This window comes from Dipodomys ordii, unplaced genomic scaffold, assembly GCF_000151885.1.
Source record: "Dipodomys ordii isolate 6190 unplaced genomic scaffold, Dord_2.0 Scaffold12, whole genome shotgun sequence".
NCBI lineage: Eukaryota > Metazoa > Chordata > Mammalia > Rodentia > Heteromyidae > Dipodomys > Dipodomys ordii.
In genome coordinates this window covers 20,202,098-20,274,186 of record NW_012267228.1, presented here as the reverse complement: position 1 = coordinate 20,274,186, position 72,089 = coordinate 20,202,098, and the positions used below count along the sequence as shown (strand labels likewise).

Below are 72,089 nucleotides of genomic sequence, written 5' to 3'. Positions count from 1 at the left end.
ATCTTTGTATTTTTCTTGTCAACACCTGCACTTGTGTTAACCTGACGTTATTCAGAATTCTGCAATATATGCTATCTGAGGAACACTTTGTAGTCCTTTGATTAGACCTATGAAATAGAGGACAGATAATCAATGTGACTCCTGTTATGTTACTTACAGGATGACTATGTCCTAGAAGTTCGACACTTTCAGTGCCCCAAATGGCCTAACCCAGATGCTCCCATAAGCAGTACCTTTGAACTGATCAATGTCATCAAGGAAGAGGCCTTAACACGGGATGGCCCCACTATTGTTCATGATGAGTATGTATTTACTTCTTCATTATAAAATTTAAACACTGTTCTTACTGAATAGCTATGGAAGACAAAATGGAAAACGTCCTCTCTTTCAGCTTATGACAACTCCATGTTATTTCTAATGTGTACATATGCCAAGTTTTGTGCTTCCATTTACATTTTAATAGGGTCAAACTATGCCAAAGTTCCAGGTTTTCCTACAGTTTGTATTCTAGGAAAAAAAGAACGAACTATGTCTTAGCTTACAAAATAGCTATGCATGTGTTTAACTTATAATGTAATAATTTGGTTAACTCTTTACATTAGGTACTGTGGAGTTCTTCTGTGCTAGTACTAACAGTTAACACTTAGGGAGGGCCTCGCATTCTTCCTCCCTCCCACCCCCCACTCACGTCCTGAGGCACTGTCCCTGAACTTCTTTTGCTCAAGGCTAGCACTCTACCACTTGAGCCACAGCACCACTTCTGGCCTTTTCTGTTTATGTGGTGCTGAGGGATGGAACCCAGGGCTTCATGCATGCTAGGCAAGCACTCTACTGCTAAGCCACATTCCCAGACCCAGGCCTCGTACTCTTGCTTAGCTTTTTCACTCACAACTCACTTTAACATTTGAGTTAATTTTGCTGGTAAATTGAAGATGGAGCCTCATTAATTTTTCTGCCCAGGTTGGCTTGGATCTCAAGCCATCACCGTTTCTGTTTTTGGTCTAAAGTAGCCTCTTGGGTCAGTGACTCCTTTATAGTTAATCAAATTACCAATTCTTTTACTAGCATAAGATACTGATAAAATAGAAAGGAAAGCTTAAGACTTTGAGGTAGTGCTGTATCATGAAGTGCAGAAAGACTTTGCCCTAGGTCAGAACCTTTATCTCAGTGCATAGTATCCTTCTGCTTGAATTTTCATTTACTCAACCATATTGCTGGCGGCTTCCAAAGACTTTGTGGTCTATCCTAAGAAATAGTAAATATTTCAAAATGTTGGCCTAATAGTAAAATGGATAATTAGGAAAGCATTGTGGTTGAAGCTTTGATTAGATAATACACTAAGAACAATCCTTAGAAATGTAACAACAATGTTTACATTAGGCAGTTGCTATCAGTCTGAAATTTTCTAGCACATTGGCATAAGTATCAGGATGTTTCTTGGTTATTCCTGGCTAATCTGGATTAGCCTTTCAAATTCCTCCAGGGTTTACTAGTTCCTACCAATTCAGATACATTCTAGTGTTGCTGTCTCATCTTTGACTAGTTTCTGTTAAGATGGAACTTTGTCCTGAAATTAGAATTTGTACCTCATCTTAAGTTTTTGTTAGTGAAAGATGGAGAGAACTAACCGTAGTTAAGACATGGATGTTACTATTTGGTTCACAAGATTAATCAAACATAAATGCTAAACCTGTCAGTATGCTAATGTCATATAAATGGGCTGATAAAAGCCATGATTGAAATTATTTTTCTGTGGGGGAGACATCGATTCCATATTTACATTATTCAAGAGCAAATGTAAATGTGTTAAAACAGACCAGTTACCTTTCCAGCTTGATCTGTTTTTGGTACTACTACATATCCCTTCTTAGGGTCTATAGAGGTCTCCAATTCCACCGCCTACCACCACACTCCTCATCTCCTCTGTCAGTCCATCCACTTAGCAGCTCAAACAGAAACACAGCAGCTTTTTCCAGTTTCCCTTACCTTCACATCTGACTGGCCATCAAACCTTGTGGCTAGTATCCATTCTCTAAATTTTCTTTACCAAATCTTTGACAGTCTGCTTTCTTTTTCCAGCTACTAACCCAATCCTCCACTAAAACACTACCTGCAGACCATCTTGCCCGGAAAATTCTATTCCCTCTGAATAGCCTTTCATTTGCCACAGTGCAAAAATCACCTTTTTGCGACTCTTCCCACATATGCTAATTAAAATCATTAGCAAATACATCCTTAGCAGCACATTAACAGACACATCAGATGAATGTCCTTCCTGCTTATCATTGTCCCACACTGGGAAGGCTAGAAAAGGTCACATTCTTCTCAGTCTCCATAGGGTAAAGGTCCAGTACCTAGGCCAGAGAGGATGCAGGATACGTGCTTGCGTGAATGGATAGCATGCTTTAAAGTATGTTTTACACATTAGAATATACACCCTATAGGAACTGTTCCCAGAAAGCATGGCTTTCTGTCAGTTATTTTTCCTGTATAATTTAGATTATTTGCAGCTATAAAGATGGAACAGGGAAACCTGTTGGAGGCACTATTTCTTAGAAGAGTGCAGACAATGTGATAGAGAGGGTGAACCTGATTAGAATACATCTTTAACAAGTGTGGAGATGCATAAACATAAAACCAACAAGAATACCTTTTGTGTTTGCCATCCTGGGGCTTGAACTCAGGGCCTATGCTCTGTCCCTGAGGGTTTTTTGTTGTTGTTGTTTTGTTTTTGTTTTGCTAAAGGCTAGTGCACTTTCATACAAATCATCTCCTTTGCTCAAAGAATGAATAAGTTTCCTGTCTAACTAGGCTAGTTTCAGTGAAAATCAAAGTGCAATCTGAGGCCCCCAAAGGGAAAAGGTAGCATCTCCCAAGCTTTTTCAGAGATCCAGAAAGTCAGACTGTTTACATAATAAGATGTCTACTCTCAGGAGTGTAGAGTTTTCCAGAGTTATTTGGCATGTGATGAAATCATTATACACAGGACCGGCAGAATGTATGCGTACATGTTCTTTTGTTTTGTGAGCCACTGGCACCCAGCTGCTTATGTGTTCTTGTAATGCTATCTCATTTTTAATTTCTAATAGAGTATTGATTTACATAGCCCAAAAGGAAAAAGTCAATAATTATATTGTTTGGTCTGGAGATAAAAGAGCATAGAGACTACTAAGATATTCTATAAGAAATATAGAAATACCAGGCACCGGTGGCTCACGCCTGTAATCCTAGCTACTCTGGAGGCTGAGATCTGAGGATCGTGGTTCAAAGCCAGCTCAGGCAGGAAACTCTGTGAGACTTAACTCCACTAAACCACTAGAGAAAAAAACCCGGAAGTGGTGCTGTGGCTCAAGTGGTAGAGCGCTCGCCTTGAGCTAACGAGCGCAGGGAAAGCGCCCAGACCCAGAGTTCAAGCCCCATGACCGACAGAAAAAAGTAGAAATATGTAGACTGTAAAATACAGCTAATTCAGTTTTTTCCTTGGTATTCGGAATGGAAGATTCACTTATGATTAACTTGGAAGATGAACTTCACATTTGAGAAAACAGCTACAATGATGGAACCTGCCTAGGACCTAGGTAGACTTACAGTTAATTAATGGTATCTGATGCGAAAAGACAGGGGTCCCTTGCTAAAAAAATTAGGACATTTCCAGGTGGTAACTACACGCCATTAAAGAATCCAGAGGAGCCTTCTGAGCAAGCCCAGAAGCTCACAGCCAAAGGCACATCTGGCTAATCCCACTGTTAAACACTGCCTCCCACTGGTTTTCGCAGTCATCATTCTGTACTTGTCTCCCAGACCTGTTCGAATTGTTAAAGTCCTCTGGAAGGCTTTTGTGCCACTACTTTCCTCCAGGAATGAAACAGATTCAAGCATGAATGCTTTCACTTCCTGCTTTACTGATTTCTGAAGGAAGCATCATTTTCATCATACTGAATGGGGTTCTGACTCTGGACTGCTTTCTGAGTTATGAATTTTAGAAATAGTCTCAAAAGTAAAGCTGCAATAATTGTTAGGAATTGATTACATGAAATAGTAGAACTTGATTAAATGCCGTAGACCTGATGCAAACTAGACATAAAACTTTAGTGTATTTTCAAATCAATATAGCTGGTACTTTTAAAAAATAAGTATATAAGGAATACTGTATATGAGGAATTCTAAGTAATTTCTCTTATAGTTTCTCTGAGGGAGAGGGGTGGAATACTTTGGGCTTTTTTCTTTTTTTCTTTTTTTAATTGTGAAAATACTGTACAGAGGGGTTACAATTACATGGGCAAGATAATGAGTACACTTCTTATCAAGCATTGTGGGCTTTTTTCTTAACATCATTAAGCCAGTACTTTTTAACAGGGCCAAACCCTGTGGACTTACGTACTACTCTTGTTTTAGCTAACTTATAACTTACCGGTATCACTTTTGCTCCAAATTCCGTAGTTCTAAGAACAAACCCCTGAAACTCAGCAAACATCCTTTAATCCTACTTAATTCCTAAACTTCTGAGAGTGGCCTTTATTTTTTTCAGTCTTTCTTCTTTGATTTTAATGTTAGATACATAGAAAGCTTTAAAACTGTCTGTGCATTTAACTGATTTTTGTTCCTAGTCATCTTCGATAGCTTGTTTTATAGGTGCTTCCTCTTAGGCATAATCATGATCGCTTACCAAGGGGTATACATTCTGAGAGGTGTGTGATTAGGTGAATTCCTCGTTGTGGGAACATCACAGAATACTTACACACACCTAGATAATACAGCCACTATGATATTTCTCTTCTCTGTCTGACAGCATTTAATGGCTAAATATAAGAAAACCCATTAAAAATGCCAAAGTAATCCCATGTGAAAAGCACGTTCTGTAAGGCAGATCAAGTTACTGGGCTTTTCTATTTGACTGGCCATAAATACCTTTAAGAAAGAATTTTAAAATAAAAAGGTAGGGGCAATCCTGAGTTCAGCGATATCCTTAGGACTGATTAAAGTTAAATTCTTCCTCTCATGAACCAAATCAGTACAAATGATTTTTTAATGCCATGCTAAAATAGGTCAACTCAGTACAATCTAGAATCTGAGGAAAGACAATATGATGAACAAGAACCAAAATGCACAATAAATCAGAGTTAATAGAACAGTCAAAACAAGATATTAAAATAACATGCTCAGAAATCTAATTAAGAATATCTATTATGAAGAAGAAATTTAGCACCCAAAAACAGTAAAATATGTAATTCATGAAATTTAAAATGCAAGAGATAGATTGGCTACTACTGAAATAAAACTAGCATGTAGAAGCTGCATACCGAAGTTCTATATGTCTAAGAAATTATCCAGGGGGATAAAAGACAGACTTAAAAGGATAGAATAATAGCTGAGGTTTTATAAGAATTAAAGTGCTTTAGGGAAGTAACATTCAGAGAGAAGATCTGAATTTAACAAACATGGTCTAATAGTGATACAGAGAAGTATACACCCAAGAGAAACTGTGGAGGGCTGGAAGGCGGGAGGTCACATGGTACAGAGCACCAGTTTAGCAAGTACAAGGCTCTCAGTTCCAACTCCAGGAGAGACAAACCAAAAGAAACTATGGAAAGACATAATAACCCCTTTAAATACATTTTTTTCAACTTGAAGTAGCTGCAAAGGGGAGGTTACAATCTTATATCCATTTAAGGGTCCAATGTTTATTGATCAGTCACCTATTCCATCATTCTTCCTGCCCTCAGATTAATTTCACATTTCCTACTTCCTTTGTAATATGTACATTTAGTTTTGGGTTTTTTGTCTTTTTTTGCTGGTCCTGGGGCTTGAATTCAGGGCCTAGGCACTGTCCAGAGCCTCTTTGTGCTCAAGGCTAGCACTCTTATCACTTGACCCATACTGACACTTCCAGCTTTTTCTGAGTAGTTTGTTGGAGATAAGAATCTCATGGACTTTTCTACCCAGGTTGGCTTTCAATTGCAGTCCTCAGATCTCAGCCTCCTGATTAGGTTGGATTAGGCATGAGCCATCAGCATCCAGCTACATTTAATATTTTGATTGTATATGTCCCCTGTTCCTTTTTCTATTCACCAGCCCCTCTCCACTAGTACCCTACCCTTTAAACTTTGTTTCAGCTTTCTGACACATACTTATTAAACTTAATTGTTCAATGGGTTTACTCCATGGAGTTTTCACACACAGTATATCTGACTCAACTTGATGGTATATGTAAGCATATATCATACTAAGCAAAGTAAGCCTGGTTCAGAAAGAGAACAGGCACATGTTTTCTCTCATATGTGGATCATAGACCCAAAAGTACCACCTATCATGTAAATACACACAGGGGCATTATATACATGATGTGCATATATATATATATATATATATATATATATACATACATATATATATATATATATGCTTTATATTCAGTAGCCAGAAATGGAATTTCAATACATTCCTCTAAAATGGATACTATATAGTGCTTGACTAGTCCACATATGAGGCCATGAGTTCAAAGTCAAGCACCACTGAGGGAAAAAAATTGGTTATTGTTCACAACCACACCCATTGACCACAACACATTGATATGAGAATGTCATGAAATAAGTTCACAAGTCCTTATGCCTGGAAACTGAAATCCAAACATCCAGAATTACTAATAAGCAACTCATAGGTTAAAGAGGTAACCAAATAGAAATTGTACAATACTGAAGACGAAATGATGACTGAAGTGCTGCACTTCAAACCTTGGTGGGCTGGAACCAAACTATGTCCAGACTATGTCCAGGGCCAGACTACATCAGTTTTAAGGTAATCAAGCTCAAGATGCCAGAGAAATAATTATGAAATGGGACTAAGGAAATAGCAACATTAATAAAAGATACACTTTTGGAAAATATGATGAAGAAGGGGCTGGGAAGGTGGCTCAGTGGTAGAGCGCTTGCCTTGCATGCCTGAGGCCCTGGGTTCGATTCCTCAGCAACACATAAGCAAAAAGAAAAAAGCCGGAAGTGGCACTGTGGTTCAAGTGGTAGAGCACTAGCCTTGAGCTAAAGAGCTGAGGGACAGCACCCAGGCCCAGAGTTCAGGCCCCATGACCGGACCCAAAAAAAAAAAAAAAAAGAAAATATGATGAAGAAAACAATAAAAGAAGGCACAAATAAAGAAAGAAAAATAACCTAGGAAGTAGAGCTGTGGCTCAAAATGGTAGAGTGCTACCCTTAAGCAAAAAGAGCCCAGGGCCCAGCACCAGTGGCTCACACCTGTAATCCTAGCTACTCAGGAGGCTGAGATCTGAGGATCACAGTTCAAAGCCAGCCAGGGCAAGAAAGTCCATGACTCCAATAAACCACTCAGAAAACCAGAAGTGGCACTGTGGCTCAAATGGCAGAGCACTAGCCTTAAGCTGAAGAGCTGAGGGACAGTGTCCAGCCCCAGAGTTCAAGCCCCACAACCAACAACAACAACAGAAAAAAGTATCTGAGAATTGTTTGTTTGTTCTGGTGTTTATTCTTTTAAGTCCTTATCTTGTAGTTCTAAAATAATTATGCGTAAAATACCTGGTTTTCTTCTAGGCATCTAAATGATGGTGGCTACATAAAGGTTACTATATAAAGGTTACTAGACTTGTGTGTGTTTAACATTTTCTGTAATGAAAAGCTAAGTAGTATTCAACTTTTACAGGAAACAAAACAAGCATTTGAGACTGTTCATTAGTAGCTCTACAGGAAAACTTTGAGCATAAAGAGCATAATAGAATGTTGAACACAGGCTGTGTAGAAGTCTCTGTTCTGAGCTGTCTTTATATGTCAGCTAAATTTTATGCTATAGTCCATGAGAAGCTGACCAGTTCATCTCGAATGTGCCTTGTTCTTCAGCCTCAGGTGGATATACGTCTGTGTATGTTAAGTACATGGAACATAGCATGAAGAGCACATGCACATTAGAGATTATTTAAACACTGACTAAAATAATAATTCTTCACTATTAGGGGCCACCAAGCCCTCATGGAGGGACATTCAGGTGGTAATATACAGAAGGAAGACTTGGTGCAAACCTGATTTAAACAGACAAGGCTAGCAGCATAATGAGAAACTACAGTCCAGTAATACATGGTTGGATATAGATGCAAAAACGTAAATAAAATTCTAATAAATCACAGTACATTAGAAAAATTTATCTTGGCAATATACAGCTGGTTGAATGCTGCCAAAAATGTATTAAGATTTTAAAGGGATTTCAAAAGATAAATCAATAGACATAAGCTGGTACATAAGCCAATTAGGGTATGATCAAGGCAGCCAATACAGTTGTGATGGGTACCAGTGGCTCAGGCCTATAATTCTAGTTACTCAGGAGACTGAAACTGACAGGATCACAGTTTGAGACATGCCAGGAAACAAAGACCAAAAGACCTCTTCTCTATTTAATCAGCAAAAACTCAAGCTAGAGATGTGACTCAGTGATACTGCAACAGCTGAGCAAGTGAGAGGCCCTGAGTTCAAACCCAAGTACCAGAAGAAAAAAAAAGAAAACCAAAAATGTAGGAAGAAAAGGTAAATGGGGAAAGGAACACTGGCAGATAAAGATTTGGCCAACCACCCAAAACAATCCACATATTATTACAACTGAAGAGTTTTTCTGTATAACATGTATACACATTCACCCTGTCAAGTAATTTTCCTTTGCATCAACTAAGACCACAGATAGGTCTTTCTAGAGCACCTAGAAATTAATCTCAAGTATGATTGGCAAAGACTATGGAAGCCAGGCACCAGTGGCTCACTCCTGAATCCTAGCTACTCAAGGGCCGAGATCCTCAGATTGCAGTTCAAAGCCAGCCCAGGCAGGAAAGTCCCTGATACTCTTATCTCCAATAAACCACCAGAAAACCAGAAGTGGCACTGTGGCTGAAGTGGTAGGACGCTAGCCTTGAGCTGAAGAGCTGAGGAACAGCGTTTAGGCCCAGAGTTCAAGCCCCATGACTGCCAAAAAAAAAAAAAGACTATGGAGAAAAGTACAAAGACATCATGCTTGTGAACAGAAAAATTCATGTACATATTAATGTGACCTAATAAAATCCTGACAAGTTTGGCGTGTTTTGTTGTTTTTTGTTTCAGCCCCTGACAATTCTGTTTTAAAATCATCATATAACACATGCAATTTGGGTATAGCTCAGTGGTAGAACACATGCTTAGCATGCATGAGGGTTAAAGATTTATATTCTGAAGATGAATATTCGGGAGACATGGAACACCCTCTCCTAGTTCCTTCTTTCTCTGCTGTGATGTCCTCACTAATTCAGCTAAGCCTGTTTTCTTGTCTTCAAACTTGCCTGTCAATTGGGACAACAGTCCACAGTCAGCTTACCTCCTCCAGGAAGCCCACCTGTGTGGAACACTCATTTAGGGTTCCATTTGCATCATAAAACTAGAGCAAATTCATAATATGTTTGAAAGCAAAAATTATATGAAATACATATAGAAACCAAGACTATAACAGAAAATTGACTTTATAAGATATCAAGATTATAAATCCTGAGATATTCAACTATCTGCTAGAAGAGAATATCTTTAAAATACTAAGCTATGGTCAGGCACCAGTGGCTCATGCCTGTAATCCTAGCTACTGAGGAGGCTGAGATCTGAGGATCACGGTTCAGAACCAGCCTGGGCAGGAAAGTCTGCTAGACTCTTATCTCCAATTAACCACCAGAAAACCAGAAGTGGAGCACTCGCAGGCAGTAGAGCACTCGCCTTGAGCTGAAGAGCACAGGGATAGTGCCCAGGCCCAGAGTTCAAGCCCCGCAACCAACAACAACAAAAAAAAAAAAACAGAAAACTAAGCTCTGAAAAGCATTCTCAGGCTGGGAATATGGTTTAGTGGTAGAGTGCTTGCCTAGCATTCATGAAGGCCCTGGGTTAGATTCCTTAGGACCACATAAACAGAAAGGGCTGGAAGTGGCACTGTGGCTCAAGTGGTAGAACACTAGCCTTGAGCACAGAGAGGCTCAGGGACAGAGCCCAGGCCTGGCAAAGAAAAGAAACAAGATCCTCCTTCCCCTAAAAAAAAAAGCTAAAAATAAAAAGATTTAGGTTTATCGGTATATTTCAACACAGTTCATCCCTTCATTTGTGGGCTAATAAATTTGATTACATGTAAACACTATATTCCATTAAAATGGCCCAAAAACTGATTCCTAGAAAACTAAGTTGAAAGAAATAAACCTGATAGCTAGGTATACTATCTATAATTAATTATGCATTTTTGGAAGATGAGATACAGAGGTCAAATAAATGTTCTTCCTTCTTGGTAATCAAGGAAATAATTAACAGTAAAATACAGGTTTTTTTTAACCCATCAAATTGACAAAACTTAAAATTTTAATGATGAGGAGAAACAAGCACTTTTATCCTGGGAGTAATATGAATTGTAACCACCACAAGAGTGAGAAATGTGGCAGTCTCTTTAAAACAGAAAACGTATATAACCTGTGACTAGATAGATCTCCTCTTGACATACAATTAAAAGATATGTTCTTCTAAAGCAAATCTGATACATGTGCCACAAGTTGAAGGGATTAATGTGTTGAAATACACTGATAAACCTAAATCTTGAAATGTGTATCTAATTGCATAATAATTTTTGCATCTGAAGAGGTTACCTCTAAAGTGGGTACTGAGTTAAAGGGGTCATTGGTCTCATTCAACTCAGATTGAATTGAAAAGCTCCATCATCAGAACTTTCTAAGGGAATGTAGCACTAGTCTTACTTCCAAACAGCAGCATCACCTTCAACAACTCATTTCATCCATTGTTTCTGTCATTCTATGGAAACTATGTCCTGGCACAGGTTCCTGTGGAACTGGAGTTGCCAACCTGTCTACTTTTCTAATCTGTGTGTGTGTGAAACAAAGAGAAATGCTCTTTTCTGAGAATCTTATAGATTACACTCACAGATTGCACTCACAAGATGAGACTTACTCTACTTCATAGCCAAAAATATGAAACTGCCTTTGAAACTTCTCTGACTTAATTTTGATCCACATACTGTCATATGACATTTAATGGAAGGATGAGCTCTTAGAAATTAGGGTATTTGTACAATTAGGGTATGATAATTTTAACATTAAAAATAAAAGCATTGTACCGTTAGATGATTTCATTATTGTGCAAACAGCATACTGCAGTTACACAAACTTACATGATGCAGATCATAAATCCAAAATCTATGTATATAAATGTATATGTTGTAGTTGTGTATGACTGGAAGCACAGTAGATCTGATTACACCAAGATCATCATAAATACATGTGTTATGCTAAGCACATCTTATGATGATTATGACATCACTATCCAATCTTAACTTCATAAGCACCACTTTAATCCTATGCATCTCAGAAAGGCAGTTAGTAGTTGTAATTCCATTGTTTATTCTTTACACAAGTAAATTCTTGGCGGTTTGAGGTGAAAATATTTCAGAGCCCTTTACCAGCTGCTACTTAATCAAAAGACTATATAGTTAAGGTTCTCCTATTGCTTTTTCTTAACTCTTCTCCCAGTAGCACATCCCAAGTCTACCTTGATCCTTTCCTTTCAGGCTAAACTTCTAATGAAGTAGATAAACCAATGTTACCCTTATGTACCACCCCTCTCTCCGTCCAATATTTAGTTTTTTCAATGCATACAAATGTCAATATGTATTTTACTAGCAAAGAAAACATGATATGGTAATTTCATCCAGTACACTCGTTCCCTGAGAGATTCTGACATGGTGTCTTTCTCCCTCCTCAGGTATGGAGCAGTTTCAGCAGGAATGTTGTGTGCCCTTACCACCCTGTCCCAGCAGCTGGAGAATGAAAATGCTGTGGATGTTTTCCAGGTGGCAAAAATGATCAATCTTATGAGACCTGGAGTATTCACAGACATTGTAAGTAGTCTGATGAGATTATACATCAGCTGATGCTTTGTTGTCAAAACTGCATATGAAGAGAGATGCTCTGGCATTTAGGGCATAGAGGCCAGGAATGGTAAACATCCTAACATGTACAAAACAACTTTGACCACACAGAATTATCTAGTCTGAAAGGTCAGTAGTACCTCAGTGGAGAAACCCTGCTTTGGAGAATTCTCTAGTTATAAGGTATGAATGCTCCATTACTTAGTGAACTATCAATATTGAGAACTGGCTGCATACTAACAGACGTAAGAAGGATAGGAAGGTGTACACCTTACTGTGAACAAATTCAAGTGATCACATTAATTAGATAACATTTTTGCTATTCCTGTTTCTCTACAACGTTAATTCAAAATTACATTTTTAGTTGGTAATTCCATCTGAGATGGAATGACTAAGTTGTTCCTTGGCTCACTCAGTTTTCCTCTTGCTTTTTTTCAGGAACAATACCAGTTTGTCTATAAAGCAATGCTCAGCTTGGTCAGCACTAAAGAAAATGGAAATGGTCCCATGACAGCAGACAAAAATGGTGCTGTGCTCATTGCAGATGAATCAGACCCTGCCGAGAGCATGGAGTCTCTAGTGTGACTGGATTCCGGAAAGGGCACTTAATTTGTAAACTTCTGAAGACTGAGAACTTTTTTGAGGCCTTTTTTGCCAGACTCTAGGTTATACAATAACCCAGTTACTTTTTTACACTGATAAAAGTTTTGATATTTATTTTTTGCCATTTTATGTCTTAATGGTATCCTACTGAGCATTTGCACCTCTGTTCATTTCACACAGTGAAACGCAATTTTACCTAGTTTGCACTATATGATCAGTGTTACTGCCTATAATCTAATACTAAAGCAAACCCTGATGTGACATTCCATGACAGCGTATGTGCTACTTTTTAGTTCAGTACAGTGAAGGTCTTTGTAATGACAGTGAATCTTGGTTTTCATTATTATTGCTAAAGCAGTTGCATTCTACTAGCAGGCAATGCTGTACTTTTCTTCAGTCCTCCCCTCCTATTTTTTAGGCACTGTTCAATACTGTATGCCTTCTGTATTTTAATGGAGTGGATGGATCATGTTTTCTTTTACAAAATAGCTGGCTATCAGGAGCTACTAAGGTCTATTAACATTGTAGCCTTGAAACAGTTCCGTTTATGATGGCTAAGAAATCCAGTAAGAAATTAGGAGGTTTAAGAGTTGCTTCATGTGAACATCTCTGATTAGTTATGAAGTTATATTCACAGCTTAAAAAATGTGTCAAAATAAAGGATAACTGTATTACAGCTTTCACAGTAGCTATGTGGACAGTGTGTGTTATTTCCACTTGACTCTCTGAAACAGCTAGCCCCTAAAATCAGGGCTATCATTTACAGTAGAAAGGTGGCAATCTTTTACACAACTATAGATCCTCTAAATAATCCTCACTAATGCATTTTTGTTGATAATACCTTCCCTTATGATAGGTAGAATAAAAATTTTTGCAAATGTACAATTCTGAAACTAGTACTCTAAAAATGTTCCACTACATATAGCCATCTAATAAAAACTACCTGTAGAATTAACATTCTTTTCTTTCGGCCAAATGTTTCATAAATCTCTCGCATTCTTCCACTTAAGATTAAATTGAAAATACTGTATTAGCAAAAGTTTGGGGACTGTCTAAACTCTCACACATGATTAACTCTTATTGGAAAAAAAGATAAATGGAATCTTAAATAAAAGGTGATGTCTACATTTCCAAGTGGATTTTTAAGAGAAGGAGGTGGCTTTGAATGCTTTTGTGTAGTTTAGCCTCAAGGAAACAGATAATCATTAGCATCAAAGAAACTGATAAACTATAATCAGTAGAGCCTCTAAAGTTATATTCACAATACTATTGGAAAAATTGGGAGACTTTTTTTTAAAGAAATATCAGTAGAGTTAGAAAAATAAGCACTTACTGAGATCTCTTCCTTCAGTTTCATGTGTCCTTTTCAGAGTCAATTTCTGTCAGACTTGAAATCATAACCAGAATTGGGCCTATGAAAAGCAGGCTTTCGTGTTATTTTATGCCAATAAAACTTGAACCAAAAGGCCACCATGACTACTCTATTTTCTGGGTAGGCATGACAGCATGAATGACAAAATTATGATGAGCACTGAGGTTCTGTTATCTTGAGTTGCTTGAGTCGTGCTAGAAGACCAGTTTCTATGGAGAGAGGGTCTACAGGCCAAGTTCAAACATTCCAATGCAGGGGTCAGATCAATAGAGTTCTCATGAGCTATGTAATTTTATCAAGGTTAATCTCAGCTTTTCATCACACAATATTCAATAGCACAGACTATTTGCTTCTACAAAACTGTATACTAGTCTTTGGAAAAAGTGTTCAAGTGAACAAAATGGGCTAAATGTATGTTGATAGATGGCACAGACACCTTTACCACTTCTCAGCTCCCACCAGACATGATGGCTTGCCGTTGGAACATTTACAACTGCTGGAAGGCTGAGGGGAATCAGGAAGAGAAAAGTTTCAGGTTTGGTAGAAAGCTGAAAGTTTCTCAGCCGTTTAAGTGAGTCACTTTAGTTGTGCAGACTATTGATATGAACTAATGCTTGTTAGTAGATGGCACAGTGGCTTTATCATTCAAATGTAACATTTGAGTGCATGGTTTTTTCTGAATCAAAGGACATTGCTTAGAAAACAACAAGTATTCCCTTCTGCGCTATTTACAGAAGGTTCAATCTGTGGAAATGAATACCCTCATTCTGTGACTGTCTTGCTGTTACACGAGTAACAGAATGCTGATGAAAGGGAAAAAGAAAGAGCAAGTCAATCGGATAGAAACTTTATAAAGATGGTTTCAAAGTTCTATGTAAGCAGTCTGTTTATCTACAGCAGGCTTGAACCAAACTGTACAGATCCTGACCCACTGAACTGTGAACAACGGCTATTTGCCCATCTTACCAAAGTGGTCCAAACCCCTCACTGAGCATACTTCCAACTTTCACCACAATGTGCATCATTACTATTACTATCCATCATTAGCAAAAGTACGCTTGCATCTCTCCAGAGGCAGAGACTTCCAAAAATGGCATTTTGAGACATAGCACATTGCTTCCGTAGTTAACAATGTTATTACTACTTGCACTCAAGGGGAAAGTAAATAGCTATTCCAAGTTAATGTGTACTACTTTATAAAAATAAAGCTGTTTGGGGGTTTAGCTCTAAGGAATGAGAATGTGCAGATCATATAAAACCAAACTGCTCTAAGGAATGAGAATGTGCAGATCATATAAAACCAAACTGCTCTGATCAGACCAACTAGTGCTGGACATCAAAGACATCTTATGCAATCAGAACTTTCTCACACCTGATAGCTGTACTACCATCTTCCTCATTTAAAAGAAGTTATGGCTTTAAATAATAGAATTAGTTAATTTTCCTAATTTTATGCCTTGCCGTTTTAAGACTCCCATTTGGAATAGAAGAGTCCAGCAAGGTCAGAGAAGAGTTTGGGTATTCAAGTTCTAGCTGTTGGAATTTGTAGTCCAGAGTGATACTGAAGTCAATAAATAACCTAATTATTTTGTAATGACACAGCACAACTGCCTTGTTATGACTTTTTCTTAAATGCATATATATTTAAAATTAAAATATAGATACCAATTTACCAAAGACACATATTACTAATTCTAAGCAAAAAGTAAACCCAAATTAATCGTAATTTAAGAGAAAACAAAGCATAGTGGTCTTAAGAAGTTAGCAGTTATACTGGAAAATGCATTTTTAATTTCTATGTTCTAAAATTTCTGTTCAAATGGTGCCAGTGAATTTTTATATGAAGGGAAAAAAAATGCCTGCTTTTTTCTGTTGTTAGCAGCTGTAATTTCACTTAGTTCCATCTAACATACAATATTGGCTTTACTTATCTCTAGAAAGAAGGCATGCTAAAAATAGGAAAGAATTGTAATAATGATATTTGGCCTCTACTTTGTCTTAGCTGATAAAACTGTTTTTAGTATTTTTGTTAACTATTTGCAAGGGGAAGCATTTTCTACAGAAGATAATTTCAAGAAAAAAATATCTTGAGTTTTAAGAAAAACATCTCCAGAAAAGGAGAAAAGTCAATTTTGTAAAACGTCGCAACTCTCCAACATTTGGGGTAATGACTCCTTTTTTGTTAAGACATTTGAAACTTGCAAGCAGCCATTATTTCTAAAGAATTCAGCCTTCATGTTGACTCCTGTTTCTTTCACTTCATTTTGAAATAGCTGAAATCATTAAAACTGTAAATATTTTGTTGCTTGGGTAAACATCTTCTGGGAACTTTGTATCTATGGTATATAATCATAGAATTTTATATTTTCATATAAAGCTAATTTTTTTCTAGTTTCAATTCCGTCATAGTTTTTCTTTTCTTTTCTTTTCTTTTCGTGGTGGATATGTGAATTCAACGTTCTGTGTATTGAAGTAGCAAGAACCATCTTTGCATTCCAAAAGAATCCAACATGTTCTTTCTTTGAGGCAGTGATTGTGAAAGTTGGACTTTCTTTAAATCACATTGACCATTTGTGCAATAGGAACTAGACATGATTAGTCACTGAATTCATTTGTTGCATTGATCCATTTGGAAGAAGTGATTTTTTTTTTAATTTGTTCTGGGGGAGGGGTTTTGTAACCTGAAATTTTTTCCTTTTTTCTTTGTTTAAAACTATATCAAATCATTCTATTATAGTGTTATTTAATATGTAAATTGTATTGCTATACATAAATAAAGTATGGTTTTTGATGTACTCATTGTTGAGCATTTCAGTGAAAATGTCTATATCCATTAAAATGAGATTACTAGCTTCCTTTAACATTAATACCCACCAAGATTCCATCTTAGTTTTCACAGTAGAAAAATTAATTCTAGTAGTCACTTTTACACAGGCAGTAAACCAAAAAAGTGTCTTTAGTAGGTTAACTTATTAATATTCTCAATCCTTTAAAAAGTCAACAATGACAAAGCTTTACGTATATATTGAATCAGACTCTTGACTCTCAAACTTCTTGACTCTCCTGCTACATTGTAAACAAAATTACTACTTTCTCAAGCAGATCAACCACATGTGTAGCAACTTTTCCTTAATTTATTGACTGATGAAAGATACTACCCTGCAAGACTTTTGGAGAACCCATGGAATATATGTAGGATCAATACAAGTGCTTCAACTTTCTTAGAATAAACAAATTTGTAAGCAAGTATATAAATAGGAATCTGGTTAAATTCTTTGTCTCTAGGCAGTTTCTCATGTAATTATATATACTCTTATGTACTAGTAAGTCATAAAGTATATGCCTAATCATAACCTAACTCCTGAGCTCTAGATTCATATTCAGTATTTATTTGTATTTATAAGTCTTAATAAGCCTCCCAAACTTAAGGTAACAATAAGTATAATTCAGATTTTTTTGGCCTAACATGGTCATCCACTACTCTTCTACCACCTACAGTAACAATAACATTTGCAGAGGTCAAACTAAAAACCCAGTAGTAATATTTGATTTATCTTCATCTCTTATTTTTATTTTGCCAGTCTGGGACTTGAAATCAAGGCCTGAGCACATCTCTGAGCTTCTTTTGCTCAAGGTTAGCATTCTACCATTTGAGCCATGTATCACATCCAGCCTTTTCTGTTTATGTGGTACAGAGGAATCAAACCCAGGGCTTCATGCATGCTAGGAAAGCACTCTACCACTAAGCCACGTTCCCAGCCCTCCTATAACTTTTAAAGAGGTAGTATCTATGTTGCCTAGACTGGTCCTACACAAGTAGTCTTAAACTATTTTTCTGCCTCATCCTCCAGAGGAGCAAGAGTCATAGGTACATGAAGCCATAATAGAATCCTGCCATTTAATCAAATAAATAATTTTTAATATATGCAAAATGGTTGAACAGATTCCTCAGTGTATACAGATGGCAAATAATTGAGAGGCTCGATAGTTTTAGTCATTGAATAAATGCAAAATAAAATCACAAAATAAATACAAAACAATAGCATCAGGGAACTGGAACATAGGTTAATATGTATGACCTAAGAAGAAATGTAGCTTGGCTGGGCACCGGTGGCTCACACCTGTAATCCCAGCTACTCAGGAGGCTGAGGTCTGAGGATCACAGTTCAAAGGCAGCCTGGGGAGGAAAGTCTGTGAGACTCTTATCTCCAATTAACCACCAGAAAATCAGAAGTGGCACTGAAGTGGTAGAATGCTCACCTTGAGCTGAAGAGCTGAGGGACAGCTCTCAGACTCAGAGTTCAAGCCCCACAACTGACCAAAAAAAAAAGACGACGATGATGACGATGAAGAAAAGATGATGGCAACAACAAAGAAAAAGAAATGTAGCTGGTGCTGGGGGCTCACACCTATAATCCTAACTACTCAGGAGACTAAGATCTAAGGATTGCGGTTCAAAATCAGCCCCGGCAGGAAGGTCTGTGAGACTCTCATCTCCAATTAACCACCAGAAAACCAAAGTGGCGCTGTGGCTCAAGTGGTAGAGCACTTGCCTTGAGCTGAAGAGCTCAGGGACAGTGTCCAGGTCCAGAGTTCAAGCCCTACAACTGACCCCCCCCAAAAAAAGATGTAAATAGAAGACTGAACAAAAACAACAAACTCTAAGCTGGCTGAGAGTGTGCTTCAAGCAGGAGAGCTCCAACTTTGCAAGCATGAGGCACTGAGTTGAATTCCCAGTACAAAAAAAAAAAAGTAAAAGAGAATGATGTTATATACACAAAATAGGAATCCCAGAAGGATAAAAAAAAAAAAGGCAGAAGAAAGAGCTGAGGAAACAAATGTCATATGTTTTCCAATATTGATGAAGCCAAGTGACAGTAAACAATGAGCAAGATGAACACACAGAGATATACATGCACTAAATGATCATACCTAGTCATATCAAATCAAATTGCTGGAAATCAGACATGAAGTCTTGACTAGGTGCAGGCTGCTCAAGTCTAATCTGTGAGATTAGTCTGTGAGATTCCATCTCTAGTTAAAAAGCAAAAAGCTACACTAGAGGTACGGCTCAGCTGGTAGAGAACGCGTGAGGCCTAAATTCAAATCCCAGTATTGGAGGAAGAGAAGGGGGATGAAGGCAAGGGACGAAGGTGGTGATCTTGAAGGCAACTACAGAAATTCGTAAGCATGCATTATCTAAAACAGTACAGAAACTTAATGTCATAAACCACACAATGCAAAAGTGACTTAAAGTGTTGAAGAGGAAACAGTCAACCTAGAATTCTCTACTCAAGAAAGACAAGGTTCCTCTTGTAGAGTGATTTATAGATTAAGCAAAAAGTATTTCTCATTTATATCTATAGTTATAAACTTTTCAAATGAAAGTTAACATTTAGGCCAGGCGCCAGTGGCTCACGCCTGTAATCCTAGCTACTCAGGAGGCTGAGCTATGAGGATTGAGGTTCAAAGCCAGTGGGGGCAGGAAAGTCCATGAGACTTTTATCTCCAATAAACCACCAGAAAGCCAGAAGTGGCACTGTGGCTCAAGTGGTAGTTTGCCTTCAGCTGAAGAGCTGAGGGACAATGTCCAGGCCCAGAGTTTAAGCCCCACAACCAACAAAAAACAGTCAACACTTGGAATGGTATGTTTGCCCACGTGATGTTTCATAAATATGATTTAGAAGTCATCATTGTATTGGTTCATGGAAAAATCTTAGGTAGTCAGTAAAGCCTTATGTAAAATTATCAATTAAAAACTGAGTTAAAAAATTAACAGAAAGAAGCTATTCTATTATCATATTGGTGTCACTAAATATAAATAAATGAATGTCTTGTTAACAAAATCTTCATTTATGCTGTTTTGTTAACAAAATGCAACAGAATATGGGCAAGCACACTAAGATTCTCACCTGCATTATGCAGATTAAACCCAGACTGTCTTTAAGAAAATGCTGGCAGAATATGAAGAAATCAAAGCACATTGCTGAATTCCCATCACTCAGGTTATGTGGATAAGCATGTAAGACATTAAGCCTATCTTAATTGCATATTCAAAGAACACTTGGAGAATGAACAAAATTCTCTTAATTTCCCTTATATAAGTGGCCAATGCCTCATGTCTATCCGAGCTACTAAGGAGTGTGAGATCTGAGGACCAAGGCATTCAAAGCAAGCAGTCAGAGAGAGACTCTAGTATCCAATTAACCAGTAAAAAGCCAGAAATAGACACATGGCTCAAGCAATAGAGTGCCACCAGTGAATGTCAAGTGAGAACATGAGACCCTAGTAGCCCCAGTAGCAGCACAAATAAATAGCTTAAAACATGCTAATCTCGGGGCTGGGAAGGTGGCTTAGTGGTAGAGTGCTTGCCTTGCATGCCTGAGGCCCTGGGTTCGATTCCTCAGCACCACATAAGAAAAAAGAAAAAAGCCAGAAGTGGCGCTGTGGCTCAAGTGGTAGAGCGCTAGCCTTGAGCTGAATTGCTGAGGGACAGAGCCCAGGCCCAGAGTTCAAGCCCCTGACCGGACCCCCCCCCAAAAAAACATGCTAATTTAGCCAGGCATCAGTGGCTCATGGTAGCTAGGATTGGATTGCAATCCTAGCTACTCAGAAGGCTGAGATCTGAAGATCACAATTTGAAGCTGGCCCAGGTAGGAATGTCTGTGAGAGTCCTATCTCCAATTAAGTACCACAGAAGCCTTGGAGCAGTAGCCTTAGCCTTGAGCAAAAAAACGTCAAGAACAGCACCCAGGCCCAGTGTTTAAGCCCCAGGACTAGGGATGGATGGATAGATAGATAGATAGAGATCACTTGACTGATAATGGGATCATTCTAATCTTGTCAGTCCTCCTTACAGTATATTGAATAGTTCTTTCTTCAAATGTTATTTTAAAAATATAACTCCTCCCTTTACCTCACATACCTATGCCACTTTGTATTTCTTCAACTTGCACATCAGTTCCAGCCACTTTCAATCCCCCCACACTCACTGCTACATGCCTGCACTTAAGATATTCACTCTCATCTCTCCTCTTCCTTAGAACCCTCCATGAGACTCCAATTCAACCACCAGGCCACAACTCTCTCTTTAAAACTATTTCTGACTAGTTAATCCATCATTTTACCAGCAAAAATGAACTACTTGTGTCTTATACCCACGCTGCTACGATCGCATGTTCCAGGTCTGATTTCATCTAATTAAGCACTGTCTGCCTCCAAGAAGCTGAAAACAATGGGTGAGGAACAAAGACCTGAACGATGTATTACTATGAAAAAGAAATTAACACTAAGAGATCCAGGGCCAGTACCATTAAAATGAAGTCAGGATACCATGGGTTTCCCTTCAGCTTGGTATGTTGACAGATATGAGCTCACATAAGTGAAAACTTTCAATAACCGAAAACTCTATAATGTATAATGACTAAACGTAGTTCATGTTCCTAAATGCTCTTGAGCACTTTTGTCAAAAGTTTTTCTCACATGAGAATATTGTTCTAAAGAGAGAATATTCTTAGGCTACAAGACTATGTTGAAATGAACTTTACAATTTTGGGGGAGTAGCGGGGAAAAAGTGGGAGAAAATAATGGAGGAAGTTACACTGTTCAAAAAGAAATGTACTCATTACCTTAGTTATGTAACTGTAACCCTCTGTACATCACCTGTACAATAAAATTTAAATTTAAAAAAGATTTCAATCAGCCTTCCCACTAAGAACTAAAATACTAGAGTAGGTAACTATCAGAAGGTACTAACACATGTATACATAAAAAATATATATGGACCTGAAAACTCAATGACAGTACAGGGTACTTTATCACTAGATCTCAAATAGATTTAGTTTTTGTGTTTTGTTGTTAGTACTGGGGATTCGTGCTTGCTAAGATGGTGCTCTACCAATAGGATCATACCTCCAGCCCTAATTTTGTAAGATAGATTCTCCAGAACTTTTCTTCCCATCCTCCTGATTTCAGCTTCCTGAGTAGCTAGGATAACAAATGTGAGCCTCTGATGATCAGATTAATATTAATTAAAATTAATAGATCAGTGGATTAGTATTAACTAAAATAACTAGATAAATAAAATAGATTAGTATTAACTAAAATAACTGCCACAAGAGGACAGAGGGAAAGTTTCAAGAACATCATGACACTTCATGTAGGCCTTAAAAGATGGATAAATCTTAAATAACAAAATGGGTAACAAAGGACATTCTGTCTATGTAAATGTTGGAGGCAGCCTAGCAAAAGCAACATATTTAATCTAAAAAAAATGAGATGTATTCTGTGCAGTGGGAGACCCTTACTCTCAAATAGAAGGGCTTTTGATTTCACTGAGTCTGAGGATAAGAGCCAAAGATTTAAGTGTACCAATGGTGTTTCTGTCAAAGACTGTACCACATTCTATTTGTCTGAGTCAGTACTGTTTTCTTGACATTTTTCCTTGAAAAACATCTCTCTTCTGTTTTTCAAAGACAGATTGGAATTTCCTTGTGCAACTTTTGGTAAATTTCTCTATTTAAAAGTATACCTATGGATGGTGGTGAAATTTAAGTACAAATAGTAAGGTTCTCTTTTTAAAAGTCAAAAATTATGGAATCTGTTTCATATACATCGGGGATTAAATAGTATTATAATTTTGTGCTTTCAAAAAAATCCCTCAAATCCCATAGATTTGTTCTACTCTCTGGGAAAATGGTGGTCTGAAAATTAAAACATTTTAAAGTTGAGATTTACTTATCAGTAGATTTTAAGAATTCATTCTTAAGTTCTAGAATGAAAGATGAATATTCAGTAATTCCACATCTACAATAAGGCACAGCAAAAAATATTTCACAAAGCCCTAATAAAAGAATGTGAATCTCTGGGCTGGGTATGTAGTTCGGGGCTAGAGCACTTGTCTAGAATGTGCAAGGCCCCGTGTTAATGTCCAGCACCACACACACATAAACACACATACACACACAAAGTAAAACTAAGTTTTTATGTAGTATATCCAAAGCTAGAATCTATGTGTTCTAATTTGGCAATATTATCATTTCTATACACTACTTTTCTAGTAAATACTAGTTTGCATAAGGTTATAGTGCATTTAATTTACAAATGCCAAACTTAGCCTTTTATAGATCATAAACTATGTTATAATTGTTATTATGTGTGGGATATAAAAAGATAGGTTTGCTACTTTAATTTTTTCCTGTACATGATTCATGTAAGTATGGGCTATCTTTCCCAAACAAGTTAAAATTTTATATAGATTTATAACATGTATAGTAAAGTTAACACAAGTAAATCTATAAACTATTTTTCCCATCAAGTAACAAATACTCTCAACAGACTACATTTAAAACTCTCCGTGAAAACAACAGTGATTTAAAAGGAATTGGAAAGCACTCAAAGTTATCAGAAATTTATTTGAACCATAAAATCATTTAGCTTGGAGAAATATATTTTGGATATATGAAATAAAAGAATGTTCCATTTCATTTAGGAAATGCTTCTAAATCATTTTATACATAAAACCCATCTTGCTCAAATAAAAAGTTATCATGCAAAACAACAAAAACTATTCCAGAAAATTTTTAACCATGCTACATAACACATTTCTAAGGTTCATCTACTGTGAATTGTACTTACCAAGGGTTTGCCCCTATGAGACCCTGAACTCAAAATCCCAAGGACCATAAACAAAGGGAAGGAAAAGGAGGGCTGGAAAGAGAAAAAGAAAATGTATCCAGGCCTGGTGATATCTGTCCATATCCTAGTACTAGGAAGGCTGAGGAAGGAGGCCTCCAAGCTCAACAAAACAAAACATGGTTAGGGCAGTGGTATGCCAGAAGTAGTGCTATGCATCTCATATTCCAGCAACGAAGGTGAGAACACATAGAAAGATCACAGTCCAGGCCAGTATGGGCCAAAAAGCAAGAGTAATTCTCAAAAACAACCAATTCCAAAAAAAAAAGTGGGGGGGAATTTCCAGAATGGTTCAATTGGTAGGGTGCTAGCTTAGCAAGCACTAAGCCCAAAATTCAAATCCCAGTACTGAATATGATTAAAAGGCAAAGGGAACACTCTAGAATGTGATCATATTTCTTGGAGCTTCTACTGAACATTTATTCTATAACCAATCTAAATGGTAAGAAATGATTCCAAAATCTGAAGTGTTCGATGAGGTCCTAGGTTCTGTTACACTTACCTCCACATCTCTGAACCTTGAGAACACCATTCTTTACTACAGTTCACAAGTCTTACAAGGGTAGAAACAACAGGGTCCTTCTCCCTGGGTATTAGTTGGGGCTTATGTAATTAACTACTTACCAAAAAAAAAAAAAAACCAAAAACGTCATAAATTGCTAAATACAAGAAGTGAGACATGAATCCTCTCCAAAGGGGAGTTATTTCACATAAAATCTGTAATACTTTAAAACTATTGTAACTTTTCCTTTTCTATGCCAGCTGAGAAGTCAGGTGACACTGTTTAAGCCTCCTTAAAGTTCCTTTGTTCTATTTGGTAGATGCTGTATCTCTGTGTATGGTGGTGAAAACCAAGGCAGTGCATTCTATAAGGCTATTAAAGTGGCAGCTCACTCCCAGAGCTGGGCTTATGACAGAAAAACAAAATACAATCTGGTACATTTTCATTTCCCTCATAAATATCTTCATAAATACTGCTAGAAACATAATTTCAGTTCAACATAGAAAAACAAGCTAATATTGTGAATTATATGTTAATGTCCAAACAAAAATTTTTAAATAAAATCAAAAGAAAATTTAATCTCAAATGTATATGTCAGACTTTTAAGTGAATTTTCACAACATATTTCATCAATAGACTTTACTTAACTATACAATAGCTTGACTGATGGCACATAGCTTGACTATACATAAAAGAAACTATACTCTGAACTAAAAATAAAATACAAGCAACATAAATCAGTATAGAAACCAGTGTACAGGTGCTATGACACATTACATGCCAAAGGGGGGGGAGGGCTTACTTCCACTATTTCATTTGTGTGTAATTACATTTTATACAAATTTAGTGATATCAATCTAAGACAACATTTTGAGAATATAATTTAACTAGATGCAAGAATTGTGTAAATGAATGTCTTACTATTTCCCTGTTTCTGTATTTCAAAAAGTTGCTCTTTGTTAGTTGTGTTTAACTGCCATCTAGAGTTAAAATGAATCAATTTCTTTTCCTTTTCCTACTCCTTTGCAAAATTTAGGCATATATTTTAGGCAATTTTCAGGATGAAAAGTTGTCAAAGGGTAATTTCCATTCAACATCTTAAATAATGGCAAACATTTGCACCCGCAACATACATTTCAGGTTGAGAAAGGAAAAGGATTGCATTTTATCTAACTAATAACAGTCCTATTTATTGTATGAATAAGCCAGTAAACAACCTAATATATATTTGCACTTGAAGAATTAAACTTATAAAATTAATTTATACTCTAATTCTATAGCATTCAGGTTGGGTTTTTTGAGTCCAAGTAAAGCAGGGATAAATACAAAGACACTCAGGAATCAATTTTATATCTGAAAAATATGAATATAAAAATTACCTAAGTCCCAAGTGTATAATTAACTAATTGAACTTATTAATGCACTTCATTAAAAGAAGCAATTAAATCCAAGCTAGAAATGTTTATAAGAATAAACCAGTAATACAATACTTAGGTTACAATTTCAGAAAGTCATTGCTAAAAAGCAATTAAAAAAAATACTGGGATTATAGGTAGGTGCCACTGTGCTTATTCAATAGTGGAATAATTTTTAAAAGTCACTACAAGATTATAAGACTAAAAGGGGAAAATCTGGAGGAAAAAAAGAGATAGGAAGATCATGAATGACAAAATGCCTACATCAAAGAAAGCCTGAAATAAGCAGTCAGACTAGTGAATATATGGAGAGCCAGTGGGAAATCAAGACATAGATAGATAGATGGATAGATAGAAAGATGTAGAAAGATATATATATATATATATATATATATACATATATATATGCATGCAACTAGAGAATTTAAAACAAAAAGATTGCTTCAACTTTAAATTACTGGTATTTGGAAGATGAACATTATACATACATGCAAACAACATACAAATGATTTCCTAAGAATTACTAATGCAATTTCAGTGCAAAAATCTTAATACTTTATTAAATTTTAGAACCAAAAAGTTAAAAAGCATATGTAAATTCTCCTTGAAAATCTCTAAGACTGAGCATCATTTTGTCTGCAAGATTTTGTTATCTCAATCAAAAATGTCTACAACACAGGTAACCAGCTGTGATAATGATTTCTCTATTGCAGCATTTTATCTGATTGGACCTAGATTGGCACCTAGTTCACTAAGTAACAAGAGCTCCTAAGATACCTAGTCATAAATTCTCTTTGGTCAAAATCTATCAAGGGCTTATTTAAAGCATTTCAGATACATTTTGAGTGTAGAATGTTTTCTCATAGTAAAATGGACAATACCAATATGAAATGAAGTAAAAATCTAATGATTTTTTATTTCAAAGTGAAGAAAAACAGATATACAGTTAATGAAGCCATTTTACCAAATGCCTGGAATAAAGAAAAATCAAAACCATTTCAGCTATAGGTTCTTTATTTCCTAAGTACTTGACTACCCAGAGGAAACACAAAGGGAATCTAAAAAGATGAATTCTGCACATAGTGTAACAGAATGTACTTTTAGGAACTTGTAATCTTTAATGTAACCAATGATTCTTTTAAATTATATTTTATTCCTCAAACCTTGTCCTCCCATTTTCATGAACAACCCTTCCTTTCCCATCCTTATTTCTATTCTCTACTTGCCTATCTCACCTCCTCCAGAACACCTGTTTATTACTGCCAACCTACCATTTTTTAATTCTCTGGTGCTTTCCCTGTATTTGAGGTTGGTATAATTTGTGGAGGGGAAGGGAAAAAACAAATCGTTTAAATAGGGATACAGGTGGATCCATTGAAACAATGAGATGTGCAAGTCGTTATGTGGAAAAACGAACTTTACAACTTTGGTGGGGGGGGGAGGAAGATTGGAAAGGGTGGGAGGAGAGGAGGATGGGAAGGGATGATAAGGGGAAACAAAGAAGGAGGCTACAATGATTGATAAGAAATGTGCTCATTATCTTGCCCATGTAATTGTAACCCCTCTGTACAGTATTTTCACAATAAAAAAAGAAAAAAATTCAAAATTAGGAAAGTTAATGGAACTACTCTTCTGTTTCTTTTACCCTATTCCTCACCCCAGATATACTGGCACACTCCCACTATATTTCCCTGCTATGTGACACATCCAGTCACATGTCCACTTTCTACTCATTTCCCAAAGTCCACCTCAGTCTTCCAAAATGCTCTCTAGGCATTTTCTCAATAGAATTTAGACTTACTTAAAATGAGTGCTGTCTTTGAGCTTCCTGGCCACAGATGAGCTTGCCTGCCTATAGCCCCAAAGGCAATGCACCAATGGGACATTAACTGAGAACCACCAAAAAGCAACTGCAACAGCTATCTCATTAGTATGAAAAGAACAACAGAAGTTTCAAATATCCTGTACTCCTTAATTATAGCCAGATATTTCCTGTTTTTTAGATTTTTCTATTAGAAAAGTAAAAATTGTTTTGTTTATTGGGGAAAAACAAATGTATTTATTTGCTAGCAATATAATCAGTAACCCCCAATTTTATCAACTAGAAGAAGAGTTCAATACCCTGGTTCATAGGTGAGGAAATGATGCCAATTACCTGATACAGAAAGAACACTAAATACATACTAGTCACTCCATCAAATCAGACAATACCCTCTATCACTTTTGGGTATATCTGAGGTGCTCAGCCAGATTCTAAATTCTTACAAACACACCTTAAAAATGTTTAGTAAAGAAATTTTTTGGCCTGGTACTAATGACTCACACCCGTAATCCTAGCGACTCAGAAGGCTGAGATCTGAAGTTCACAGTTTTGTAGCCAGCCCAGGAAGGAAAGTCCATGAGACTGTTTTATCTCCAATAAACTACTTAGAAAGAGCCAGAAGTGGCACTGTGGCTCAAGTGGTAGAGCACAAGCCTTGAGCCTCAGAGGCTCAGGGACAGCACCCAGACCCTGAGATCAAGCTGCAGGACTGGCACTGGCGCGTGCACGCGAATAAGGGGGTAAATTACAGTAATCTAGTGCAAGATCAAGTCCAGGAATCAGGACTTATTAACTTCACCACACACACACACACACACACACACACACACACACACACACACAAAGAGCCAGGTGTTGGATAGTCAGAATACTTTGCATTCTAGACAACCAATGTCTCACTTCAGAAAGTACTCAGGCTTACCTAGTAAAATGGAGCTGCATACTAATACAATGTAATTGCTTCAGATTCTTCCTCACAAAAAAAAAAAATAAATAAGATTCTTCCTCATGAGCCAGGTGTCTCAAAGAACAAATCATCTGTGAAATAAGTCTTGAGAAAGCAAGCTGTCATAGTCTCTCTTTAAGCAGAGCATTTTTTATGGGATGCTCTAAATTATCACTCTCTTCAGATAACCTTTAAGTACCTATAATATATTCCTGGTTACTCTTTTCCTAAAAGTTGCAAGCTATTCCTTGATTCACTGCTATGACAGACAATGACCCCAAAAAGTTGGACTCAATGCTGAAAGAGTGTGTGTCCCAATTGTGCTGCCCTGTAAACTTACACATAGCAAGGAGGCAAATGAAGTTTGTCTTCAGCAACATACACACTTTCATGTGCAATCACTAAATTCTATTTCATGAAACCCATTACTACCTTAACAAAAATCTTGAATGCCTTGTAACTAGACAAGAGCTCTATTTCATCCCTAGTACATAGGACTATCCCAAGGTCAGGTTTATGTTGTTGTTTGTCTTTACTAAGGTAAAGGTATGGAATAGTCTATCAACTGGACAGATCTTATCAACTGAAGACAGCTCTCCAAAATTTTGGTGATATTTCACAGGACAGATTTCATTTATTCATTCACAAACATTGAGTATCTACAGGTCCAGCCAGTTGTAGTTGTGGAGGATACAATGGAAAACCAGTTTGAATTTCAATGGTAAACCAGTGTTTAAATAATAATGTCTCTGTCTTATGAAAAAAAATGTAACAGAAGGAAAAGTAGGCAGGACATGGAGCCCTTACACTGGGGCACTGAAGAATGCTGTGAAGCATTGAAAGATGTGAGGAACTCTACCTGCCCTAAGCGGGGAGGGGAGGAAGGAGCTTTCTAGGCAAAGGAAGTCTTAAAATCAATCAACAGCTCTGAAATGGACAATAAGGTTTATGTAGATATGCTGGGAACTAAAACACCTGGGTGGGAATTCTAGTTCTGTCCCCTCTGCCAGCTAAATATCCCTGATGAGTTTTGCCTCTCTTTTTTGTTGTTTGCTTTGTCATGTAGGGGCTTGAACTCAGGGCCTGGGCTCTGTCCCTTAGCTTTTTCCGCTCAAAGATAGAGCTCTACCACTTTGAACCACAGCTCCACCTCGAGTTTTCTGGTAGATAGTTAATTAGATGAGTCTCGTGGAGTTTCTTGCCTGGGCTGGCTTTGAACCGTCAATTTCTGATCTCAGCTCCTGAAGTAGCTAGGATTACAGGCGTGAGGCACGGGCACCAGGCAAGTTTTGCCTCTTGTTTTTTTTTTTTTTCTTCCTTCTTCTGTGCCCTAAGGAGAGAGAATATAATGCATCTTACTGGCCAATGCTTAAGGGGGCAATTGGGAGGAACCTACAAGCAGAGGGAGGAGAAAGACTGAACTACGTAATTGAGGGTAGGGATGGGAGGGGGGACACAGAGAGGGCAGTGGAAGGGGTGGCACCGATCAAGATGCACTGGATCCATAACCCGAGGTAAGGAACTGTACTCCCGCTTGATAATGCATTTGTTAAAAAGAAGTTCTTATACCCGAGGTGACTGACAGCCACGTGTGTTTCCTTGTTGGGTAAATGGGGCTGATGGTACCCTCAGCCACTGGGGAAGCGTGGGGATTTACGCAGTAAATACTGCGCATAATCCAGGCGCCGACACGGACACCCAGGCCTTCCCCCACCATGTTGCCCCTCAGGCCCACGAAGCACCGGGGAGGGGGGGGCTCTGCCGGACGCTGAACGGACGGGTTTTGCAAACACCTGGAACATTCTAGCTTCCTGAAAACCGGCTGCACTCTAAGGCTCACTGGAGGAGAGCTACGTTCTTCCCGAGGTTCAAATTAAACATTTCGGGGAACCCTCCCGCGCCCGGCCTACCACCACACAACACAGGATTCTCCTCAGAGTTCCGACGCCCAACAACCAGCGCCAGCCAGACGCCCGCCTTTTATAGAGGTGCCGACGTCATCACCATTTTGCGCGTGCGCAAAGGGAGGGCCATGACCACGCCCCCTCCCGGCGCGGAAGCCTCCACCCTGCGCAGGCGCAGTGCGCGTCAGCGCCTTTCCCGGTAGTCCTTGGAGGTGCACTCGGCGCGCCAAGTCCCAGGCATTGGGCGGGAGTCTGCAGAGCCGGTGAGCAGGAGGTGGTTAAGGGGAAGATCGGGGTGATGAGAAAAGTTCCGAAGTGTGTGGTTTCTGTTCGTAGGGAAAAGGGAGTGCTGGGGTGGTCGCCGTGCTGACGCCGGTGCGAATCCTTGGTTCCGAAGGCAGGATTTCCTTAGGGATCCGTGTGGAGCGCGCAGGGCTGGCGTCACGGAAAAGTGAGCCCCGGCCTGACTTTCTGGGCTTCCTTCCAGACTGCCTTCCCGGGACCCCCGTGGCAAAAGGAAACTGGAAAAAGGAAAAGGAAATGACGAGGGCTGGCCTGCTCTGCGGGGATCTGAGATGCCAAGTATCTAAGGAGAGCCTGGAGGGGCGGGCCGGGCCGCGGCGCTGTCCTCGGTGCTGAAGGCAGGCCCCGGGGAAACCCCATGGAGGACCCATTCCCCCCAGGCCACGGCCCACAGTCCCGGGCTCCAAGCACAGCGCAGGCTTTCCATCTGCGCTGGGCACTGGACAATCAGAACGAGCCGGTGGCAACACAATCTGTAATTTCAGAAAGTTGAGATGAGAAAGGAAATTCCATTCCTGTCTCTCTTGTTCTTGGATTAAGCCCCTTTGGTCTCTGCCCCTCCAGTTGGTGTGCCCCTCAGACCTGGCTACCTTCAGGGCAGACTCCTGTCTGTACTGCTCCAGGCTTGTTAGCCAAGGTGAGCTTGCTTTTGATGTAAGGTGTGTCACCAAAAGAGGTTTCTCTAAACTCAGCCAGGGTAGAGTGAGAATTGTGCTTTTCCTCACAGTTACACATGAAAAATACTTGTTTGGAAGAGGCATGGTAGGACTGGGCAGTCTTCCAATAAAGAAAAGACCACGAAGTTTCCAATTGGTTCTCATACTCATTTGCTTTTGTGTGTGTGTGTATGTGTGTGTGTGTATGTGTGTGTGTGTATGTATGTTTGTGTGCAAGCGCACGTGCATGTGCACGCAAGGAACGGTGTTTCTGTGAGTGGATTTTCTTCTGTTGATACAATAAAATGTTCACTACTCCTGGTACCAACTGCCTGTTTTTCATTCTGATAAAGGTTAGAGGGGTGTTTTGTTGTTGTTGTTTTCTTAAAGAGAAGAAAATGTGAAATGTGTTTACCTGACCTTGGTGTTCTTGGATGAGTCTGGCATATGCAAAGTTATGTATCCTACATAGAAATGTGTTTAAATGTGTTCTTTTTATCTTTTGATCAAAGATGACTTCCTTGTTTGCTCAAGAATTTCGCCTTTCTAAAAGACATGAAGAAATGTAAGTTTTGAAAAAGGATTACCTAAATACAGAGTTGTACTGGCTCTATTAGTACACCTTTATTAGTACTTTATTATGTACACAAATGTGTATTACTTTCTTACACAAAAACTTAGGTAAAATTTTATGTAAAACTTTATTCACACCACACTTAAAGAGATGTTGGTACAGGAAATTTCATTATCTCTTAACAGCAACTAAGAGGGCACTATTGTTCAGTATCTCTTTGTTTATAATTTCTAAATAATTTCACCTTTCATCTCTCCCTTTCTGGACTACACATTGGTACTTAATAGATATCTCTAAGCCTCCTATCTGGGCTGACTTCATATTCATGGGTGTGTAATCCATACAGATCCAACACTTGGTTTAATCCCTGATGCCAGGCCTCAATCAATTTTCTTCTTCCTCTGAGAGCTGAGACTTTCCTGAAGCCTCTAAGATACTTCTTTACAAAAAAAAAAAAAAAAACTGCTCAAAGAGCTCAGTTTTTAGTTCCACTTTCAAGACAAGCCTAGGATAAAACAATGTTTTCTGAAAACCTTTACAACTATTTAAGGATTCCACTTGTGTGGATACCATTTATGTATTTTCAGTCATCTGACATATTTTCTTATAGGGGTGGGAACATCCGGCCCCAGCCTAGAAGGCCTTCAAAATCATTTGGTACATGACAGGACAGACATATATACTTCTCATATGCTTCTTGTCAGTTGCCTGTGCCATCTGTCTATATTGACAACTTTGTATGGCCCACAAATGACGTTATAAATATCCAAATGGCCCTTGGCAGATTAAAGGTTCCCTGCCCCTTAAAAACTTGAAAAACGAGCATCTGACCAGCATAGAACTTTTAAAGTATATTATATATAATGAAATAGTTTGAGAATTTACTTTTAACTTTTCCCATCTTTCTTTAGTTACTGTTTTACCTTGTTGTGAGCATGCATATATACACACTGCCTCTCACTCATATATCAAACCATCATCTTTCTCTTGGAAAAAGAGGAAAAAAATATTTTTATTGCTTCTTCAAACATATGGAAGTTTAGCACAATTCTAAATGTGTAACATGAGATTCAGGGGTACTGAAGTGTTAAGCAGAAGGTTTCATATAGCAAGTTATATCAATGTATGTGTGTGGGGAGGTATATATAACTATGTGTACAAGGAGATATGTATTACAGTTTGCATTTTCACCAAAAATTAAAACATATCTTCAACACTCTAAAATAATTTCAAAAGACCACAGAGGCTAAAGAAGAGAAGCATGTATTTATGGTATATATAAAGAATAGATTCATGTTAATGAAAATAATTTTATCCAAATTGACTTGAAACTTAGAGGATCACCAATAGTTTTCATTGTCGTGTTAGTTTACCTACTCATTAACTTTCAAAGAAAATAGGTTATAGTTGAAGTTTAATGCAATTAAAACTTATTTTGTGCTTTGGTCAGGCAATAAGATCATTTACTTCTTAAATTCTTTTCAGTTTATATAATCTTCACTTTTTTCAGAGTATCACAAAGACTAATACTACTTCAACAAATGAAGAATAAATCTGGAAACAAAAACACAGAAAAGGTATCTCAACTGCCAGCAGCTGAGACTGCTTTTAAAAGGAACCTTAGTCTTTTAAAGGTAAGTTTCTATGATGAATATAGAGATTTTTTTTCCATCTTTCCAAAACCGTCTTAATTTTATTAGTTTGACTCAATATCTTTGTTCTCAGCAATAGATAGAATTAATGAAGCAGCATCTTTTTTGGACCCCTGATAGTGGAGTAAATGACAGGTGAATTTTTATTAATTTTTTTTCAATCAGCCAGAAAACTGATGACTACAGGAAGAATAGTAAGGTCACCTTTGTGCACAAAGAAATAGAAGGTATATCTTTCCATTTCCCATCTTTTATTTGAAGGAAGATCTTGAACAACTATAAGCTGTAATGTGTTCAGATTCAATCCAGAACTATTGAGGGTACCATGAGAAACAAGAACAATTTGATTTTGCCCTACTGAAGCCATAATCAACATACAGAACTCCTATCTATGATAACAGATTTCTCAAGATTCCTTTGGATGGTTATGGAGGAGGTGGTCAAAATGTATGATTGTGCAGGGCCTCACCATTTGGCCAATGTACCCATTTGGAGTAAAATCATATGTGTAACATTTTTGGCTGCCTGCTATACTTTGCTTCCAGAATTGTGTGGCTTCATCCATAATTAAAACCCTAAAGTTTGCTTCCATTCAAGCTTCCAAGAGATCCTATGACTAAAACATTTGGTAGTAAGACTATATTATTTAAGTTATAAAGCAGTGCTTTCAGTTTTTTATTGTTAAATATTTTCATCGATAGGCATGATACAGCTATCTTCTATCCTCACTAGAGATAAAGGAAGAGGAAAATTCAGTTATCTTCTCAGCTTCTGGCAGTTTGATCTACAGTAATTTAAGTCACAGCCATAGTGCTACCAAAGCATTCTATATTGCCATATGTCTTACTTGCCCAATGGTGTTAGCGATATTTATTTTTAAATGGAAAATATAGGATATTCTGGAATTTGCTGTGAAAAGTTAGAAAAACTAAATTAGAAGACTAGATTGCTATCTACCTGCAGCAAGTGATGTAACATTTGATTTTAAATGTTTTCCTTTTAATGAGCAAGTGTTTGACAAATACCCAGAGGCTAACAGTAGAGAATACCAAGTTAAGTATAAATCAACATTCTCACTCTCCAGGAGATAACAGGGTTAGCTGACATTAGGATCCTTGTAAGATCCTTGTTATTAACTCTGAGTTTAAACACTAAATTACATGGCATACAGGCAATGAGACATTTGAGACTATGAAGAATTAAGAGCAAAAAGATTTTTGAGAGCTTTTATGAGTATAGAGATTTGTCCCATCTTTCCAAAAAAAGTTTTACATGAATTTTATGACTTGGATTTATGTCAAAGTCATATATCTGAGTAAGAAGTATAATTAGCAAAGCAGCATTAATATGACAATATTGATGCTCTAAGAGGCTTCAAATAGGAAGCCCAAGACTTCAGCCATGATTGATTAGGCAGAAGGCAAGGTATTCCCTTGGATTCTTAAATTAAAAAGGCCAAAAACAGAGAAATTGAAGAGTTCTATTAATGTTCAAAGGACTGTGGACTAACTAGCTTGGAAGAAAGGTTGGATATGTTTGGGGAATCAAAAGAAGTTGATTGGGCTGGGAAGGTGGCTCAGTGATAGAGCGCTTGCCTTGCATGCATGAGGCCCTGGGTTCCATTCCTCAGCACCACATAAGCAAAAAGAAAAAAGCCAGAAGTGGTGCTGTGGCTCAAGTGGTAGAGCGCTAGCCTTGAGCTGAAGAGCTGAGGGACAGCACCCAGGTCCAGAGTTTAGGCCCACGACCGGACCCCCCCCAAAAAAAAAGAAGTTGAGAATTGATATGTAAAGACAACATATTACTCTAAGTGAGCAAACAAAAGAAAATTGTACACTTATATAGGAAATAAGTGGTTGTTTAAGAAAGATTAAGTTTTCATTTAGATGATGCAAGGTGGTGTTAAAAACAAAGAGTTCAGAACAGTAGCTGAAAACAGGGTATTAGGTTTAGTGTGTTAAATGTGTTTTCACTCAGGATATTTGCAACTCATAATACATTTATGGGATGTAACCTTATGAGAAGTCAAAGAGCACCAAGTAGAAGGAAGATAATGAGTGTGACTTCACAGTTGTGAGAAACTTCAATTTGGGTTGCTATTTTTTCCCTATCAAAGGGAAAAACCAGAAAAGCTAAAGAAAATAAAATGCTCTATCACCAGACCATGCTCTCCATTTGGAAGCAAGTACATTTTTGCTCATTTCTGCCCAGTCCTTTAATAACCATTTCCTAAGCACCTATTGTGTTGCAAATGCAGTGCTTGCTGCTAGTTGTGCTTTCTTCCTTGTATTTTTTTTAGACTCTGAATAATTGTCAATGCAATTTTTTTATCCCACTTTTCCTCTCATTTCTTTAAAATTTGGAAGATACTACATAGAAGCAATTGTGAAAGTAAGATAAAATAAGGTTGAATTACAGAATTTGGAATTGGGAGAGACTCTGGGGGGAAGAATATGGGTGAGGATTAAACATAGGCCCTTATGCATGCTATATACACATTCTACCACTAAGCTCCCAAAGGATAATTCATTATATTCTCATTGAAATGTTTCAACTTTTGAAATTTGCTTATTTATTTAGATACGGTCTCACTATGTATCCTAGACTGGCCTCAAACTCTTGATCTTTCTAAGAGCTGAAATTAACAGATCTGGTACCCACACACCAGACAAAATTTTTTAGCATTAATATATTTTCAAAGGTACAAAATAGATAAAAGTGGCTGGGCGCCGGTGGCTCACGCCTGTAATCCTAGCTACTCAGGAGGCTGAGATCTGAGGATCGCAGTTCAAAGCCAGCCGGGGCAGGAGAGACCGTGAGACTCCTATCTCCAATAAACCACTAGAAAACCGGAAGTGGTGCTGTAGCTCAAGTGGTAGAGCACTCGCCTTGAGCTGAAGAGCTGAGGGACAGCGCCCAGGCCCAGAGTTCAAGCCCCACTACCACCAAAAAAAAAAAAAAAAAAGATAAAAGTGGACTTGACTTTGACCCAAAGCCTTACTTGATCAGCCTTTCACTGTTGCCCAGTTTTTACTCTAAGAACTATGAAAAATACCAATCTAGCCTGTTTCCATAAAGATAAGGAAACTACTCTATTGTTAAGAATTGGTTATCTCTAGGATAGGTACTTCAGAAGTACTTCACACACCAAATAAGAACAACTTCTGTTACCACATGCTATTTAACCATGTGTAGATCCTTTAACCAACATAATAAACATTAAGGCAAAATGAACTAAGCCAGGTGCTGGTGGCTCATGCCTGTAATCCTAGCTACTCGGAAGGCTGAGATCTCAGGATTACAGTTTGAAGCCAGACAAAGCAGGAAAGTCCCCATAAGATCTCCAATTAACCACTCAAAACACAGCTGTGGATCAAAGTAGCAGAGTGCTAGCTTCAGCAAAAGAGCTCAGAGACAGCCAGGCCCTGAGTTCAAGCCCCACGACTGACAGAGGCTGGGGGGGGAGAGGGATGGAGGGAGGGAGGGAATGGGACTAAAGGTACAAAAATCAATAGTGTTAACTATACATATAATTACAGAATATAAGAGATCAGATTCACATTTCTGATAAAACTATTATAATATTTTAACAGGGGTTATCCATGATAGTGTTAAGACACTTATTACACTAAAATGCAGGACTAAAAGAAAACATAAGCTGGGTCCCAGTGATTCATGCCTATAATCCTAGCTCCTCAGGAGTCTGCTATCTAAGGTCTGAAGCCAGCCCAGGCAGGATTTTGTGAGATTATCTCCACAAAAATCACTTAAAAAAAAAAAAGCCAGAAGTAGAGCTGTGGCTCAAGTGATATAGCACTAGCTTCGAACTAAAGAAGTTTAAGGACAGAGTCCAGACGTGAGTTCAAGCCCCAGGACTAGCCAAAAAAAAAAGAACACATAAAAGGAGATACGCTTTAATCCTGACATGGAAGACTCTTGTTTTTCTATCGTTAGCTGTCATAGCATTATAGAGTTTTGTTTTAAATCCCAGAAAAGTGTTCATTAGATTCTGTAAAACACATAATTTTTATACATGTAAATTTGTTTGAAAAAGTAAACTGGCAAGAATATCATGGGCTCCAGTGAGTCACACTTAAACCCAGGATGCTAAGACCTAGGGTACTGAGGTTCAAAGCCAGCATAAGCAGAATAGTCTACGAGACATCATCTCTAGTTAATCAGAAAAAATGCTGTACTAGAGGCATGGCTCAAGCGGTAGCATGCCAGCCAGAGCAAACAAGCTGAGAGCCAAAGCACTGAGTTCAAGCTCTCATTACAGAACGTACAACAAAAGAACCAAAGGATTTTTCAAGGAGTGCTAGAAGAAACTAATTCTATCAAATATTTAATCCTATTAGTAAATAATAAATATGGATACATTTAAGATGACTCAAGCTTCAGTCAGCAAATGCTGTAGAAGATAGTGAACTTTAAAACACAGGCCCAGTGATTTTTTTCCTCTATTAGTATTAATTGGAATGTATCTACCTTTATTAAAAAACAAATATAATGGATAGGGATTTGGAAGAGGGAGGATTTTGTTTCTGTATAAACACTTCTGTGAGGAAAACTGACCTCTCCACTACCACCTCCCAGAAAACTTCATTTGACCCAGAAAAGCAAGGCTGTGATAAGTGACTTACCCGTGAGAAGATGCACACAAACCCTGCAGGCAAACGAAGAATATGACACTGTTAAAGCACATCAGAGACAGAATGAGTGCTGTCACCGACTGAGTCCTTATGGGACGCTTGGCAGTTATAAAGAGCTTCAGCAGCCAGGTGCCACTGGCTTGTGCCTGTAATCCCAGCTATTCAGTAGGCTGAGATCTGAGGATTACGAGTCAAAGCCAGCCACGGCAGGAAAGTCCATGAGACTCTTATCTCCAAATAAGCTCCAAGAAAAGCCAAAAGTGAAGCTGTAACTCAAGTGGTAGAGGGCTAGCCTTGAGTAAAAAAGCTAAAGGACAACTCTCAGGCCCTGATTTCAAGTCCTAGGTCTGGCACGCTTGCGCACGCGCACAGCCTCAGCAACCTGCATCCAGGATGGCCAGTAACAATTTTCAACTGACCACCATCTTTTTCTTTTTTGGATCAGTTCTGAGGTTTGGACCCAGGGCCTTGAGGCTAGGCAGGCATTTTACACTCCTAGCCCTTTGTTTTTGTGCCAGTACTATGGTTTGAACTCAGAGCCTTGAAGCCTTTCCACTCACTGCTGGTACTCTAACTACTTGAGTCATGCCTCTAGTACAGCATTTTTTGCTGGTTAACTGGAGATAAGAGCCACTCACTTATCTACCTGGCTGACTTTGAACTTCCATCCTCGGTTCTCAGCCTCCTGAAGAGCTATGAGTAAATGCGAGCACCAATACCTGGCACCTTTTTATTTTTTTTTCTGTTATTTTTCTAATGAACCATGCCAGCCTGGACTATGATCCTCTTATTGATATCTCCCTTGTAATTGAGATGACCGCCAAGCCCAATTGCTATAGGTTAAGATGGGTTTTTGCAAACTTTTGTTTAGACTGACTTCCAAACCCTCCTCCTAACCTCTACCTACTGGGTAGGTAAGATTATATAACCAGGTATCCACTTTCAATAGAGTCAAATTAAACATGAGCCTAACATACCTAAAGCTCTGGGTTTGATCCCTTACTCCCCCCCCAAAAAAAAAAACAGGTGAAATTAATTTGTCCTATGAAGCATATACAATATACTGCAAGTGTTTGCTATAAAAGAATTGTTCTTCACTGAACCTTTAAAATTCCATGTGTGTTTTACAGTTAAGCACATCTTCAACAAGCATATTTCAGGCATTCAGTATCCACATGCAACCAATGGCTAGTGTATTAACAGTGCACATCTACAGGCCTCATCAGATTCAGGGCTGATGTTTTGATGAAGACCACTTCCAGAATGGATGGACAGACAGCTTTTTTCCTTTTCTTTTTTTTAAATGTTGGCACTCGTTATAGTTCATTGCCTAGAGGTCACAAAGGGTGGTATCCAATTTTTTAATTCCTCTTTGATCCTGATTATTTGTATAAAGAAAATATCCCTTCTCATTAATAACTGGGTTACACTAGAATGTAGTTCAAGTAAGGAAAATTTGACTGACTACTTGATTCCTTTTCCATCTTTTGTTTCTGTTTGTTTTGTGGTGTTGGGAGAAATCCAAAGCCTTGTATGTGCTTTAAAGTCTCCCACTATAACCCTGGTTGGTCTAGAACTTGAGATCCTTTTTCCTCTGGTGCTAAAACTTTTATTCTTACTGATTTTTATGACTGTACTGGTGTTGAGCCATGTCCTCGGCCTTTTTTTTTTTTTTGCTGTTTTGACTAATTTTTTAAATATAGTCTTAACATTGTTTGCCAGGAGCCAGCATTAGACCATTATTCTCCTACTTCGTGGCCTCCATTTTAGCTGGGAGTACACTTTAATCACTACGCCCAGTTTATTTGTTAAATTGGGGTCACGTTAACTTTTTTGCCTGGACTAGCCTTGAACCATGATCCTCCTGATTGCTGACTCCGATGGCACTGACTGATTGAAGCCACCTGCCCTGCAATTCCCATTTAGATTTCAGTTGCTCTCAGCAGTTGGAAGCATCATGACAGTAATAGGCTTTGGGAGTTTCTTTTCTTTCTAATCTGATGAGTTCTTCCAGGCTTATTGTGGTGACTTGCTGCCCAGACTTGGAATTGGTCTTTGCTTCAAGGAGCCCTGTCTTCTTTTGGCAGGAAATATATTTAGAGCCCTCAATCTGGGCACTAGGACTATTTATTGCAACTTCCTCAGATTTTAAGATAAAATATAAGAACTTCTAACAGTACTTCCAATTCAGTTACAAGATTACAAGAATATTAAAACCATTGATTTTTGTGCCTCTTTTTCGCACACCAAAAATCTCAATTCCCAAAGAATTTTTCAACACCAACATAACTATGTATAATAGCTCCCCCTTTATCTGCAGGACATCTTCTGCAAAACCCCAAGGGTGAGAGGGATGTCAAAAGATTTCCTTGGAGTTGATTATTTAGTATGGATGAAATATGCTAAAAACTGAACCCAGATCTTGTACATGCTGAGGGTGTAATCTCTACCACTGAGAGATACTCTCAGCCTCTAGAATTTTCTATTGAATACATTCAGGCCATCATTAATAGTGTGAAGGGAAAATGTTGGAAACCATGGATCAGGAGGGACTCTCGTTTATACTTTGTCCTATGATACTAACCAGAATGGTTTTTACTAAGATACCTAGTAATAACTCTGTTATTACTAGAGAGGATATCTTGCTAAGAGTATTTGGTTAATACTGTGCTTTTAAGACCACAGTTATGCCACTAACTAATTTGCTTTATTTGTTTTTGAAGTTTTAGTGTTATTCTTTATTCATTCTATAACTTCATCAAATATTAAATGGTGGCGTGACAGATCTATAAAACAGTAATAAAGTATAGTCAGAAAAGTAGCCTTTTTTCCATTCTTCTTTTTCCTTTTCCCTCCCCTCATCTTGGCTCCTTTTTATTAAGTTTAACTTTCGGATTATACTTAAGAAACTTTTAACATCTTATTTATTCTTCTAATGAATTTACAAACACATGCCCTACACTTGTATAAGGATCATGTGGGACATAGTACATATCTTCTAGTAGTATGTATAATAGTCAATGGAAAAGTTCTTTTATAGAAGTATGAGAATATAACTTGTTACAGAATCCTGGAGTCAAATTGCAGAGCATTTTTGTTTTGCGGGGGGTGGGTTTGGGGTTTTGGGTGGGGGAGAGAAGAAGGTCTTTGCATTGTTCTTCACTCTTTGCACTGTATTCATAAGTTGATACATTGAATTGAAACTCCTCTGTACAACTACTGAAATTATTTTTAAAAATTTAAATCAATTTTTTAGCATAGGGAAGAATATAATTCAAGTTCTTCTTTCTATCAATGAATTAATCCCTCGACAGGTATGGATTGAACTAAAGAGAGAGAGAAACGCTCTTGGCATGAGTCAGAATAAGCAGTGTAAGTACTCATTGATTTGAGTAAGTACAGTAATAAGACAATAGCTGTGGGAATGAGATGGAAAGGCTAGAAGAGGCATTCTCAAGAACAATCTGGAGAGCTTTGAAATTTTTAACTGGCGGAGAATAAGAAGATTTGAAGATGAAGGAAACTGTCACTAACCTAAGAGGTATCTAGGAGAATAGAATTCCCAACACCATTCATTGATTGGGCCCATTCAGTGGGAAGAAAATGGGCTTTGGTGTATTTAGTAATGAGGGGTAAGGTAGGAAGGTTGTCATCTTCTACAGTAATGGTTAGATGAGACTATATTAAGAGACAGTCATGAAAGGAGATAAAGTAAAAATAGGAAGACAGATGTCACAAATCTTACGAAACCCACACTGACGAAAAGTAACAGTCCAGTGGCTCACACCTATAATCCTAGCTTCTAAAGAGGCTGAGATCTGAGAATCACAGTTCAAAGCCAGACCAAGCGGGAAAGTCCATGAGACTCATCTTCAATTAAGCACCAAAAAAGCTGGAAATGGAGCAGTGGCTCAGCTCAGGGACAGCGACCAGGCCCTGATTTTAAGCCCCGGGACTGGTACCAAAAAGAGAAAGAGAGGGAGGGATAGATTGGAGGGAGGGAACTAGGAAGAATAAGAGATAAGCAAAAGCATCTAAGAAAGTCAAAGATCACACGAGGAAAAACTTCCAGAGAAGTGGTCATCTTAGACAAAATGCTGGAGATGACAGTCTTTGTCTTACCACAGACCTCCTGCTTTACCAAATCATGTGCCCTGCCCATACCTGCACTTCGATTACATATCTGCTCTTCAGAAGTGATTCTCAGCATCTTCATTTTCTCATCTTCAAGAGAAAACATCTACATTCTCTCTACCTAGCTCTGCCACCAACAATAACTTTGGGACTGTTCTTAGAATACCAACATAGCTGAAGGCATAACTGTTCTGTGTTTTGGCTACTGGATTACAAAAGTTAAAAATAATAATTTTCCGAATGTGGTACAGTCTATTCAGATTACAGACGAGTTAGTTGCTCTCTGTATCTATGGGCATAGACATGAAATGCTTTTTCATTGGAAACTTCACTGTGAACTGCTATGAGTAAACACGCTAACATTAGGTTTTTAAGCCCCAAATCAATGTCATGTTTTTTTTTTTTTCTTTTCAAATCACCTTCCTCTAGACAGCAGGTGCATTAATGGTTGTGCAACTTTGGGGAGTCCCTTTAGGGAATTTCCTGTTTTTCCCTTTTACATTTCACACCCATTCCTTGCTCTGTCGCTACCATCTGCTGTCTTTTTTCTCCTGTTCAGCATTGGCTTCTTCACACCCTACTCCCACGCCCTTTTCCATCTCCCTCCGTCTGTCCAACAGCCCTCGACTTAGATTGCTCCAATGTTGTACGTGGATCGAGAGAACTTTCTCTTTCCTATCAGTTCACTAAGCTCAAAGGAGAAACAAAATTTCCCCGGTTTTGTACCAAGGCCTCTGAACTTGATAAACATAGTTAAGTGGCACCAGACAACATAGGTGCTGACATGGAGGAGCCATTTCTTACACAGCCTTAAATATTTTCATAATTGCACACAGAATCCTATGTTTCTGGACATATGTTTGATGCATCTATCAAGGTAACATTTATACCGAGTTATGAGCTAAGTTACTGTGGTGTTTCTGCAGTGATAAAAGAAATATGCACATTATCAAGTTAAACTACAAACTAAAGCCTAGTACTTGAATGCTATCGGCTTGAATGATATACCGCCGAGCAATAAAACATACCATTAAAATTAACATGGAAGGTTAGTCCCAGACATCTAGGTAATATGGGGGGGAAGCCCTTGTCAAAAACAACTGGGGTAATTCATTGAACTTCTTTTAAATATGTGGAATATTTGTATAAAATGTACAGATGGAGTGTTGAATAAATGAGCTGGATGCCACTCATATACCACTCAGGTCATCTGCAGAGATTAGGACTCTGCTTTTAGGGTGAACACTGCAGGTCTATCTTGATTCTTTTATCTGTCAGGATGCTTTTAGATGGTTTGAAAACTAAGTTAATGCTCTGACAATTTTTGCATCTTTAGGTTTTTGAGTCAGTCTTTACTGTGTCGCTCAGACTGGCCTCAGACTCGCTCTCCTCCTGCCTCAGCCTCCCACTGTGGGGATTGCAAGTGTGCACCACCACACCCAGCTGCTCAAAACAATTTTAAAGAAAGCTGCTTTTGACAAATTACTAGCATTTACCAGCTGTTCAAAGTGAAAAGGCAGAACACTGAAGTACCACCCCTTTCTATTTTTAAAACAAGCAAACAGTACTCTTTACTAGAAGTGGGTTAATTGAGCTATAATCAGTTCTAACTCAGTATGCCTCCATCAGCTCAAACTGTATCAAGAGCAGAGATGTAGAATGCAGACCTTGGCAGCAAAGGTGTCATTGGTGGTATATAGAAATGCTGTAGTTTTTAAATGCTGATATCTGTTACAGGATATAGAAGCAGCAGAGAAGTCTCTGCAGACCAGGATTCACCAACATCCTCTGCCTGAGGTGCTTTCTCTTGAGGTGAGACCAAAGGAATAAGTAACAAGTGAGAACCAGTCCTAACTGTACAGTCGACATTGAACAATCCTCTGTGTGTGTGTGTGTCATTTCCCAGCTCTACTCAGTCAGTACAAGAAATAAGATATGTTTGATTCATCTTTAACTTTATAAGTGGTAACTGAGAAGCATGAACAAAATTTATACCCAGTGGAAATTTTGGCAAGATACTCTTCCCCCTCATCTTTTGACACAACAATCCTGTTAAAATCACAACCACTGAAGATTGCTGTAAATCAAAGGTTTGAGCAGGCCCAAGCACAGGGCTTTTCTTGTTACAACTATTCAAAGGAGTGGTTTATTCAGTGCCTTGGCCAGAATCTAGCCAAGGATTCTTAAATACATATTATCATACAATATAGTGTAGCATTTGTCTGTTGTATTTAGCTCCGTTTTCAAGAACAGATTGAGAAGCTGGCTCATGAAAAAAAAAAGCCACATTTGGTACACAAATATGTTTGTGATGAATGGGAATTTACTATGTATAGAAATTTTCATTTTATATTTTAATGCCCTTTTTTTTCAAATGCCATTTTTCTTTCTTCCCAACTAAGGATTATGAATAGACTCAAAAGGAAAGGCTGAGAATTTGCCCCTTAATTTTCTGTGTCATCTAGGGTAATAAGAAGAAGGAGTGATCAAGGACTGAACAGAAAACTTCTGGTACAAAGTTGTGTGTTGGGCATGTCTTTTTCTTTGTTGATTCCCCAATACTTTACTCTGGCACATACAAGGCCTACATAATAGGGGTTAATCCAGCCGTGAATGGTAGAGAAACCCCCAACCACGGGCCTTGGATGGCGTTTTTCTTAGCTAGTCTCGCACAGCAGGATGACCTTTATTTTAACTATTTCAGGCTGTTTCTCAGACCACATGCATAGCTGTCCAGATACACAGAATTCCTCACACCATTTTCAACTGTGTAGGCTGTGTTACCTTCTTAATGCTTAGAATGAACAATTATGTGTTTTTAGTGCTAACTCATTTGCTGAATTTCCCAAAATACAATTGTTAATGTTGACCTAATGTAAAATACCCTCAGAAATGTTAGCACTAAATCACTGTGGACTCTTTAGGGCTGTCACCTAAGAAACCATGGAAGTTACTACACAGAAAAGGAAATGGTAAAAACGCATGAATTTCTCTGGCCTATAGACCACTAGAGTCTGACCACTAATATACATCTTGCTGGTGGTTCGCGCCTGTAATCCCAGCTCATCAGGATGATGAGATCTGAGGACTGTGGTTCAAAGCTAGTAAAGTCTGTGAGATTCTTGTCTTCCTTTCACCAGTAAAAATCTGGAAGCAGAGCTGTGGCTCAAGTGGTAGAGTGCTATCTTTGAGCAAAAATAAGCTTAGGGACAGCTTCTCCAAGCCCTGAGTTCCAGCCCCAAGACCAGCACCAAAAACTAATAAGTAAAACAAACAAACAAAAACCATGACATCAACTTATAAACTATTCTTAAATGATACTGATAAAATGTTCTCGTAATACAACTTTTATAAAAATGGCAATTTGTGACATCAAGTATTCTCATAAAAGTTAATTTATGATGTATGCTTTTACACACTTGGAAGCAAATTTCCTTTACATTTCTTACCTAGGTCAAATCATTTGCTATTGTGAATAATTTTTTCATGTTTAATCACTTCACTGTAATAACTTCAGTGTGGGTAATTTTGTTGTAGGATAGAAAACATTTAACAAGTCTTGATGCATACTGTAAATGATAGGGCTGGCAATTATCACAAGGTTGACCACAAGAGGGCGTGTAAAATCACAATAAAATTCTAAAACCTGTAATTCTGCCAGGCTCTGGTTTTACTGAGAAATTTGAAAATTAACACTAGTAAGTAGCCAGATTTTTTTCTAAAATTAACATAAAATATTCTGTAGAGGAAATGTATTCTACTTATATCTGTGTGTGTGTGTGTGTGTGTGTGTGTGCGCGCGCGCGCACGCGCACATGTGTGTGTGCCCATACGCGCACTCTTGCGCTTAGGTGAATAAACATTTAGACTACTATGAAGAGCCAAGTTCAGTCGCTTGATATGGTATCTTACTTTGGGGTATTTTTTTTCAGGCTCGTTACTGGGCATCAGTGGAAGACTATATTCCCAAATGGAAACAGTTTCTTTTAGGAAGAGCACCATACCCCATTGGTGTTGAAAATCATGATAAAACAGAAAACAACCTTCAAAAGAAAGCTGCAAAGCAATTAACTTCTTCACATGCATTTTAAAAGACCTATTTAACAAGCTGGATATGTAACATTTGTAGACAAGTATGATAATTTCAGGAATTGACTATGTCCCTATAACAACATGAACATTGTATCATAAATGACAATAGAGACATAATTATGTACTGAGAAATGTTAGACTGTCACCTAGTGCTACTTCAAGGTCACAGATTTGTTTTCTGCTAACCCCACTGAAGTGTTAACAACTGATATTAAAGGTATAATGTTTAGTCAATGAAGTATGAAATCAGTGTTGTCATTTAGAATACTTACAACCATTCTCATGTAAGCAGGTTGGTTATCAGTTTTCTAGAACCTATACTTTTAAGCTATTACATTGTGGGGAAAAGGTATAGGATCAAGATGGCTCCTTTTAACAAATAAAAACATGGTGACACTTACCTGCTGTTGTACATAATAGTTATCAAAAAATAGATCTAGAGGATTATGCGCCTCATAGATAGACCTCCCACAGCTGTGGAGATGGACAGGCCTATACTGTGAAGCATTTGGTAAGTAGCTAGTTTCAGGAAGACTTGGAATTGGTTTTGAAAAAGGGAACCTAGTAGAGCCGAGTAGAAAGGTTGACTAGACTCGTAAGTTGGTTATTAAAGGGTTGCCAACCTTATGTGTGCAAATGACCTCTCCTCATCTTTCAACTTACCCTTCCTTCTCCCTTCAATTTTGATTTTCTCCCTTCTGTTTTGATTTGGAAAACACTATTAGTTGGAAAGCTGTGGGTGGGTCACAGCCCTAAATAGCTTTCGATTCCTCAGATCTCCACTGCTTGAGCACTAGGAAGGAGAAACAAAAGATAATTGTTTGACTGTAGAGGCAGCCTCTGATAGTGAAAGGTCTGTGCTGGCATTATACCGAACTGATCTCAACTGCAAACTGCTTTCTGTTTTTTGTTTTTGTTTTTTGTGTTTTGTCGGTCGTGGCTCTTGAACTGGGCCTGGGCGCTCTCCCTTAGCTCTTCAGCTCAAGGCAAGCGTTCTACCATTTGAGCCACAGTGACACTTTCTGATAGAGGCATAGAATTCCATTGTGTGTGTGTGTGTGTGTGTGTGTGTGTGTGTGTGTGTGTGTATATGTGTGTGTGTGTACATATATATCCCACATTTTCTTGATCCATTCATCTACTGAGGGGCATCTGGGTTGGATCCATATCTTAGCTATGGTACATAATGCTGCAATAAACACAGTTGTGCTAGTAGCTTTAGTATGGTCTTATTTGTGATCATTGGGTAAATGCCCAAAAGTGGGATTGCTGGGTCAGAGGGGAGCTCTATGTGGAGTCTTTTGAGGAAACTCCATACTACTTTCCAAAGTGGTTAAACAAGTTTACACTCCCACCAACAATGCAGTAGGGTTTCCTTCTGGTCACATCCCCTCCAGCTAACCAGATAAGATGATGTGAAGTGAAATCAACCCCAAGATAGGGACACAAGTGGTTTTTTCTTTCTTGCTATTGTTTCTAACGTATTTATAATGTACCATGTGATTTTTTTTTGTTTCTTTGTATGTTCCTCTCCCACAGTATAACCCCTGTTTTCACTGTATTTGATGTCAGTGCCCTGCATCTTGTATATACACTTCTCTAATTTGGGGAGGGAAAGAGAGAAAACAAAATGCCTAAATAGGGATACAGGTTGACCCACTGTAACAATGAGATGTACAAGACACTATGTTGAAAAATGAACTTTACAATTTAGGTGGGGAGTGTAGTTGTAGAGGTAGGAGGGAAGGGATGGTAGGGGAAAAACAAAGGAGGAGGTAACAATGCTTGACAGGAAATGTACTCATTACCTTGCTCATGTAACTGTAACCCCTCTGTACAGTATTTTTACAATAAAAACATTATTTTAAAAGAAAGAGTCACATGGATGTTCCTGCCCAGGCTTTGAACCTTGATCCTCAGATCTCAGCCTCCTGAGTAGCTAGGATTACAGGTGTGAGCCACAGGTGCTCAGCTGGTTTGTGGTTTTAAAAGAAGACAATAGGACAAGGTTAAGAAGAAAATCTACCACATACAAAAAATACATTGGGATATCTATTGTGCTGATAAGTTCCTCTAAACTACCATCTTGAAAATATCCTGTTGAGTGGGTGTTGGTGTGGGTAACAATAACGTTGTTTTCATAATATGTGCTGGCAGATTAGCACACTTCTCTGCAGTGTTAACAGTTGTAATTAAGAAATAAACAGCACAGGGTGTCAGTCCGATGACAATTTCATCTATAGTGTCACAATACAAAATGTCACAAAATATTAGAACTGTTATATAACTATAAAAAGTATCAGCCTAAAAACTGAAAGCCTTTGGGAGAGAGGGGGGAGGGGAGAGAGAGGGAGAAAGAAGGAGAGAGGGAAAGGGAGGGAGGGAGGGAGAGAGGGAGAGAGGGGGAGGGAGAGGGAGAGAGAGAGGGAGGGGGGATAAGCAAACTGACACACAGGCCAGAACAATTTTATTATCCCCTCAAGAATGTTGTCCTGAAAATAAGTTGATAATGCATTACAGTTTGGTTTCAAGCCATCCGGTTGATTTAGCAAGATAATTCAGGTTGGGTTTTGTTTGTTTGGTTTTGGTTTTCATTTTATTTTATTTTAGCAGCTTTAAATTGGTAAACAGATTTAGATGTAGTAGAGAGGAACATGAGGAAGTTTGGCGATTTGTTTTGTTGTTTTTTTTTTAACATCCAATCTTTCCCAGCATATGCACATAAGAAGGTGAATGAAGCAATGTGAAACTTATTTCTCTTTAGTCAAGTGAAAAAAAAGGCTAAACATTTGTTAGCTGGTAAAAATATTGTGTCAAGCAAGTAGGCACATTCCAAAATTAAACAGTGGTTGATACGTTAACGTCCCTCAAATATTTGAGCACACACTTCCTTGAGATCTGTAAATTAAATCACCAGTAAGTTAGATTAAAATACAAAATGAATGGCAAAGTAACCATCGTAAAATGTCTGGTTCTTTCTTCCTACTCTAAATCCATTGACTTACTAGGGTTTTTTTTGTTTGTATGTTTTCATTTTCCTTTTAGTCTATTTATTATACCCTGGGTTATAATTTAGAACAGAAGATAAGGTATTTTTTTTTCAGACTAGCTGTACCATTTCCACCACTTTGGTTAATACTTCAAAAATTCCCAGAGTTGACTTTATTCCTGGCCCCTGCAAAGCGTTCCCACCCCACCTCGCTTTGTAGACTGTAACAGATTGCACCACATGGTGTCTGTGTAAAAAAAATAAATAAAATCCCACAGGGACCTGGATATCCCAGTAAAGGGCTTTATATTCCTCATGACAAATTAGCTTTACATAGAAAGGCCCAAACATTGTTTTCTGGGAAGAAGGGAGGACTACTCTATAAAGTATATTTTTTCCTATAGTTCATAGGAATCCAACAAAGGAGGGACAAAATGTCAGGTACTCATATCTTTCCCCCCCTCCCGCCCCACGCGCCCTTCCTCCCACCCCAGCCAGTATCTTCCCCATGCAATCCTGAACCCACTAGTCCCCAGGAAATCAATGAATTTTGATTTTTTTTAAGGAATAATGTCTTTTTCAAACTAAAAGCCATTCAAGGAATTTTTCCAATGCCATTCTTGGATTGTTGCAAATGCAAAAATATTCACAGTTCATTTTCTGCTGGAATACTTTGATGAAATTATTAAACTGTAAACTGCTAAAGATCAGAAGTAGCTGATGTTTTCCTCCAAATTTCATAAAACATACATTTTAAGAATATTCTAGAAACCACATACCTGTTCTCCTATAGGGAACAGCATGAACAACAGTGAAGTCCAATGGCCAGGTTTGCCCTTAGATACAGCTGTTTTACCCTGTCTGTCTGAGGCTTAGTTACTCATCCGAACACTACATTTTCACGTGTCCATTTATGTGCACAATGCATCCGTCATCTCACCCATCATTCTCCTCCTCCCTTTATATTTTTTGCTTCTGTATCATTCCCCTTTCTACACTAAAAAAAAAAATAAAATTAAACTGGATACTTTTAACACTTTTCCTATACTTGGAGATGTGCTGTCAAATCAGAGTTTGTCATCACCAATTTTAAAGGAACATAGCCGACTTTAAACCTTCTCCAAGGTAAGTTCTTGCATAACATGAAATGTGCAAGGTCATAGATTTGGCTCATTTACAAAATATTCTTCTGTTTTCCCCTTTGTAGTCTATTAATTTGGTTTCTTATTCTAAGCCAGTACATATCCTTCTTTTAAAAAATATATAAAACAAGTCTTTTGTTTAGAGCGAAGTTTCTCAGCCTTTTACTGTGTTCTTTTCAAGAACTGCCCAAGCATAATAGCTACATGTTTTATAATACTTGTTTATAGGCACCACCTTTTTTTTTACCTAATTAAAAGTAATTAGGGAACCGGCATTATTTTTTTTTAAGTTTGCAAACCAAAATCTACCCTTTCAGGAAGGTAAAATCCACAGGCTCAGTATAGACAAGAAAGAGTCTACCGAAAAGATGGAGGAAAGAGTAGTCCAAGAGCTTCAAGTTGGAACAAGGCAATCCTCCCCACCCATGTATGTTTTTGTTTTGTTTCTCTTCTAGTTTAGAAGTTAATTTGTCTACCTAGGAAACTTAATTCCCCATTACTAATAAAAGAGTGTTTAGAAATTTTCTGAGACAAACATGGGGGCCTGTCAAACGTGGATAATTGAGGAGAAGATTGATTTGTGGATTTGACACCTGGCATTGTGAGCACTGTTTCTAATGGAACTGAGATTATATCCTTACTCCAATACAAGACAAGAAAAAAAAATGACCCCAACAAAGCCAGGGGCTACAAATACTTCCGGACATAGTCTAACCATACAGAGTCAAGTTTCCCTGCTTCCTTCTAAGTTACAGCAGTGCTTTAAGGTTCTTGCCACTTTAAAAACTCACATTCATGTCTTCGAACAAAAAGACTGAGCTTCTGTGAAAGTAACTACAGAGCTTTTAGAACAACTAAGTTAAACAAAACAGAAAACAAAAACAAAACCAATAGTTGCAATGAGAGATTATGAAATATGCTGGTCTTAAAAATGAAGATTTAGTGTTTCCTTTTTTCACGAAAATTGGTCATTTAACCTCAAATGTCAAGGTCAAGCAATTTTTTCATTATTCCTGAGTCTATACTATCAGTATAGAAATTTTTATATTACTAAATAGTTGTGCAAAGGGATTAAATCAGGTTATGAGTACAGTGCTTCTTGGTCAGTGTCACCCCTTCCATCTTTTTCCTTCAATGGAGAAAATTTTTGGACGCATTGCACAATGCCACTTTAGGTACAAGAAGCCATATTAGAGGTAAAAATCAATTTTTTTGTGTGTGTAACATCTCTGTTTTCTTTCGTGTCCACTTTTCACTGTTTCCATACACCCAGAAAGTCTGTAACGTTTACAAACATTTCTTTGCACTGGGATGAACACACAGGTGGATGGTATTTGAGTATTACTCATACATTCAATAGATGGGTTGGCTGCTTACTGTGTGGAAGGCAACTTTTAAGCACCAAGAATACAACAGCAAACACAGCAGAAAAAAAAGTCCATGTCCTCTTAAACTTTACATTCTGGTGAAGGCAGTAGGTGGTAGGTGGTAAAGTCATAAGGCAGAGATCAAAACAAAACAAAAAATAATGTGGGGCAGTAGGAATTGTATATATCTAAAGTATTTCCTCAATTGAAGAAAACAAGCTTCATAATTTCTCCAATAGTAGGATGGAAACAAGTGGTGTTGCCTGTTCAAAAACCTAGAGAGAAGGTTCTCCGATGAAGCAAGATGTACTAACTTGGAAGTTGTATAAAGAATGCAAAAAAAAAATCCTCACTATTTTCAACATGCTTTTGTATGCCAACATGTATAGTAGATTATTCATAATAACCTAAAAGTAAGAACAACCCAAATGTTCACTGGTGGATGAGAGTAAATTGTATATACAATGGGATATTCTCCATCCTTAAAAAGGAAATTCTAACACTTTATACAACCTGGATAAACCACAAAGACATAATACTAAGTGAAATGAGACAGATTACAAAAAAAGAACTTTGTGTGCAATTCCACTTATATGAAGTACCTGGAACAATCATATTTATGGATAGAGAGAAAAATAAAATGCTATCTGACAGATGCTGGTGCACGTAAGTATAAGGGAATTCATATATAATGATAACAGAGAAAATGAAAATTTTCCAGAGATGGGTGGAAATGATGGCTACACAATGTGAGCATGCTTCATATCACTGAGCTGAATATCCAAAACCAGTTTAAATGACAAATCTTATGACATTTTCCATAATAAACCAGCTTACTAAACATAAGGTAAGCTGTTTAATTTAAACCTTGTTATTTATGACCGCCATGTACAGATCAACAAGGCTGATTTTCTTCTACAAATAAGAACAGGCATTCTGTACACAAGGCTTCAGTGAATGAGAGGTTGCAGACATTATGGTGGTCCCCCAAGACTGTAATGGAGCTGAACAATCCTTATGACTTATTGATGTAGCACAAGGCATTACTCATATTTGTGATGATGGTAATATGGAGAAACCACACAAAAAGCACAATCTGTACTATTATGTGCAGTCCACAATACATTATAGTGATGATGATTATTTACTGGCCTATGCTTTCCACTGTTTTTTGTTATTATTTGTTTTTTGGCAGTTGTGCGGTTTGAACTCAGGGTCTGAATGCTGTACCTGAGCTCTTCTGCTCAAGACCAGTGCTCCATCACTTTGAACCACAGTAGCACTTCCAGTTTGGGGTGGTTAATTAGAGATAAGAGTCTCACAAACTTTCCTGCCTGGGCTGGCTTTCAACTGCAATCCTCAGATCTCAGCCTCCTGGGTAGGTAGGATTACAGGTGTGAGCCACCAGTGCCCATCTTTCCATTGTTCTTTGAGCATGTACTCCTACTTATAAAACAAAATTTGCTGTCAAAAAAACACATTGTATCTTACCACCAGCAGCCTCAAACATCTCGTGTTTACCATGACTCCAAAGGCACCATGTTCTCTTGAACTGCATTAACTTAATGTTTTTTGTTTGAAGGTTTCTGTTTGTCTTATATTTTGGTATTAGTGATTGATCACAAGGCCTATGCCACTCAAGTTACACCCCAGACTACATGCCAGTCCTTTTATTTTAGTTTATTTTTCAGATAGAATCTCAAGGTGACTTTCCTGGGCTGGCCTTGAACTGTGATCTTCCAGTCTCTGTCTCCCACAGAGGTGGGCTAACAGGCATGCATGATCCTATCTGCTATCCCTAGGACTAATAGGCTATCCTACCTATGTACTATGTAGCTAGGTGTGTACTGGGATATACCATTTAGGTTTGTGTAAGAATATCCTGTGATTTTTGCACAATGACGAAATAATCTAATGATAGATTTCTCAGAACATATGGCCCAATCATGAAAGACTATGTGACTATATTTAAACAATGCATTATCCTCATGCTCTCAAATTCATTTGAACATCTGCCTTTTGAAATGGAAATATACTATGAAGGTAAAACAGACATTGGATTTTAAGAAAAAAATGAACAAAATGTAGCTTTGTATATTTTTATATTAATTGCACATTTTAAATCCTCCAATTTAAAATAAATGTCCCATATTCCTTTTAACTTTTTATTTACAAAACAGCTGCAAGAGAATTCAAAATTGTATAGGGGACTTATATTTTACTGGACAGCATTTAACTTGACTATTCCAAGAGCTTTTGTAATTCTTAGAAACTTCATACTAATTTCTTAAATCCATTTTGCAATTTAACTATAAAGCCAATAACTGATAAATCTGAAGTAAAACTTATAACTGCATACTTGAAATTTTCCTATTTCACTTCTAACAGAATGCAAAAGAAGAAATATCCATGAAGGTTGCCAAGAGCAAAGCACTGTTTTGTCTTCAGTCGTATTCATACCAGCACTCACATTAACATCACAAGTCAAATATAAATGCCTAAAAAATATTAGATGCTCAATAAATATCTTTGATGAATAGTAAAACGAGGATTTGCATTTTGAACAGACTTTTGAAGCATATTAGTGAAAACATTCATGCGGGATGAAATAGCATTAAGGCCACAAGCCAAATAAAATAATTTTGGCACTCATTTTCTTAGGGCCCAAGATGAAAAGATAGTCAAATCCAAGGTTTGTTTTTCCTCAGAGGACCTTGATAATCCCTGAAAGTAATGTTAATACTTGCTGATATAAAAGCATCGCTCATAAAAAATGTACATTGTAGACAAATATTAGCAATCACACGATTTTTTAGATGGTGAAATGAGAGCAGTAAGACGTTTAGTGACTGTCAAAGTCAGACCAGGGTCTCCCATCTTACTCCTAGGAACTGAGCTTTCTTAGTTCGCTTTTCCAGAAAAACAAACAAACAAACAAACAGAAGCTATTATCAGTTAAAAGCAATGCGTTTACAAATCATGTATGATTTTACTTGAGAAACAATCAGCTACAAGTCCAAAATGGAATTAACATCATTGTCGATAACTAATTGAAAGCTCTGGGTCAGGATACTTGTGTTAAACTTCAGTCAAAATTAAACATGTGTGTGTGTTTGTGTGTGTGTGTGTGTGTGTGTGTGTGTGTAGGTCCTGAGTTCTGGGCCTGTGAGCTGTCCATGAGCTTTTGTACTCAAGCCTAGCATGCTTGAGTCACAGCTCCACTTATGCCTTTTTTGGTGTTTAATTGGAAATAATTGCTGCCTGGACTGGCTATGAACTGCGATCCTCAGATCTCAGCCTCCTGAGTAGCAAGGATTACAGGTCTGAGCCACCAGCACTTAGCTGTTCTGGTTTTTTGTTTGTTTTTAACAAATGTACCAGATTGGTGAAGTGCCCTGTCCTCCTACTGGCAATACCAATGTCATGAGAAATGGTGCCTTTTTTGGCCTGTTTATTTTTGTATCAGTTGCATCATCTAGTACTTTACTCCTCTACATGTTTGTCAGGCTCAGAAATGTGGTAAATAAAACAAAGCTTCCTTTCATATATTTTCTCTTTTTAATTGACAGTGAAATTCAAGTGAGTACTTAGACCTTAGAATGGACTAGGAATTTGATATGGGCAAACAACGAGCTTGCCTCAGAGTTTTCTGTGGGTTGGAGGAGTCAGTAATGTATACAGAAATGGGAGGAAAGGCTGAAGTAAGAATGGTAAGTCAGCATGGAAAACAGGATCCTGCTAACAGGAAGAATTAAAGAGGCTGGGAGAAAAGAGAGGAGTAACCTGTGTTTTATTTTAGGAGATAAGGAGGAGAAATTAGCCAAGAGACTTCCAATTTCAAGATGGCAGATAAGCAATACACCTCCTCTTCTGTCCCAGTTCTTTTTGGGGGGGCGGGAGGAAGGGGTCAGTCATGGGTCTAAACTCTGGGCCTGGGGACTAGCCCTCAGCAATTCAGCTCAAGGCTAGCATTCTACCACTTGAGTCACAGTGTCACTTCCGGTTTTCTGAGTGGTTTACTGGAGCTAAGAGTCTCACAGAGTTTCCTGCCCAGGCTGGCTTTGAACCTCAATCCTCAGATCTCAGCCTCCTGAGTAGCTATGATTACAGGTAGTTAGGATTACAAGCGTGAGACACCAATGCCCAGCTTGCCCCAGTTCTTATAAAGGAAGAATTTTCCTTCCTTAGCGCTAATTTTCCCCCTCAACTCTCTCCACCAGAGTAGAGGTTACAATTGTCTTCACCTTAATAAGCCCAATGTCTGTCTCAAGTACTCATCTTTCTTAATTCTCTGGCAGCAGGTAATACAGTCATTCTTTTGTGTATTATGTACCAGTATTGGGACTGGAACTCAGGGCCTCACATTCTTATGTGGCTTTTTTATTTTTTTTGCTCCAGGTTGGCACTCTACCACTTGAGTTATATCTACACTCTGGCTTATTGGTGGTTAATTGGAGTATATTGAGTCTCTCAGACTTTTCTGCTAGTAATGGCTTTAAAACGTGATCCTCAGACCTCAGCCTCCTGAGTAGGTAGGATTACATGTGGAACCAGTACCCAGAAAGTCCCTTTTATTCTTGAAGCATTCCTCACTAGTTTTTTCTGGTGGTCAATTGGAGAAAGAGTCTCACAGACTTTCCTGCCTGGGCTGGCTTTGAACTGTGATCCTCAGTTATCAGCTTCCTATGTAGCTAGGATTATAGGAGTTAGCCACCAATGTCCATCCTGTGGCTTGGTTTTTGTTCCAGGCCTTGGGCTGGGTATTCTACCCAGGAGCCTGGTACTGCCTCTTTTGGTAAAGGGGAAGACACAGATGACTGGCCACAGCTGACCAAAGGGCCTACCAGGAAGTTAGGTAGCTGGAGAATAAGCTATTTAAATACCAGTTATCTGGCAAACTAGAAAGCTAACATAAGCATAGGAGGCTGAGACCTGAGGATGATGGTTCAAAGCCAGCCTAGGCAGGAAAATATGTGATATATATATATATATATATATATATATATATATTTTTTTTTTTTTTTTTTGTCAGTAATGGGACTTGAATTCTGGGCTTGGAGCGTTCCTGCGCTCTTCAGCTCAAGGAGAGTGATCTACCACTTGAGCCACTCCACCACTTCTAGTTTTCTAGTGGATTATTGGAGATAAGAGTCTCACGGACTTGCCTGCCTGGGCTGGCTTTGAACTGTGATCCTCAGATCTCAGCCTCCTGAGTAGCTAGGACTACAGGCATAAGCCACTGGCACCCTGCTCTGTGAAACTCTTATCTCCAATTAACCGCCAGAAAATCGGAAGTGGCACTGTGGCTCAAAGCAGCCTTGAGCAAAAGAGCCCAGGAACAGTGAGTGCCCAGGTCCTGAATTCAAGCCCCACTCACCCACCCCCAAACAAACCATCAAAACAAAAACTAAGTCTTTCCTTTCCTCCTTAGTGTCACTGTCATAACCCTGGTCACTCTGGCCTACACTACTGAAATACCCACCACTTGGCTCTTTCTTGACCTTTCATGTGACCTTCTCCCCACTTTTTTGTTTTTTGCCATAGAGCACCCACAGCCATCTAAATGATATTCTTCTGCCATAAAATCCAAGGCTCCCAAATACCTTTAAAATAAGTACCGACTCCATCTTTGCCCAGAAACCCAGGTCCTCTTCATCCTGGCTGCTTCTGTAACATGATTTCTTAAGCACTCTGCCCTTGATCTCTAAGCCCTGGACCCACCAACTTTCTTCCCATTGCTCACTCTTGTGTCAGTGTTTTCCTGCTTGTTAATGCCTAGAAGTCTCTTTTCTCCCTCAGTTCATTTGGGCTTCTGCTCAAATCTCACTTCTTAGTAAAAGTCTTCCCTAATGTTCCTCTCAAAAATAAGGCATTCCCTCCTTACACTTCAAGATGCTATTGTCTTAGCCGTTTTGTGTTCATAGGACATGGTGGTGTGGCTTGTAACTCTTTTACTACATTTATGTTTCTCCTGCCAAAACATAAGCTCCAGGGTGGTGAAGATTCTGTCTTGTCACCTTATCATCAGCCCCTAGCAATGTCTGGTACCCAGAGGGTACTGAACAAATATATTTTAAATAAATTAATAGACAAAGAAATGAGTAACTACACATACCTGTTCAAAACAAAAAGAGAGGCAGAAACAGTGAGAACAGAGAGACCCCCCCAGGAATGGTTCAGAATCTAAACCAGAAGCTGGGGGGAAAAAACCAGATTCACAGAAAAGCAAATAACAGCCAAGAAAGGTAAGAAAAGGTGTGAAAGCCCAGCAAGCCTCAGGAAAATGTGAATGAGCACACCAGCTCCTATCCATCACACTGAAAAACAAAGTTTGATACTATTAAGTATTACCAAATATATGGGGGGGAGGGTTCCTTCATATGCGGCTGCTCAGAATATAAACAGGTACAGCCCCTTTGGAGGGAAATTTCATAGCACAAATAGTCCCTAGCAAACTGTAGTTTTGCTCTCCATGGTTCTAGTTACCCACATTGAATGGCAATTAGAAAACATTAAATGGAAAAATCCCAGGAAATAAACAACTCCATTCTGAGTAGGATGATGAAATCTCACGCCATCTTACTCCATCCTATCCCAGATGTCAATCATCCTCCATCCAGTGCAATCATGTTGTATGTATTACCACTTGTTAGTCACTTAATAACCCTCTTGGTTGACAGATAATCATATTTCAATGCTAACTTCAAGTAACGCTGGCGTAGTAGCCATATACAATGTCACAATGTCATTCACTTCACCTCATTTCATCATGTAGGAATCTCATCATCGCATATCAATGCAACAGCAGCCAGGTGTCAGTGGCTCTTGCCTGTCATCCTGGCTACCTGGGAAGCTGAGAGCAAGATGGTAGTAGTAGCTGGCGACAAGCCTAGACAGGAAAGTTGGTGCATGATCTTCCCTCAACCCATAGCTGGGTGCAGTGCTGCAATTTTGCCCTTCTAAACTATGTGGAAAGGTGAGATTGGAAGGATTAGGATTCCAGGGTAGCCTACGCAGAAAAGTCTACCAGACTCTAACTCAATGGAAAGATACAAAGTATGGCCTAAAAATAGGTGGATGGTGGTCCAAGCATGTAAGCAGGTAGGAAGGAACGCACTATCTCAAAAATAATCTGCAACAACATAGAGCTGGCAGTGTGGTTCAGTGGTAGAGCACTTGTTTGGCCAACAGGGGCCTTGAGTTCAAAACCTAATACAAATAAATAAATAATGTTTTTAAAAAGAATGGGTGAGTAGAAAACCACTAGGTATTCTGAGAGAGACTGAGGTTGCACAGCTTTTACAGTAGCATATCATCATAAATCTATGATTGAGCATCAGCCTTGAGTAAAAAAGCTAAGGGAACAGGTCAGGCCCTGAGTTCCAGCTCCGGGGCCAGTATACATGCACACGTACCTACACATACACAAGCACGCACACATACATACATACAAACCCAAATGGAACTGAAAGAAAAAAAATAACAATACTTACCTATAAAGATGTATTTAATTTGCCTATTTAACTTCTTTACCGTTGACAGTATCCATTCCATTGATCATCATCTCATTATTACATCAAAATTTTTAGTTAAAGCTGAGCAACATACCAGATGCCAGCAACTCCATGCCTGTAATCCTAGCTACTCAGGAGGCTGAGATCTGAGAATCATGGTTTGAAGCCAGCCGGGGCAGAAAAGTCCCCATAAGACTCTAATCTCCAATTAATTATGTACTCAAAAACCAGAAGTGGAGCTGTGGCTCAAAGTGGTAGAGTGCTAGCCTTGAGCAAAAGAGCTCAGGGACAGCACCCAGGTCCTCAATTCAAGCCCCATGACCACCAACACCAACAACAATCTTCAAAAGTGCTGGAGGCTTGCTCAGCAGATTAAATGCTTGCCTGTGATGCCTTCATTTCAAAACTTTTTTTCCAAAAAATAAATCGCTTCTGAGAATTATCTTGTGCATTTATAAAAGAAAGTTCTGGTACTGGAAAACTAGAAAGTTAAAGCAGTTCTGTAGCCCCACCTTGAAGAAAAGGAGCAGTTGACTGAGCAAGTTTTACTTTGTTACTTTTCTGTACCTTTCCGGCCTCTATAAAACCTCCCTGTCTCTACAGGAAAATTCCTGTTCTCCCTGCCCAACCAAAACTTGTCAGTGCCAACAGCAGGGATCTCCCAAAATCTCTGGACTGCAACCTGGGTGAAGAAATTAATTTTGCACTCTAACACTGCAGAAAGAGGTGGAGACACAGAACAAATTCAACATTCCAAATAAAATTATACAAGTTTTCTCTGTTTGATTTTTTTAAAGAAGCAAAGCTAGATGCTGGTAGCTCATGCCTCGCTACTTGAGAGGCTGAGAATGAGAGGACTTTGGTCTGAAGCCAGCCCAGAAAGAAACATGCAGGGGGATCTTCATTCTCCACTAATCACTGGGTATAACAACATATGCCTATGATTCTAGCTACTTATCAGGAAGTTGAAATTGGCTAGCCCAGGAGAAAATTTCCTCAAGACTCCCTCTCAACAAAAGCTGGATATGGTAGTGTGTGCCTACATCCCTTCTACTATGGGAAGTCTAAAGGAGTCAAATTGAGATCTAGGGGTATATATAGACAAAAAGCAAGGCAGGGTGCCGGTGGCTCATGCCTATAATACTAGCTACGTAAGAGGCTGAGATCTGAAGATCATGGTTTGAAGCCAGCCCAGGCAGAAAAGTCCCTGGGGCAGGAAAGTCCAGGAGACTCATCTCCAATTAATCAGTTAAAAACCAGAAGTAGTGCTGTGGCTGTCAAGTGGTAGAGCACTAGTCTTGAGCAAAAGAGCTCAGGGACAGTTCTGGGCCCTGAGTTCAAGCCCCATGACTGACAAAAATAAAAATAAACAGTACAAAAGAAGAGCTAAAAGTGTGGTTCAGCAAGTGACTGGCAAGTTCAATCCCCTAAATTCAAACCCCAGTATAGCCCAAAATAAATAAAAGACAAACAGCTAAAATGCTATGTAGATTGCTATTACATTATATCAAACAGTTATTAACTAGTGATACTAATTACATTGTGATGAAGATAGAATCTATACTTTTTTTTTTTTTTCAGTCGTGGGGCTTGAACTCTGGGCCTGGGCGCTGTCCCTCAGCTCTTCAGCTCAAGGCGAGCGCTCTACCACTTGAGCTACAGCGCCACTTCCAGTTTTCTGGTGGTTTATTGGAGATAGGAGTCTCACGGTCTTTCCTGCCCGGGCTGGCTTTGAACCGCGATCCTCAGATCTCAGCCTCCTGAGTAGCTAGGATTACAGGCGTGAGCCACCAGCGCCCGGCAGAATCTATACTTTTTAAAGATGTAGACTGATGTGCCCTGGAGTAAAATTGAGTTACAAATGGGATTGAGTACATATCTTCAAAAGAACTGAAACTGGAAACTGACATGGTAAAAACTTTTCTGCTCTGTATGGGAGATGGGTATGTGCAGGCTCAATATACAGGCTGAATATAGATCAGAAATTCTCATAATTAGAATGACTTCATATTTTTATTTATTTTTGATTTAAAATATTTGCATATGTGTAAGGGTATAGCATCCAAGGCTAAACACAAAATACATTTCTGTTCCTTAGATACCTTATACTCACATGTATATACACATGCATACCCCTTATACACATCGCAAAGGTAATTTTATGTGCCTGCATTTTGACTGAGACCCAGCACATGAGGGCAGGTGTGGAATTTTCTGTCAGCAGCCAACAAGTTTCAGATTTGGGAGTATGTTTGAACTCTCGGTTAGGGATGCTCAGCTTATGTTATTCTCTCTACTTTGAACAGGCCTAAGATTTTCATAATAAAAATTCAAGTTTAGCCAGGCACCGGTGACTCACATCCATAATCCTAGATACTCAGGAGGTCAAGGATTGATTGGCCTTAAAAGATTGTGGTTTGTCCTTTTTTGCTGGTTCCAAAACAACCAACAGAAAGCCAAGATGGAGGTGTGGGTCAAGTGGTAGAGCCCCTTTTCATGAACATCGCAGAGGCCCTGTTCAAACCTCATTACTACCAGAAAAAAAATTAAGATTAAATGAAAGAAACCTCTTACAAAGGCCATATTTTCTCTTTTCCCTCCCATCTTCTCTCTGTCTCTATTTCTTCCCTACCCCCTTCTCTCTCTCAACCAAATAGAAGGAATAAAGAAGTCCAATGAGAGATGAGCTCCCATGTGAGGTAATAATTAACATGGGTTGAAATCCCAGCTACTGCCTGCACTCTGCCCAGATGGAGTCTTTCGAACTCCAAAGACACTCTCTGGTCATTTGACTGCAAATTCGAAAAACGGAAAACCTAATTCTCCTCCGTGTTTCCAACTTCCAAAAATGTAATGCCTCTTGACATTTCCATAGTTGTCTCTTTAAGTTCAACGTAAATAGCTGCTGCAACTTTGGAGTGCCTGATAATGTCTATCACAGCACAAGGATGCATGGCTCTCTGCTAACATCGAAATGTTGATCTTGTAAATTCAGCGGCAACACATAATGTAGTACCAAGACATGCCAAGTAGCATCAAAAACTTTTTTTTTTCAAAATCTGGGTTTAATCTAAATGTCAAATTGAATTTAAGGGAAAACAAATTACAATGTGTATTTCGATGACTAGAGCTAATTAATTTTCCCCATTGATAATATTTTGAACTTTGGACATAAAGGATGTTGAATGTTTTATTTCTGTTGTCACTTGTAATGGCTAATTTACAAAGCAAGATAACCTTATTAACCCAAAAATAAAAGCTAAAAACAAACAAACAAAGAAATGAAGATAAATTCCATTTTTGTACTAAGTGGGAATTTCCAACATAAACTAAAACTATGTATCCCAATAGATTTTATCATGCAGATATGTGAATTTAAAACAAAAACAACAACAAAAATCACTGTGATCCAAGAGATAAAACATATTGCTCTCCAACTTCCTTCTACTAATCTGTGGGGAAAATGTCCATCATGTTTGGCTGTGCTTCTCCAACTTAGTAAATTTTTTTTTGAAAAGTGTTAACAAAATTTACTTGAAAAGAAATATGGCAGAGAAAGAGGTGATGTGACATGCCACAGGCTGACAGCAGCATAGTTCATCTTCAGCCATATGAAGGGTACAGGTAGTGGTGTTAGGTTAAATAGGGTGATTGGGACAGAGAGTGAGAAGGTATGCATGTTCAAACAGTCCCAAGTTACAGGTAGGTTCAGGGTTGGCACCAGATGCTTGAGAATTCACTGTCTGAGGATTGGTCAGGTAAGACTTTGTTACAATAAGAGTCATTAGCACCCAGTAGGTAGTCCAGTCCTTCTGGGATTCCAAGATAGCTACAAAGTGACTGTAGGACAAAGTGGCTCAGGAGCATTCTCTCCTCAGGAAGAGCCCACTGGGTAGATTTCCCATTAAGGGAAACCTTCCCCAGGTTTACTGAATTTGACTACTATTGGTAAACATTTTGAATGCTGTTCCAGAGCCGCAGTAGCAGATCTTGCTGGCAAGCTAGTTGGCCTTCACATCACAGCACCCCTACTTCTCTCTTCTTAACCCTAACTTGGATTTATTCAGCTATGGCCATTCTTACATCATTAAGTACTTCAGGAATGTGACCCCACCCTAACTGTTAATACCAGTGAATATAAAATGGATCTTGCAATCATGCCAGTCTCCTTTGTCTTGCCACTGATTGGTTTAGGAATGAACCTGTGATACAGTTCTGGCCAATGAGACAAAGATAGTAAATCCATCAGGATATTTCTGGGAACAGTTTCTAGCTGCAAAGAAAAGAAGGCTTTGTGTTGATCTGGATATTGTCCTTGATGCTCAGGAGGCTGAACCCTCTGAGTATCTTCCTACCAGCCTAAAGGAAAATTTCACACAGATAAGTGCCAATGTGAGAGAATCTCAGACCAAACAGACTTGAGGCTTCTGTGGGTTTCATATAACAACAAATGATGGATGTCCTTATTGCTTAAGTTCCTTGAATGTTACTTGCAGCTAGGAGCTCTGAATGACACAGTACATCCATTATTTGCTAAGCAATTTGTGGAACTGAGGGCAGATCAGAGCTGGGTGGCATATACCTATAAGCCTGGCAAACAAGAGGGTAGGGCAAAAAGATCTTTAGTTGGAGGCTAGCTTGGGCTACATAGTGATGTTGTGCCTTAAAATTAAAAAAAGTGAATCTGTACACTCTAAAAACAGTCAATCCTTTCCATCCAGGAAAAAATATCGGTATGAGTAGATATGATATTAACAAAAGATTTTAGAATGTGAAGAAAAAATTCTAGAATGTTAAGTCTCTGAAAAGTTTATGGGGTCCTGTAGCAAACAAAGTTGCACAGAGAGAGCAAAAAATAAAATAGGCAAGAAGACGGATGCTCAGGTTAACACTATTAGAACAAAGGGGAGGGGGGACCTCACACATCTCAATTTCACACATCATTATCCCCAATGAATTTAGAGTCATGACTAGAAGATGTCAGCTGCTACCAAGAAAGATCTTCACGTTCTGGCTAATTATGAGAAAGCTGTACTCTAAACAGGATGTCCACATAGCTAAAGTTCTAAACACTTCCACAAGATGGGCTGACCTATATATTTTGTGACCTGGTCCTGCTCAGTATATATAAGCAGGTGAGTTTTGATGTGAGGTATCAGCAGATGAAGAGATGTCGATCCGATCTCATGCTTGGAGAAAGAAAATTAAAAGTGAAGACTAAATTTTGGCACCAGATCTTTTGAGGGTAAGGAGGAGGTTAGCCACCTGATTTTGCCATCAATAAGCAATGACTGGACAAAAGCCTGGTAGCATTGTTCCAGCTCTTTTCTATCTGCTTTCCTCAAAGAGTGTCTAATCATTGGTTTATTTTTCTAATTTTTAGAAAGTCCTGCCTGGTGGAAGAAAAGGTAGGTAGGACTTAGTTTCCATTTTCAGAAGGGTAATGTGAAGATAATATGTTTTAACTCTAAAAACATCTTGAGCTCCTTGAAAGAAGGGAACGATGTAATTCTAAGATGAGAATAATGGTATATTTTATGTAAAAGAGTTATATGCTTGGCTTGTGATATTTAAAGCAAAATGATCACAGCATATGTTTGTTTTAGATGATCAGAAAAGTGACATTCGATTTTGGAACACAGCCAGGCACATAGTAGGCACGTAGCAACTAGTAGAAGGGATATTTGTTAACTGTTGGAGGAAAAAATGTTTAATAGTGAGGATATTATTGGTCTAAATATGGAGGAGGTAAATTTTATAAAGCCCTTTAACTTCTAAAACTTCTTAATAAGTTCAAAGTCTTTTTACATGTTATAACTTTAGAATAAATTATTTCTATTATTACCTTTGAGTTTTATTTAAAAAGTTGACAATTTTTTGGGTTAACAAATATATTTTTAAACAGCTCCTACAACTAAATTAGGCTTGATAATTACGTGTAAATTGAGATGTGAGTGGCAATTCTATTTAAACTTGAAAATCTATTCTATACTTGTCATTATTCCTTAATACATTGGAATTTTAGAAGAATTTGAATGGAGATGATAGTTGGGAATATCTGCTTGCTAGGGAAGATTCCTTGGATTTATTTCACATATGATTCTGCTTTAGTTTTTTTTTTTTTTTTTACAATCTCATTTGGTAAAAATCCACTAATTTACCAGGATTTTCATTAATGGGATATTATCAACCCCACTTGAAATGACTCAAAGTATATTTAATTCCAATCTGACCCACACCGTGTACTATTTCTTAAAAGCTGATCAGATCCAAGTCTTTGAAAATGCATACACTGTAACAGATTTTTTAAAAACATGATGTAAAATATATACCACCCAGCTAAACACTCTCTTGATTTAGAATTGAGGCCTATATGTTTCTATTTCCATAGTGACTACTGCTGGAGAATCGACATGTTTTAATTTAGATATGAGATTATAAACATCATTTGGAGACAGAATTTATTTTCTTCTACAATTTCTGAACATTGATCAGTCCAAGTGCTGAACAGAAGTAAATCCTAGAGCAGAATTGAGAAACTATTTCATTTAAGGGATATTTGGGCCTGACCAAGGTGACCTTTCAAAGAAACTAAGGGCCTTTTAAGCCTGAGAAACAACAAATCCCTATACTTTATAAACAGAAAGGGATACCAAGTCAGCATTCCAATTTTTGTAAACATGTAATTGTCTGAGAAAGAAAACATCGGGAGGACTCAGTAAGGACACATCCTGTGCACAATTTGATCCATTTTTCCTATTTTTAAAAAAGCAAAATGAAACATGTTCTCCACATCAAGAAGAAGAGTATTTCAGAAAAATTGTTAGGGTGTGACTCATATTTAGGTCAGCTAGACATTAACAACTGAAATTATTAACACAAGGGGAAAGAGTCCATTACTTTTATTAACTTACTTGTTTTACAGACCCTTGCTATCCCTGGGCTCAGGAAGTTCTCATTTTTTTACTTTTTTTTGGTCGGTCGTGGGGCTTAAACTCTGAGCCTGGGTGCCTGAGAACCATGATGCTCAAATATCAGCCTTCTGAGTAGCTAGGATTACAGGCATGAGCCACCAGTCCCTGGCTAGGAAGTTCATTTTGACGGTAGGAAGATGTGAGGGAACAGGCAGGTAGACAGAGGCTTGGGGATGGTGGAGAGAAGTTCCAGAAAAGAATGAGGCAGGGGCGGTGGAATGGTTCCAGGGTCTCTGCACAGGGAAAACTTACATATACTGAAAGCAAGGGCTTCTTTTTAAAGTATGTGCACACACACACACCACACCCTTCAGACACTTCTGCTTAATATGGTAGAAACATACAGCACATCACCAGACAAAAGCAGGTTGCAACTTGAACTTATGAAAATACCATACTATCTGGTAATAGAAGTGCACACTGGTAATCCAAGCTCTTGGGAGGATTGTGAGAGTTCAAGGTCAGCCTGAGCCACATCGTTGAAACCCTGAGTCCAAAACCCAAAGGCAACCAAAACCACTAGCACCACCATGAAAAAGAGCCATGCTGATTACAATAATCTTTGAACTGCAACTTGCTGCTTCCGATGCATAAGGTTAGACGACACCCCAACCCCCTCATCAAGTCAAGCTTTCTGATGGTCTCTTTTGTCTCTTGCATGTGAAGTATTTCAAAGGTTTCTACAACTCTTGGGTTGCAAGCACTGCCCCACTTTCAGAAACGCAGCTTCTCAGCCCAGAGATGATCTTCCATGGAAACAATCCGAGTCTGCAGGGGAGACAGCTGAGAGCAGGGAGAGGGCCAGCCAGAGAAGACATTCTTTTGCATAAATGGAAATGAGGAAGACTCTGAAGTCAGCAGAACACAAAAAGCTAGGCTTGGATGGCTCTAGAAGTTCTCAGGTCTTGGCTGAAGATCTATAGCTTAATACAAGGGGTCCAGCCACATCTTTGAAGGGACCATAGTTAATATCTCGTGTTAGGACTGTTCATTCTTTCAAAGTGATTATCAGCTTGCTGGGACTCAGGAAGCCACAGAGAACAATGGAGCAGATCACAAGACACAAGAGTAAATTATCAAGCATTCCATAGTTACTAAACACCTATTGGTTGAAGGGTGATAAGGAATACCTACCGAGAGAGGCAGAGGCAGAGGGGAAGACAGAGATTATTTGTTTAATGAAGAAAGATTCCATTTTCAAATGGACTGAGACCTTGGGAGAATTCCTAAGACCTCAAAGGGGACACTGAAAGCAAAGTCCTGAAGGGAGAGAAGCAGCATCCATGGAAGAAAGCCCAGCACAGGCAAAGGTCCTGAGGCAGGAACTTGCTTGACGTAAAGCCAACATAACAGGAGTGGAATGAGAGAAAGCAGGTAGGTAGAAATGCTTAGCCCTGTTTGCATGAAAGGATGAGGCAGGGGCTTTGTGACTGACAGTGACACGCTCACTGATTGGTTGATGGTAAACACTCAGGGATTCTGAGCAGAGGCAGTGGCACCAGGTGCTCTCCAACAAATATTTACTGAGCATCAACTGTCCGCAGAGCACTGTGATGAGCTAGAGGTGCCATGGAAACACTAATACCTGAGACAGCCTTGTTCTCTGCCCTCGTGGACTTCTAGGGTAGGGGAGAAAGAAAATCAAGTAAAATAGATCCCAAGAAAGAATTTATAGGGCTGGAGACATAGCTCATTGGTAGAGTATCTGCCTAGCAGGCACAAGGTCCTAAGTTCAAACCCCAGTACCACCACCAAGAAGACAGGAAGAAAGATTAAGACTTCAAGAAGTCCAAGTACTTCGCCTAATGATAGAGGGGGCCCAGGGGAGCCCAGGTAAACGTGCTCTGAGCAAGAGCATCAAGGAGGACTTGCCTGTGGAGAGGTGACATTTGAGAGGAATCTTCAAGGATTCAGGGGAGCTGGCTAAATACAAAGTGAGATAACAGAGTCCATCCAGCTGGGAATTACATGTGTGAGAAAGGGAAGGATATATCGCTTATTCGAAGACAGAAAAGGAAACACTACGTCTGGTCATCCCATGCATGAGGAGGAAGAGAAGGGGACAGAGGAGATTGTAGAGAGAGGCTGGAGCCGGTCCAGGCTGCTAAAGGACTTGAACATGCAGTTAGTGAGAGAAAGTAGACAACTGTCAGACATTATAAAGGAAAGAGATCAAATGCCTTGAAGAAAGACAGCTCACCTGGGAGTTTTGGGGAGAATTTATTTAAGTCCAGATCGTGGGAAGTCAAATATAGCTCCAAATATCTATGCAACCAGTCACTGCTGGGGCCAGACTGGAATCTTCCAGATCCTCTGTTATGATGATAACTTGCAGGTAAGATGTAAACATATCACCTATAAAACTCCATGTACAGCCAGGAGCCAGTGGCTCATGCCTGTCATCCTAGCTACTCAGGAGGTTGAGATCTGAGGATCACGGTTCAAAGCCAGCCTGGGCAGGGAAGTCCATGAGACTCTTATCTCCAATGAACCAACCCCAAAAAGCCAGAAGTAGAGGTGTGGCTCAAGTGGCAAAGTGCTAGCCTTGAGCAAAAAAAGCGCAGAGACAGCACTCAAGCAATGAGTTCAAGTCCCAGGACTGGCACACACATAACAAAACAAACTTCCAGAGCAAATGTCAGATAAACTACAGCTTTCATGCCAGAACAGAAGTTCCGTTCACTTGCCTTTCTCCTCCTCACTCTGAGAGAAATTAAACAGCTACACACAGAACTCTGCCAATCATTTTCAACACTCCCTTTTCATGGATGACCTAACTTGTGTTCTCATCTTCAGTTTAGGTTTATTAAGTATCTACATGGTGCCAGGCATAGGACTGGGCACAGCATATACCGGTGATAGCAGGACCCTGCATTGTGGTATTTGTGATGCCCTTAGGGACCAAACTAGAAAGGAACAAGGAAATATATGACATGTGATGGAATGAGAATGGAGAAATGTGGAAGGAATTAGGCACATCTAGAGTGGGTGATGATCTGGCATGGGTGGAGAAAGGGGATAAAAAGGCTCTTTCCAATGATACGAGTCTTTATAAGCCAAACTTCTGCCAAGCCTTATTACACAACCAGTATTATTCGATTCCTTCCTTCCCAGGAAAGCCTTTCTGGAGTGTGCTATATTCCTCAAAATAGAAGCAAATAGCCATGGGAAGAGCTGAAAGAGAGAAGCAAAGGAAAGAGTATGCAAAATAATCAGCAAGATCAAACCCAGAACGAAATCAGCCACCAGTTTAAAAAACAAAACAAAACAACAACAACCAAAAAAAATCCCCTCATATTGAGCTGAGCCTGGTAGTACAAGCCGACAGCCAGCATTCAGGAAGCTAAGGTAGGAGGGTGATGACTTCAACATCAGTTTGCCCTACATAGTGAGACTTAAGTCTTGCAAACGCAAATCAAAACACAAAACCAACATTGAAAACTCCCAAATCTTCCCTCTCTCGCAGACACAGCACGTATTTCCCCAGAGGAAGAAATGTATAACACTGACTTCCAAAGCTAATGATTTCCCACGATCTAACCCAAAGTGATGTGTTGAGTACTTTTAAGCTTAGAGCAGCCACTTGTGAGTTCTACAAAGCACCCTCACGGGAAGCAGTCACAAACACCAGAATATTCCTTTCCAGGAGACCAGACAGTGGTCTTATGTCAATTTTATAGATTTGAAAGAAAACCATAGAGACCTGGTGCATCTTCTTCAAATTAATCCTTCACCTACAGTGTAAATCGCATGTTTACCCTGTCTCTCTGAGAGCTGCCCGCTCTGCTCTACCCCCCTCCCTAGAGGCCCCCTGAACTTTTTATCCTAGATGTGTCATGTAGGAGAAATTTATACGAGAGGAGCTTCTGGCCAAGAGGACCATTTTACTAAAAAGTTATGCATTTTCATGAATCCACAATAATCAACTTTGGCTTCCTGCATTTTCCTCTCCTCCACCGTGTCATAACTGAACTTGGCACCTTCTAGCTCTTCTTGCAAACCAGACTAGTGCTAACCTGGAAAAGCTTGATCTCAGGAGATAAGTATTACAAGCCTGGATGAGGAGTTGGGAGCACATATTTCACAATATGTAAGGGCAAAGAAGGGACCTAAAGAAAAAAATTAATGATCCATCCAGGATGGGGTGAGTTGGGAAGAGATGAGAAAGAATGATGGAAAGAGAGGGTGGCATGGATCAAGATGCTCTGTGCTAACAAAATGACATGTTGAATTGAAACCCTTCTGTATAACTACTTAAAGATAAATTTTTTTTAATTTAAGAAGAATTAAATACATGCCAGGTGCTGGTGGCTCACACCTATAATCCTTGCTACTCAGGTGGCTGAGATCTGAGGATTGCTGTTAGAAACCAGCCCAGGTAGGAAAGTCCATGAAACTCTTATCTCCAATTAACCACTTCCCCCCCCCAAAAAAAAGAAAACCAGAAGTGGCACTGTGGTTCAAAGTGGAAGAGTACTAACTTTGAGCAAAAGACCTCAGGGACAGTGCCCAGGCCCTGAGTTCATGAAAAGAAAAATTAAATGCTAATTGTTGAGAAAGATAAAAAAAAAGATATCAGCTGTTCTGTTTGTTTTCTGATGTCTCTTGAATAATAACAGGAAAATATAACCTGCTGTCCTTACCCTCTTTTGGTCTTAGCTATCAGGAGATTCAGTGTGTATCTGTGGAAGCAAAACCTCTTTCATAGTAACCTTTGTAGCTAGCTTATTTCTCTCCTATTTATCATTGTTTTCCTATTTATATTGACAATGTTATTGAATAGATAAGATCTGATTCTAAATTGATATGCATTGGTGGGAAATGAATAAAGGATAGAGCTTCTTAACTCAATGCGCCCTGATCTCCAGGATGTTTGTTCAATAAACAAAGCACAAGTTGGGACGGGGACACCAGTGTCTCACACCTGTATTCCTAGCTGCTCTGGACGTTGAGATCTGAGGATCCTGACTCAAAGCCAGCCCAGGCAGGATAGTTAGTCCAAAAGACTCTTATCTCCAACCAATCACAAAAAGCTAGAAGTAGAGCAGTAACTCAAGTAATAGAATGATAGCCTTGAGCACAAAAGCTCAATGACAGTGTCCAGGCCCAGAGTTCAAGTCCCAGGAAAAAACAAAAACATTAACTTTAAATTAAAAAAATATAAAGCACATAAATCTACTTTATTTTGTCAGTCATGGGACTTGAACTTTGGGCGCTGAACTTGGGTGTTGTCTGTGCTCTTCAACTCAAAGGCAAGCACTCTAACACTTGAGCCACAGTGCCACTTCTGGTTTCTTAGTGGTTTATTGGAGATGAGTCTCATGGACTTTCCTGCCCTTGCTTGCTTTGAACTGTGATCCTCAGATCTCAGCCTCTTGAGTAGCATGAGGCTCCAGCGCCCACTCAAAGCACAGAGTTCTAGATGCACACTAAAAGTTCATGTCCTTCTCATTTCCTGACTTGAACTTAGACAATTATCTTAAAAACAAACAAAAAACCTATGTTGAAGAGTTCTTTTTCCAGTACTGGGGTTTGAACTTAGGGCTTCCTGCCAACTTCCTGCCTCTAGTCAAATCCTCTCTTCTTCTTCGTCTTTTTTTTTTTTTTGTCTGAGAACCAGGATTCAAACTCAGTATACGTGATGCTTTTGCTACTTGGCTGCTGCTCTACCAACTAAGCCACACCTTCAAACCCAAGTACTCTTTTTAAATAAACTACATTTAACAAGTTATTCCTATTTCTTGGAAGTGCTGGGAAAAGAAAATAACCAGCTTGTTACAAGAGCACTTTCTAAGTAAAACAACTCTAAATCTCATTACTCCTGTGCTGCTGCTGGTGGT

The 72,089-nt window shown here is 38.7% G+C and overlaps 2 protein-coding genes across 4 annotated transcripts in view; both read left to right on the top strand.

Annotated features, from left to right (window-relative positions):
• Positions 1-13,501, top strand: part of Ptprg (protein tyrosine phosphatase, receptor type, G) — a 684,041-nt gene extending 670,540 nt beyond the window's left edge. For all 3 annotated transcript variants that reach the window (XM_013010502.1, XM_013010503.1, XM_013010504.1), the window contains 3 exons: positions 160-302; positions 11,778-11,913; positions 12,382-13,501. In XM_013010502.1, coding sequence (XP_012865956.1) covers positions 160-302; positions 11,778-11,913; positions 12,382-12,528 — 426 coding nt within the window. In that variant the 3' untranslated portion in view covers positions 12,529-13,501. The remainder of the gene's footprint in view (positions 1-159; positions 303-11,777; positions 11,914-12,381) is intronic.
• Positions 13,502-30,377: 16,876 nt separating this feature from the next.
• LOC105981296 (chromosome unknown open reading frame, human C3orf14) lies at positions 30,378-46,811 on the top strand. The gene is made up of 5 exons (XM_013010402.1): positions 30,378-30,463; positions 31,672-31,724; positions 33,244-33,367; positions 43,909-43,983; positions 46,104-46,811. Exons 2-5 carry the CDS (start codon positions 31,672-31,674, stop codon positions 46,260-46,262), a joined length of 411 nt encoding a protein of 136 aa, XP_012865856.1. The 5' UTR covers positions 30,378-30,463; the 3' UTR covers positions 46,263-46,811.
• Positions 46,812-72,089: the final 25,278 nt, after the last annotated feature.

Excerpts from the sequence above, each read along its gene's own strand:
- LOC105981296 (XM_013010402.1), top strand. The coding sequence starts at position 31,672 with ATGACTTCCTTGTTTGCTCAAGAATTTCGCCTTTCTAAAAGACATGAA. Across the intron at positions 33,368-43,908 it reads GGAACCTTAGTCTTTTAAAG|GATATAGAAGCAGCAGAGAA; the intron begins GTAAGTTTCTAT and ends TATCTGTTACAG. Across the intron at positions 43,984-46,103 it reads CTGAGGTGCTTTCTCTTGAG|GCTCGTTACTGGGCATCAGT; the intron begins GTGAGACCAAAG and ends ATTTTTTTTCAG.